Source organism: Podarcis liolepis (assembly GCF_965112155.1).
Source record: "Podarcis liolepis genome assembly, chromosome: 12".
Lineage (NCBI taxonomy): Eukaryota > Metazoa > Chordata > Lepidosauria > Squamata > Lacertidae > Podarcis > Podarcis liolepis.
The window spans coordinates 51,128,698-51,199,245 of NC_139563.1; the positions used below are offsets into that span (position 1 = coordinate 51,128,698).

General features: G+C 44.2%; 3 protein-coding genes across 11 annotated transcripts; 1 reads left to right on the forward strand and 2 right to left on the reverse strand.

Annotated features, from left to right (window-relative positions):
* Window positions 1-768: 768 nt before the first annotated feature.
* Window positions 769-13,295, reverse strand: KBTBD2 (kelch repeat and BTB domain containing 2). 3 transcript variants are annotated; one of them, XM_083468198.1, is made up of 4 exons: window positions 13,188-13,295; window positions 7,854-8,377; window positions 5,656-5,821; window positions 769-3,476 (listed from the first exon to the last, which is right to left on the reverse strand). In XM_083468198.1, exons 2-4 carry the CDS (start codon window positions 8,021-8,023, stop codon window positions 1,941-1,943), a joined length of 1,872 nt encoding a protein of 623 aa, XP_083324324.1. In that variant the 5' UTR covers window positions 8,024-8,377; window positions 13,188-13,295; the 3' UTR covers window positions 769-1,940. The 3 variants fall into 3 exon arrangements, with proteins under 3 accessions (XP_083324324.1, XP_083324323.1, XP_083324325.1); XM_083468197.1 differs by lacking the exon at window positions 13,188-13,295 and adding an exon at window positions 13,013-13,157; XM_083468199.1 differs by lacking the exon at window positions 13,188-13,295 and adding an exon at window positions 12,453-12,555.
* LOC310689809 (uncharacterized protein) lies at window positions 12,634-27,311 on the forward strand. 7 transcript variants are annotated; one of them, XM_083467964.1, is made up of 6 exons: window positions 12,634-13,100; window positions 18,103-18,249; window positions 20,440-22,314; window positions 23,361-23,486; window positions 25,553-25,672; window positions 27,063-27,311. In XM_083467964.1, the coding sequence occupies exons 1-6, from the start codon at window positions 12,794-12,796 to the stop codon at window positions 27,098-27,100; spliced, it is 2,613 nt and encodes an 870-aa protein (XP_083324090.1). In that variant the 5' UTR covers window positions 12,634-12,793; the 3' UTR covers window positions 27,101-27,311. The 7 variants fall into 7 exon arrangements, with proteins under 7 accessions (XP_083324090.1, XP_083324086.1, XP_083324084.1 ...); XM_083467960.1 differs by having other exon boundaries at window positions 12,641-13,706; XM_083467958.1 differs by lacking the exon at window positions 27,063-27,311 and adding an exon at window positions 26,069-26,654 and having other exon boundaries at window positions 12,661-13,100; window positions 25,553-25,720.
* A 287-nt stretch (window positions 27,312-27,598) lies between these two features.
* On the reverse strand, window positions 27,599-36,963 carry RP9 (RP9 pre-mRNA splicing factor). The gene is given in 7 exon segments (XM_083468539.1): window positions 27,599-29,269; window positions 30,155-30,216; window positions 30,679-30,770; window positions 32,644-32,773; window positions 33,761-33,791; window positions 36,496-36,707; window positions 36,709-36,963. Coding segments are annotated over 7 exon segments (888 nt in total). The 5' UTR covers window positions 36,877-36,963; the 3' UTR covers window positions 27,599-29,076.
* Window positions 36,964-70,548: the final 33,585 nt, after the last annotated feature.

The window sequence follows — 70,548 nt, forward strand, 5'->3', positions numbered from 1 at the left end:
AGTTGGAAGTGGGTTGTTTTTTTTAATGGGTTCAATTTTTTTACCAAAAACAATTGGCAGAAAAGTGCTGGACAATCTTACAGCTACTGAAAAGAACTATGTAAGTTTTAACAATGGCCTGGTTCACACGTCATGCTAAGCCAAACCATAGCTTAGGGAGATGAGTGTGGCCACTTCACTCCTCACCAGCTGTTTTGTGCCATGTTCAGCCAAGCTATGGTTTGTCTTAGCAGGCTATCCAAACCTGGGCTTGTGGTTGGTTTGTCGTGGACAAAAGGTAATCAAGAACAAATCTTGGTTACAGTTCATGGTTACATCTGGAGTTAAACCTAGGTTTGTTCTTGGTCTCAGAACGGCACAGCAGCAAATGCAACGAGTGAGGCAGGCACCATCTCCCTGGAAGACCGCACACTCACATGTAGCCACTGTTTGGCTTAGCCTGACGTGTGAACCAGCTATCAGAAAGCATGCATTTTAAATACAATTTTCAGCACCTTGCCGATGATTCCAAAGTGTAGTGAGTGCACTGTACAGCATCATCTGCCCTCTCTACACCTTGTGGCCCTCAGAGGAAAACAAACTTGTATACTGTAACTTACCTCTCTGGAATATGTCAGAACACGAGGCAATTGCACTTCCTGTTGCACCTAATTTTCTGAGCAACCCAGTACCAGAATATTTTTTGACATTAAGAGTTTGAGGAAATATTTTTTTGACATTACAGTTTGAGGGAACATACTGTCTTGCAGAAAACGCAGGAAACAAGTCTTTGACTCAGGTTTTTTTTTTAATAAATTAATATCATTCAAAATACAGTGCCAGAACATGATGCAGCTGAACATGCTAGTATGATCCGTCATGAAGCACCTGTGCTCATGTAAGATTGGCGGCGCTCCGCTACTGCTAGTGGTTCCTGGGATTAATGCCAGAGCAGCACTACTGAACTGCTCTCCTGCACAGAGTATTCCTGAAAAAAAAAATTGTTCCCCCCCCCAAAAAAAAACAAAAGAGAGACAACTAAGGGATATCTATACACAGTCACACTACAGTAATGCTTGTTATTAAATTAACAAAAATAAAAACCTGGTTAATCCACACTATATCTTGGTTAACATTGGGGCAGGGGGACATAAGCAGCAGGAAGTAATATGCATGAGCCATTGTTTCTGAAATACAGAATGTGGAACTGTTTACTGAGCAAAAGCTCCACACAGACCCGCACTAGGTAGGGCTGGCAATTCTTACTGCAAGCCCAGCAACGTAAGTTCACACCTGGCAAACTACCAGCTGCTCGGAAGACCTGTATTCTAAATAGACAGGTATAAGTTAGTGAAAATACATGCACCTAATAATAAAATAATAATAATAATAATAATAATACAGCTTGACTGAGCCTGCAGTCATTTTGCCCTGCATGTCACCGTAAATTGGAAGATCTACCCTTCCTACCACAGGTAGATCCATGGGATTTGTTTCTCTCTTTACATGGCATTATTATACCAACACGGCTGTTGTGTAATAGGTGCAGCACATTCCATTAGGCCACACAATCTATAATAACTAGCACATACAAAGATTTCCAGAACTCACTCAAATATAACTGGAAGATACTTTGAGCAATTAACATACCATCCTAGAAATAGAAGCTGCTTTTGTGAAAGTTTCCTGAACTAAAAGTCTTCACAAGACTAAAAATTTAGACAATAAGCAGATGCTTTAAGCTTGCAATATACATACAGATCCCATCAGCTACCAGAGGGATTGTTTCAGATTATGGAAGCATATCTGCTTATAAATTCCACCGATTTACACTCAATGGCCACAAAATGTTAAATAGGGCATACATACAAGACAGCTTATTGTTTCATATTCCAGCCCTGTTCTCTCAAAGAGTTTTCACGATAACCAGTTATAGGCATGCAGTCTCTTAATTTTGGGAGCTATACAGGTGGCAGCGTCAGCATCTCTCCATCAATCTCAAACTCATCAGCTCCATCTGGTGAAAAGAGATACGGTGGAGGCTTCCATGGGGATTCTTCAAGGCAAGATGGATATAGTTTTCCCACAGTGCACCGAAAGTCTTTCCCCAAATCCCAGAGCACCCGTTCAGATATATGCTGGCGCAAGAACCACCGGTCAAGTTCCATATCGTACTGGTAGGTGGCATACTTTGCTCTCTCATTCATGTGGGTTTCTCGTATGAAGACACATAAGGAGTTGGAAATTACAACAGCTCTGACACAGGGGTCAGAATATCGTTTGGCAGGGATGTTGGCTGCCATTCGCCATTCATTTTTATTCACATCATAAACTTCCACAGTAACGGAAGACCCATCTACAGTGCTAGTAGGGAGTCTTATACCAGAGTTGCTGCCAACGTGCAAGCCTCCGATATAAAATATTTTATCCCCAAAAGCAGCAGCCGAAGCAAAGCATCTACTAGTTTGTCTCATAGCCATTTCAACCCAAGCATCTGACCTGGGGAAGTAACAGTACATCAGGTTGTGTGCCATTACATAAATGCAGTTATGAACAGCAACAGCTGTACTCCATTGCCACGCACAGGGCAGTGGGCTTACCATTGTCCATTCATCTCTCTCAGTATCATACCTTTCAACAGTTCTCCTGTTGAGCTCTCCACCTACACTGTCTCCTCCAATTGCATAGATGTGGCCTTCACAGCAAACTAGGGATGGCTTTATACGAACAAACAGCATTGGACTCTTTGGAAACCAAGTGTTTTGTTGGGCATCAAACCAGTAAAAGCAATTCACAGTTCGGAAGGCAACCTGAAGTCTGCTCGTTTTACTGTGGTTAGTTTTTGCATTTTTCAACGGGATCTGCCCCCCTGCTATATAAATATCATTATCAGGAGTTACAAGCGTCCCAACCTTATGCAAGTCAGCAGGAGGGCTGCAGAGCTTGTAAACTTTTTCAGCCTGTGGGCTGTAGCAAACTGAAGAGTAAAGACCACCCGGGTTTTCAGAAGCAGCTTCAATGAAGATCATCATTTCCTCTTTAGTCATTCCAAGTCTTGGTTTAAAAAACTTCGGCATAGATTTATATAATCCTTGAACCACTACCGATTTATCGTTCGGCGGTAAGCCTTGAAACCAAGCTCTTTGTGTAACTTCAGAAAGCGCATCAATTCTTATTTGGCTAAGAACAGATGACAAATACTGTGATCGAGATTCTGTGTTGTATTCCAGCCATAACATAGCAGCTTCACGAACGGTTTCCTCCTTTTCCACATTTAAGTTGTCACTACTCAAAATATCTATCAACAGATCATGTGAGAGCTGCATGAAAGCCTCCTGGTGGCATACAGCTGTGAACTTGTGTTCTACCATTCTTTTAGCACTCTGTTTTAACTCCTCACAGCTGAAAAGATCAGCGAAGCTCAACAGCCGCACACAGTTCTCTGCATTTATTTTTTTAATTAAGTATTCTCTGCAACGATGTAACACATCTTCTACCTGCAATAAAACACAATGCAACGCTTACATTAACTTCATATTTAAGGTCAACAGAAAAGAAAAAGAAACAGGAAAAGAAACAAATCTCCCTACATTTCTATAAAAGCAACCTCTCCTTAACTTATTCTGTTTAAGATAATATTTTATTCTCTTGCCATTTATGGTGTTTTAAATGTGTATTCTATACTTCACCTTCCTTTGTAATGTCTTATTTTGAAATCTTTAAGAAAATATTTTAGTTTCCTGTTAATTACATTGCTTCGACTGTATATTTTGCATTTGAGCTTCTTTTGTAATGCTTTATAGTGTAATACTTTATTTGATGTTTTAATGTAGGTTGAAAACTGATTGGAGATTTTTTCTTAAAAATATAAAGCAGTACAGTGGTGCCCTGCAAGACAAATGCCTCGCAAGACGGAAAACCCGCTAGACGAAAGGGTTTTCCGTTTTGGAGGTGCTTCGAAAAACGAATTTCCTATGGGCTTGCTTCGCAAGACGACAATGCCTTGCGAGTTCCTGCGGGTTTTTTTCCTCCCCCCTTTTTTCTAAGCCGCTAAGCCGCTTATCAGCTGATCCGATCAGCAGATAAGCCGCTAAAAGCCGCTAATAGCGCTAATCCGTCAATGGGCTTGCTTCGCAAGACGAAAAAACAGCTAGATGAAGAGAAACACAGAACGGATTCTTTTCGTCTTGCGAGGCACCACTGTATAGCAATGAAATGAAGAAACAACTTCTACTGAACAAAGGTGAAGGGATCATTTACAGAATGTGCCTAAACATACTGGCTGATGTACAACATACAATTGTTCACAAAAAGGAAAGGGAGAAAGTGCCCCAGTTCATCTGCAAAGGCCAAAGTCTATTGGTTACTGAAGAAACTGACCATCTTTCAATGATCAGGGGTCTTCCCTATTTATCTCTGTAGATAATAGGGAGAGAGGTTTTCCCTATTGCTGGTCAAATTGTTACATACCTCAAAACAAAACAAAATAAAATCCCTGCTTTCCCACCTCACTAGGTATCAGACAGCTCCAATCTCTGCAGGGATGGCACTGAACAGAAAAAGCTGAATCAAACCTTCTGCTAGTTCACTGGCTAATACAGTCATTCAACTGTTAGCTGTAAACATCAGTCTCCAAACAATTTCAGGTAGTAATGATGTCCATAACAAGGCAACAGATGCAAATTTGGGAGGTTCCACTTCCTTTTACTTATCTACTGCCCCTTATCCTAGAATGCTGCAATGTATTCAAGTACCTCTAGATTATCACTCCCCTTATAAGCTTCCTCAGTCTCTTGAGATAATCATATAAAAAATTCCTTTTCTATAGTAGTTGTACAATGCTCAGTTGTACAATGCTCTCCTAGGGAAGTTCACAAATATCTCTTCTGTGTCGTGCTAAGACATTATTTTATTATTCCAGGTATGTGGGCCTTAAGGTGGTGTACTTAGGTATGTATCTGGCCATTACTGGGAGGGATATTTGTGTTTTATAATGGCTTCTGTGGCTGAACACTTTTAATGTGTATCATTATTTTTAATTGGTCTGTTATATTGCATTTTGGTTGTAAAGAGATTAACAAATTAAATATATAAAATTAATTATACTGCAAATTCCCTTTGGAAAGCTCAGGACAGTGCAAAGTGCATGGCTCCCTGAAATCATGAGTAGCTAAACTTTTGCGGCCTGGGGGACCCATTCACCATTGGCCACCCTTTGAAAGTGGCATCCATGCAGGGCAATAGAGGAGTAGGGCTATTGTTTTCCCTCTGCTCAAATGATCAATCCTATGACCAATCACCCCTTTCTGAACACTGGGCTCCACCCAGTGCAGCACAACTTAGTTAAATTGTCATTACCAAAAATCAGCAGTCTTAAGGGGCCAAAAAAAATGCTTAGAGGGCCGCATTAGTCTCTCAAATTGAAGGTTAGCTATCCTTGCCCTATATGAATACATCAATTTTACATCTTAATTCTACAAGGATGTAATGGAGAGCAAACTCATTTGAACCAAATAGAAATAGATTGTAATTAGTTTATAGTAGCACCATTAGGGCAGAAAATGCAAATACTTCCATGGCAGTTTCTGTTAAATGTAAAAGAAAGTAAAAAGTTAAATATTCAGAAAGATACATTTTTTAAAGGGTCTTAGAAAAGTTAGCATATAACATTCCTACCTGTAAGAAGCAAGCTGTTTCATAAAGCTGTTCGACTGTGGTGTCACTTATTGCCAAATTACCCGTGTATGCGTAAATTATTATGATTTGCAAAGTGGCTGCATCCACATTCCTTAGATGGACATGCGTTTGCTTGCTTTCACTCAACCCACTCATAAACATAGCCCTGAAAGATAAAACAAAATACATTAACTTCTAGCTTCTATCTTACTTTCTCCAACTCTTTGAAGCCTGGAGCTGGATAAAATTCAGTACATATAAGAGCATTCAGAACTATTAAATGGTTCACAAAGGCTGCATTCCAAGGATTGGGATTTCACACTATTTACATCCAGTTTCATGGATAAGCTACTGTCCAGTTTGTGTGCAAGTGGACTCCCTGATCTTATTGAGGTACAAATCAGTTTAGAAAACATATTAATAAATGCTATATATCAACTTCCTCTGTGTTTAGGTTACATTAAGCAGATACACCATCTTTTCCAGTGTATAAGTCTATGTTTAGCTAAATTTGCTTTAAAAACAGTAGTCAAAAATTGGTGGTCATCTTATACGCAGGGGTGTATACACAAGGGTTTGGGTTTGGACTCTGGTGTGGGCAGCATGGGCTCAAGTTTGTGTTTGGGCTCTGGTGCAAGCAGTCTGGGCTTGGGTTCAGGCTCTGGTGGGGGCGACCCGGGCTCATGTGGTCTAGGCTCTGGCAACAGAGGCTCAGATTTCTTCATTTTGGGTTCAAAAAAATAGGGGTTGTCTTATACATGGGAAAATATGGTATCTCTCCCATAATAGCAATGCTGACTGAAATCCAACCATTCTGCCCTTCTTTGAAGTATAAAAACAGTTATTACTTTCAAAATCTCCTGTTTAGAACAACTGTCAATGGTCAAAATCTTTTTTTGGTCAAACACATTCTGACATCAGTCAATGGCTTGTAGTAAGCACCAGAACACTTAGTCGTACATACACAAAATTGCAGATTCCTGTAGTTAAAACTAGTTTCATTTGAGTATTTCACACTCATCTGCAACTTTCTAGTAATTTTAACTTCATCTTTCATCCAGTCACCAGAGACACACAGGCATAAAATTTAAATTAGTTTGATGTTAGTATTCCTTGAGTACTTCCATGTTACTGGTGTGAAAATCATTTCGTTTTGGGACAAGTTTCAAGTTTTCCAAAGGGCTGGAATTGCCAGTATGTCTTGGTACACATGGCACAACTGAAAGCCAAGAGGAGCCAATGATACTGTGCTTTTATTTCATTTCATTAATACTCACTGAGATATCAACCATACCAGAAGTTTCAAATACACAATGGAACAAAGCACATGGAAAATGCAGCATATCCCAACATCTTCTACAATATGTATAAGCTATTTTTATTTATAAAGATATTAGTTGCACAAGTTATTTTGCTCTTGTACAATAAACATCACAGCAGATATTGAGCCAGAACTCTGGGCATATTCCCCATGGTCAATTTGCACTCGAGCTTGCCTAAGTCTTCTAGATTAGTGGTAGCCAGTGTGCAATGCTTTCTGTAAATTATGGACTACATACACATGGCAAATTGTAAACAATGATTGATGGAAGTTGCAGTCCACGACAGCTGGAGGACCCCACTGGCTACTCCTGTAAGTAGACTGCACTCTTCTCCCTAACCTGCCATGGAATAGTGGAATCATGCTCTTATTTCATGTGACTATTCTATTTCCATGCCTCCTTATTTCCTAACACACAACAGAGCAATGGGATTTTGCACGCATGTGCACAGACACACTTTAGATCTGTTCACACGCAAATCTAATGCAAGAGGGGCAGTTGTCTCTCTTCCCCCCGCTCAAAAAAGAAAAAAAACTTTGCAAACCTCAAAACTAAAAAGAAGAAAGACCTCCTTCTCCTTCTGTGAAATTGAGCTGGAGACATTTCAGACCTTGTTTTCATTAACCAAGCTTCCCTCCATAATGCAAATGTCATGTTTGGCACCCAAACATTACTCTTACAATAGATATTCCACACTTTGTGAACCCATCAAAGTAGTTGCACATCCCCGTTTAGCTATTCCACATCCACAACTCCATTCACTTCAAATTACCCAGTAGAACCATTTTAAAATTATATTATATACTGTAGTCTTAGACATAAGAGATGAACAGAATACATTTTAATGGAAGAAATAACACTACTTTAATCACATACCTGAAGTAAGAGCTGCATGTAGCAAGAACCATCTTATGGCATGGGAATTCAGTGCCCTCAACAATTAAAACAATGTCAGTTAGCAACTGCTGTTCATAGAACAACTTTAACTGCTCCAGTAAGGATACAGCATATTCCGTATTGATCTGCCTTTCTTCCTGGGTAGACATGATTGCATTCCATTAATATTTCCAGAAACAGGTTATAGAAGCCACTTTACTTCAGCAGGAAAGAGGTCAAGCAACCATTTTTTGAAGAACTCAGAAGAAACTACAAGGGATATTTGAATCCTTTGCTAACTTTATTAAGACATTCAGCAATGATAGATTGGACTGTTGAATCAATACTTCAGATGGCAACCCACTCCTTGGATGCAATAAACTGACTTGGTGTCCATCCATTCGCCTGAGACTTTCAAGAACGACCGCCAAGTTCCTGTTCAGATTTCCAGTGATGCAGTTCATGGGCAAATGAATGCAATTTGTGAGGTAGATTTTCTTGAACCATCTCTCAATCACTTGTGACTAGAAGGAAAAAAAATCATGTCAGCAATTTTTCTAAGCCTGTTCTACCATTGTTCTGCCTAGAACACTGTTTGGTATGCTACTTTAAACCATAAAGTTGCTGTTATGAAGGCCATTCATAAATGCAAAGACTAACAGTGAAGAACACATTTGATGCCTTCTCAACTCCTCTGATGATTTAAGAATGCCTAGAACTAAAATGAAGCATTGGATAGGAGTAGCAGCGCAGAAATGTTATTAAACCCATCTATTGTGGTCCTAAATGGTCCTCCCTCTCCTAGTACTGGCAATGTCTCCTTAATAATTGCAATAATGGATCAAGTTTTTGTCTCTCTTCACAATATTTAACATGGCCACAAATGTCATTGGACTCTGGATTTAATCTATACCACAGAAGCTTTGTGATCTCTGTGACACAGTAAACATTTCTCTAATTCTGTTTAGGCTAGCTGAGAGGTACCACCTAATTTCACATATTTAACATTATTTGAGACAGATTTCAATCAAGATGAAACGACATCTGCAATGTCACATTCAAGTATTTTAGTTTACGCATGTGGAAATCCTACAGAGGGGGCTACGACCACTTCCTATGCCCTATTGGCTCATTACTGTCAGACTACCTTTTCCCATTCTTTTTGACACACACAACCAGGCGTCATGTGGAGAATAGCTTTCCTATCCCAGTTTCTAACACTGGTGGAGACAGAAAGGGTGGCCCATGTTTTTGCACTGGGTAATAGAGATGCTATGAGAATCTCAGCAGCCTATCCTAGCTGTCCTCTCTGGTTCAAGTTTACTCCAACTGTGGGGGAGATCGCCACCCAATGTTCAAAACTCCCATTGTTCTAGGTGCATTTTGCGACAGGGAATTTCATTAGTGCAAACAGTTTCTGAGCTCTGGGCGCAGTACTATGCCGAAGATTTCAGATTAAAACTGCAGAGTGGAAGCAAAAGAGGGCCTTTTTTTGTCTCCCCACTTCCAGCTACTCTCCGAAGATCCCTCTTAAGAATATTAGAAGGGTGAGCAGGGAAAGGACTATACTATGTGAAAAATGGACATAATATTTTAGCTGCAGTTCATTCAGTTTCAGCTTTGTATTCTTGTTATAAAAAAGTGTGCCTAGACATTCAGTTGTTGTGCCGATAACCTAGGTTTAAGGTGCCATTTAGCTCCTGACTTTTCATATCTCAGTTTCTAATACTGCCATCACCACTGAGAAAGTGGGGCTCACTGTCATGGCAAGCCACTTTCCAATTCAAGGGTAGTGAGCAGCTGGTTCTTAGCCTGTTCCTAATCAAGATTAACGTTTCCCCATTAAACACCAGCAAGGTCTCCATAACTTGAAAGCTAAATGCTTTCAACCTTTGCTTATACTATTTGTTTTCTAGCAGTGATGTGGAGAAGAAAAAATTCCAGTGCTTTATTTTTCTGTCAAAAAATGTCTCTTTTTTAACTTCATTAATAACAATGGGTGGATGCCTAATAATACAGTATTAGGCAAACTTGGCAGTTTCAAAGTTTTTAGCTTGTTTACTAAATACAAGTAGAACATACATACTCCTTTGATTCCCTCCAAACATCCTTCTTAAACCATAGTGCTTAGGAAAAAAGAATACCAAAGCTCAAATGTAGCCAAATACTACTACTCCTAAAGTCTTGGAAATACTTCTTTTATTAGAACTATACAGTGGTGCCCCGCAAGACGAATGCCTCGCAAGACGGAAAACCCGCTAGACGAAATAGTTTTCCGTTTTGGAGGTGCTTCGCAAAGCAAATTTCCTATGGGCTTGCTTCGCAAGACGACAATGCCTTGCGAGTTCCTGCGGGTTTTTTCCCCTCCCCCCTTTTTCTAAGCCGCTAAGCCGCTTATCAGCTGATCCGATCAGCAGATAAGCCGCTAAAAGCCGCTAATGCGTCAATGGGCTTGCTTCGCAAGACGAAAAAACCGCTAGACGAAGAGAATCACAGAACGGATTCTTTTCGTCTTGCGAGGCACCACTGTACTAAGGAAAAAAGAATACCAAAGCTCAAATGTAGCCAAATACTACTACTCCTAAAGTCTTGGAAATACTTCTTTTATTAGAACTATACTGTGACAACACCAACTACTGGCTCATGCACAGACAGCCACTACATCTCTAAATCTCTTCTGGGAGTTCTGTAGCCTAACCAGTTACAGTACATCCTATCAAAACTTGTACACAATTTGGTAGCTTCATTTCAGAAACTTGTCCAACTTATCTCTGTCGACACAGCTTACATTTATATAATACACATTACTACTTTCCCATATCATTGAACTTATTTTGAACTTTTAGACAACATTTATTTCAGCTACTCCCATACACCTACAAACCTCAAATGCTACTCTTTCAAGCATGTCTTAACAAGGCTGCTCAGCTGCACCAAACTTCAGTTCGGATCCCTCTGTAATACCAAATGACACCTTTTCTGATCACTACCATCACCAATCACTTATTCTTATGATCCATGCTATTTCTCTAGAAAAAGAAGTGCTGGTGCTCACCCGGAACACCTCCCTTGTTTCTCATAATGGCAACGGTGTCCACTTGAAAGGCAAGTTCTGGCTAAAAAAGGCCCTGTTTGTGGTTTCTGTAAGTATTATACTGGCATACACTTCAAATGGCATACACTTCAAATTTCCAAATAGGATGACTCTGCAAGACTGAACTCTCCAACCTTCAGCCTTTCAGATCAAGTGAAATCTGATTTCTAAACAAGAATTGCAAGATGTTATAAATCACACACACAATCCTATTCAAAACTATTTCTCTTTTAAAGCCTATATACAGAACTGCACTTTATATTATTTTTATTAAAACACCATCATCTGAAATTAAGCTGTATGAATTGTCCTTCTGATCCTCGGTTATTAACCCAGCCAATAATCACTGTTAAAAAGTAAGATATCAATTAAAGCTCGATATGAATTGTAGTGCCAGCACAGAAACACATAGTATTGCTGAAATATGAGCCCCTGGGAACAGCAATAGCACCAGTCACTAAACCTGGCAAAATTAAGAATGCCAAGCAAGCCCTATGATGCCATGCCCACTCCCTACCTCCCCCCACAAAAAAATTCTTGCAGCAACAGCTATATCAAATGCACAATATATTTCTTTACACCTCTGCAAACACTGAACTTGTTACTTCAACTCAGTAGTTAAAATTTGCATCTGTTCTATGTAGAACAGGTGAAAAAGTAACCTGATCACCAATCTCAAAACATTACAACCCAAACATCCATTTACATGCCAAGTTCACAATGCAACTATATAATTATGCCAAGCCAATATAAATTATCATTAAATTTATGTGTGTGTGTGTGAGAGATCGAGACTAAAACCGAAGAAGCAAAAGGAGTCTGTTGCTCAGTTTCAATTAAGTACCTCCATTTCAACATCATTAATTGTAACTTTACACCTACAATTCATTTTTTGGGGAGGAGGGGGAGCGGAATCCCATCCTCACCCTCTCTGCTAAGCAACACCAACCTCTTTCCGCTAGGAGGCTGTGGTGTCAAAAAAAAAAAACCCCACCTGCTTTTCTCATCCCGGGAGGGGAACAAGGTGTGTTTCTAAATAGCAGCTCTGTAAGGATGACCACCCAAAACCAGTACAGTGGTACTTTGGGTTAAGAACTTAATTCGTTCTGGAGGTCTGTTCTTAACCTGAAGGACCACTTTAGCTAATGGGGCCTCCTGCCGCCGCTGCACAATTTCTGTTCTCATCCTGAAGCAAAGTTCTTAACCCGAGGTAATATTTCTGCGTTAGCGGAGTCTGTAACCTGAAGAGTATGTAACCTGAGGCGTATGTAACCCGAGGTACCACTGTATTTTTATGCAGCGGCGTCAGGATGCAGCAAAGCAGACACCCTGACCATGGCTTCACCTGGATGCGATGCTAAGCCAGGCCAGGCCAGGCCAGGCCAGGCCCACTCATCAGCTTTCACCTCCACACCCACCACAACACCCCTTCCTCCCCAAAGCCACGCACCCCCCTCCCCAAAAGAGAAACAGCAACCCCTCCGCCCCCCCTTCTGAACAAAGACCTTGGGCGCCCGCTGCCCAGAGCCTGACATTGGAGGCGGCAGGCGCGGAGGATGCGCCGCTGCGGCGGCCCTGAGCGGGGAATTCCGCGGGGCTCCCCCCCCCGCCCGGAAACACCGACTCTCCAGTCGCGTCGCCGCAAGAGGCGGAGTCGGGGGGGGGGAGAGCCGTTCACGGCGCGTGGGCCCCCGAGAACAACACACCGACGCAAAGACACACACGTCGCTCTCGCCCATAGCTCAGGCGCCTCACCTCACCCCCACCCCCCGCGGCCTTCCTCCTCCTCCTCCTCTCCCCCCATCACCGTCCGCGGAAGCCGGTGCCGACCACCCTCAAGCCCGTCATGAAGGAGCCCAGGCCGCTTCCTGAAGGCGGTTGTCCAGGCCAACGCGTGGGGGGGGGGGAGAATAGGAGTCTATGGCGGATTTTGTTTTTTGAGGGGGGGGGTCGCGCGCGTTTCCTGTCACGGAAGGGCCGGCAGAGGCCTAGGAGATACTGGAGGCGGCGGCGGCCGCTCGCCATCCCTTCACCCGCACCCACAGTACAGACGCCCCTCACAAACCTGCGCCACCCTCTCCCCTCCCGCGGCGGCCGCGTCGCCTTCCTCCCCTCCTCAGGATCCTCCCGGGCGAAAAGGAAAGCGGAAGGAGGCGAGGGGGGGGAGGTGGATGGGGGAGGGAAAGGGGCCCGGGGCGGAGGGACACACAGGGTGGCTGCGCACGCGCGGGAGGCCTTACCTCGCTCTCCGCCCGCCCGCCTGCCTGCTTGCCCGCCCCGACGTCCGTTGAAAGGAGCGCAGCGCGCGCGGGCGCACCCTCTCGGCGTTCCAGCCCGCCCTCCTGCGCATGCTCGGAAGGCGGGGGGGGGGAGAGAGAGAAAAATGGCAGGGAGGCGGAGCTTGGGTGTGTGGGTGGGAAATGTTTTCGCGCATGGGCAGGGCCGCCTCCGCCCGGCGCGGCCTTTCTCCCTTCGTGCGCACGCGCCCCTCCCTCCACCCTACCGCCGCCGCTTCTCGGGGAAAGAGGCTCCTTCCCAGAATGCAGCGCGCTGTTTGCAGCGCGCCTTCGGGCGCCTGGCGGAAGAGGCTGTTCCCTGCTTTGCGCCCCCTGCCGGCCGGCTGATGTAACTGCAGCCGCCTGGTGCCACCTGCAAGGTGCAAGAAATGATTGTGAGAGTAGCCCTTGTGGAGAAACCAAGGAAAGCGTCTTTCCTGCCCTCAGAAACACAAACGACGGTTTTGAAACCGTATTCTACATGTACACAGTACACTGGAGAGGTGTCCCCAGCTACCCATGCAAACAGTTATAAACCCCAAACCTAATGTGCATTATTTACGTTGCATATACAGGGAATGTTTCTATGGGGCTTGCCAACAGACCATAAATTTACACAGTGATTTTTTTTTCTGGGGGGATGCAGGGGTACGCATACCCCTAAACCCTCGTACTTACGGGGTCGCCTCTCCTGGTATGTCCCGCAGAGGACCCTAAGGTCCATGAATAATAATAGCTTAAAGGTCCCAGGCACTAAGGAAGCCAGGTTATCCTCCACCAGGGCCAGGGCCTTTTCAGTGATGGCTCCAACCTGGTGGAATGCTCTGTCCCATGAGACCAGGGCCCTGCAGGACTTGATCTCCTTCCTCAGGGCCTGTAGGACAGAGGTATTCCACCTGGCTTTCAATCTGAATTAGCCTGATCCTCTATTCCCTTTTCCCTTTCCTCTTCTATGAAGAAACCCTTTCTGGGACCCCACATTTAAATTCTTCCCTGGTCTCCTTGCTGGCCCTAGTAGGACCAACTTGGCCAGTTAACCCTGGTGATCATTTGATGTCTACTGACTGGGTTCCCCCCCCCAAAAAAAATGACCCCTGAATTTTTGAATTTTATTGATATAGATGCAGCATTTTATGTTGTATATTATGCTGTTTTATTCTGTTTTAAGTCGCATTTTAAACAATGTTTTATATTTGCTGTTAGCCGCCCTGAGCTCGATTTTTAAACCGGGAAGGGCGGGGTATAAATAAAAATTTATTATTATTATTAAACATTTTGTGAATCTAAGTTTAGCCTCATTGAGGGGCAGTATTTCAATATGAGTAGGAAAATGAGAGTACCCCTAGGCATTTTTTCAGGGGGAAAAGCACTGAATTTACATATCTATTTTCTCCTACTCTGAAGTAAGCCCCATCCATTCAAAGAGTCTTCCTCTCTGAGGTAAGTAGCCAGAGGATTACAGCCCTGGCCAGTTATATTACTTTCTTAGCTGACTGCAGGTACAGTACTGGTGGAAAGCTATGCTCCAGAAAACTCCCCATGTTAACCACATTTGCTGCTGCTTCCTGTTTGTGCATTGCCATAATTCACACCGGCACAATAAAGTGTTCCACCTTGGGACAGTGAGCAGCAAATTATGTGGTACAAGTGCACGTGCATCATGCTTTGAATGCATTCCATGCATGCTGTACAGTGGTATCTCGGGTTACATATGCTTCAGGTTACATATGCTTCAGATTACAGACTCTGCTAACCCAGAAATAGTGCTTTAGGTTAAGAACTTTGCTTCAGGATGAGAACAGAAATCGTGCTCCGGCAGCAGCAGGAAGCCCCATTAGCTAAAGTGGTGCTTCAGGTTAAGAACAGTTTCAGGTTAAGAACGGACCTCCAGAACGAATTAAGTACTTAACCCGAGGTACCACTGTATTACCTTACATAGCTCTTGTCCTTAAGGGAAAGAAAGAGGCCATTTTGGAGGTGGTATTGAGCCAGACTGCAGGATGTGTTTCAGTCTCTCTGATGCCTACATGGAACCTTGCATTCTGTTAAGTCACTATTTACCCTATTTTAACCCTAGGTTCTCTCAGCAGATGAGGACTAGGGAAACAATCAGCATCTTAGGCAGGGAGATTGAATTGGAGGCAAGGTGTAGGACACCAGATCCCCAACAGCAGACTGAGCATCCTTTCCATGAAGGAAAGTCTGTACATGCACAGGGGAACTTTCGACACTAGGTCATCGAAACTTCCTTTTCCCCCCAGGGCGGCTTTGCACATGCTCAGAGGCACTCAGTCCAAAGTGGTAGAACTTTTTAGGGTGAATGGGGTCAGGCATTCTGTTGGAAAGCTGCCTTAATGGCCCTAGCAGGGGTGGCAAATATATCCCACGATCTTTTTTTGTCATTGACTTGCAACTGTAACTTCATTAGGTAAGGGGTCCCAGACTGGTTCTGTTAGCCTGACCCTATGCAGAGTAAGGGAGACATGAGAATGAGTTTACTGGTTGCAGAGTGTAGGATCAAAGTGCAAATGAAATGCAGTGGTCACTGGCCTTACTGTGTTAAGTAATAAGCCTGAACTTTATAGGTTGAGGGTGAGTGAATGCATGCAGCCATTGTTGTTGTTTAGACGTGTCCTACTCTTCGTGACCCCCTGGACCAGAGCATGCCAGGCACTCCTGTCTTCCACTGCCTCCCGCAGTTTGGTCAAACTCATGCTGGTAGCTTCGAGAACACTATCCAAACATCTTAGTCCTCTGTCGTCCCCTTCTCCTTGTGCCCTCCATCTTTCCCAACATCAGGCTCTTTTCCAGGGAGTCTTCCAGGGAGATGGCCAAAGTATTGGAGTCTCAGCTTCAGGATCTGTCCTTCCAGTGAGCACTCAGGGCTGATTTCCTTAAGAATGGAGAGGTTTGTTCTTCTTGCAGTCCATGGGACTTTCAAGAGTCTCCTCCAGCACCATAATTCGAAAGCATCAATTCTTCGGCAATCAGCCTTCTTTTATGGTCCAGCTCTCACTTCCATACATCACTACTGGGAAAACCATAGCTTTAACTTTAAGCAGCCATACCTTATGCAAAGTAAAGTGTGCATCAGCCCATTGAAAAAATTAATCAACTTCCATGCACTCAAATTTGCACGGGACCAGACTGTTAGCTGTAAGTCTCCTGTTGCTTTAAAGAAAGGGCCTCAATTAGCTACAGGTGTGCTGTGCTGAGGAAGGGCTTGTGCTTAAGAGAGAGGAGAGAGGTGTTAGCAATTAGTTCTTTGCTGGGCTGTCTTCGGATGCAGCAGCAGCATGGATACCTGGTTTGGGGCCAAATACAGGAAGGGCAGGAATGACTTGGCTTCGTAGAGCTTGCATTTAAGGAGTAAAAAGCAATTGGAAGGTGGGGATTCTTGGTTTATAGAAAGGTGTAGAAAGATGGTGAGAGCTTTAGTGGAGGCCTGGAAGAGGATGGCCTGTTGTTGAAAGAATTCTCTGTATTGTTGGACTGTCTGGGCTTCAGAAGAGGTTTGTAGGCTTTTTGTTACCTTTGAATAAGCGTATTTCTCTTCCTGTCGTGTTTTTTATATGTTTATAAACTTACAGCCCCTTTTTAAAAATACAAAACTATAGTTTGAACGAGGTATCCTGGATAAGTTATCATGTGGGCAGTTACTGCTAAAGTTTTGTGTATGTGTTAAATCCTAGAAATAATGCTGACAACAGCAGTAATGATACTTGAGGGGTAATGGGAGATTTATTGTCTTTGCCTAGGAAGAAAGAAGAGAACTTTGACTGTAATGAATCAAGACGGGTGTGTTCACTGTAATAGCCTTCTGCCATTTTAGAAATAGATGTATTTCTGATTAGTCATTAAGCAATCTGGGTCAACATTGTGCCCTGTATACTTTGAAATTGGTCCTACTGAAATTTTGAAATTGACGGGACTCAGTTCTGAGGAAGCATGCACAGGAGTGATCTATAATGTATCTGTGGGATGTGAAATGTATTCTTTCAAAGTTACTGTATATGCATTTTCCATTTCTAGCATTGTATTTAAGCAGTGGCCATAGTCTCTGCTAATACTTATGGTTTCTCTACAATAGTTTGCACAAAATAGTCAGGTTTGAGTGGAAAAGGTGATTATTAAAGTAGGAGAAAGAGTATTTGCTTGTATGTTTGTGTGACCAAATAGAGCACTTATGGCATAAGATCCACAGAGAGCAATGAGGCTTAAGGACATGGTTTCACAAAAAACTGTTTGGAGGACTTTTCCAATAATAAATGGTAGAGTTCTCTGAACATTGCAGGGATAAGTCAGGCTGAAGTTGTTTTTATCCTAAATGCAAGAATGGCTTTAAGGTCACAAGGGAGCCTAGTGAATGGTCAATACCTGCCTGTCCCATAAAGCCCCCTTAAGGCTCTCTACTTTAAAGGGGCTTTCCCCAAAAATGTGGGGGAAAAGAACAGGGGAATGATATCTAGATGAATGGGTATCAAGCCCATGCCCCTCCCAGCCTTTCCCTCTGCTTCTCTTTAATTTTATTTATTTATTTATACATACATACATACATACCCCACCCATTGGGCTGGGTTTCCCCAGCCATTAACATTGCATACAAGGCAGCCGGTTGCACTGCAGAACAGAGTACTGGTGGGACCCCAGTCGCTCATCAACTTAAGTTCTCCAGATAACATAGAAATTAACATTTGTTTCCTGTTCCCTGAGCCCTGCCAGAGTCCTTTAAATGCGTAATAGAACCACCATTCCATGGGGAGTGTTGAATCTGTTTCATCCCCAGAAAACCCAGGCTGTCCACAAACTTAACAAAGGTGGTGTGTGTGGCTTTTGTCTCTGTGTGTGTGTTTTTAAGTGCTGCTTTTCTATTTTCCAGCCTACAAAATGAAAGCTTCCTCGGAAAACGGACCCTATTCCACAAACCAAAGGCCCTTTTTTTACGCACAACCGACGGCACAGCAACCTTTCCCTAATCCATGGTTCCTTGGCCCAATGTACAACCCGTACGGCATCCCTACAGCAGGTAAGGCTGAGGAAGAGGTACAGATTGGGCCACGGATGAAATAAGAATGGAATCCATTATGTAGCATTGGCCTTGCAGTTTATATTCAGGTTTGGATTTAATGTTGGTATTTCCCAGTTCAGCCTTGGCCAACCTGGTGCTCTGCTGGTCAGAACTGAATAGCGTTGTAGTCCAAACCACCTGGAGGGCATCAAGTTGGCGAAGGCAGTTCTAGTTTGTTTAACTGGCTATCTGTGATATAATAGAGAATTCTACAGAGGCCTTCATGATTGCAGCAATTACAACTGTGGTTTTGCCATGTTGGGGTGCTCTCTTCCTCTTGGTTAACCGCTTACACCAGAGGAATCGCAATGGGTAAAGCTTTCAGTAACAAGCAATAGTGATGGAAAACACTTCACCTACTGAACTTCTGCATGTTGTCCTGTAAGAAGAAGAAAAAGAAAACCCTAAAGCAAATTTTATCATAGCCGTTATTTTAATACTTCATTACTCAAGTTGCTTTATTTCAATAAACTATATCTCACTTTTGCTTTGAACCTATCTGGCAACAGTGTGAGGCTCCAACCTAGGGAATGCCGCCCCTGACCCTAAAAAGGTTGACCCCTTGGTTGGGGGTGGGGAATAAGAGAGCACCCCTGAGCTAAAGGATCCCATTCAGAGCTAGACATTTGAACAGACCAGATTTCCTCAACCTCGGCCCTCCAGATGTTTTGAGACTACAATTCCCATCATCCCTGACCACTGCTCCTGCTAACTAGGGATCATGGGAGTTGTAGGCCCAAAACATCTGGAGGGCCAAGGCTGAGGAAGCCTGGAACAGACGATAAGAAGCTTATTCCAGGGAACTAGAGAAATCAAATCTCATTTGTCTATCCAGAGCCGACAAACAACTGGTGTAAATAACTACCCACAAGCTCTTTAAATTGGGAACATGCCCAAGATTAATAGTTGTCTCAATGGGAGAGAAGCTAGCCCCTTGCCCTATGTTCTCTAGGCAAGTCCACTCCCCCAAAAGGCTAAACCCGAAAAGTATGTGACTCTTCAGTTTGTAACCTGAAGGAGCATCTCCACCTCCATCGTTCTGCCCGGGCACTGAGGTCCAGCGCCGAGGGCCTTCTGGAGGTTCCCTCGCTGCGAGAAGCCAAGTTACAGGGAACCAGGCAGAGGGCCTTATTGGTAGTGGCACCTGCCCTGTGGAACGCCCTCCCATCAGATGTCAAAGAGAAAAATAACTACCAAACTTTTAGAAGACATCTGAAGGCAGCCCTGTTTAGAGAAGCTTTTAATGTTTAATGTTTAGGGAAGCTATTAATGCTTTAATAGGTTATTGTATTGTAGTGTTTTGTTGGAAGCCACCCAGAGTGGCTGGGGAAACCTAGCCAGATGGGCGGGGTATAAATAATAATAATAATAATAATAATTAATAACAGCTCAGCAGAGTGATCCAATCCACTGGAGGTGTTGGGCAGTGGCGTAGCGTGGGGGGTGCAGGGGGGGGGGCCCGGCCGCACCGGGCGCAACATCTGGGGGTTAGGGTTAGGGGTTAGGGGGCGCAAATCCACGGGTTAGGGGGCGCAAACAACCCGGGTGCTGACAACCCACGCTACGCCACTGGTGTTGGGTCATCCCCAAATGCCGCTGAGCACCCCAGGATGGCTGTGGTGCAAATGCAGTTGTGTAAATATAGGACAGGACAGGGCTTCCTTCCAGACCATGCTGGTCTGTTGTCCCTGACAGCCAGGCATTTATCAAGTTTTGAGTGCTGCCCCTTTGGCAGCCGACGTCTGCAGGGTCCCCAGGGGATGGGGGGAAGTGGGGCAGAGCATATGGGACAGTTCACCCCAGATGGTTCCAAATACAGGGCTCTTCCCCGCATTATGGGGTTGTTTGTGCTACCCTGTTCTTGATTCCCCCAACTGCTGTATTCAGTGCATATTGCGGCAGAAATCAAGAACACAATTTCTTTACATGATGCCAAGAAGGAACGGAAGCAACCTGAAGAGGTTGCTTTGGTAATGATAGATGCAACCTTTTTTCATCCTTGAACATCACAGAGGGATTTCACTTAACTTTTGCTGATCAAAAGTAGGTCTTGTTAAAGCTCTGAATGTCTTCTATGAAATAATGAATCTTAAGGTTGCTTTGGCAAAACGTACATTGGCGGAAAATGCATGTTTCTGTTCTTCTTAGGCTTAAGAAGTGGGAGTCCGTATTTCCCCTTTTACTCCGTTCCTGTTCAAGAGTATCCTGGATATCTTATTCCACAGCATCCCATGCAGATGAGAGTTAACAGGAGACCCTATTTCAATGGTCCTCCGCCCTCATCACCCATGTTTTTCCAAGCCACACGCTTCAGGCACTATAATCCCGGCAAGCGAACAGAGACCAAAGAAACTCAGACTGACCCTAGGCAGGCTGAAAGCAAACCGAAAAAACATCAGGATCATGGTATAGAAGTGAGAGACTGTGAAATGGGAAACATGGCCTGTGTCTCATCTGGTGTTGGTAAAGATGCTGATATCTCTTTGGAAAAGCCAGAGAGGGCTGTATCTCCTCTGATTGCAGAGAGAGACTTTGCCAAGGGCTCTGCAGGTTCTTTACAGTTCCGAAGCCTTCCCCCCTCAGGTTACGCTTTTGAGAAAGAGGAAGTGAGAATAGAGTACGGGAACAGCGGTGGTCCCGCCATTCAACTATGGAAGTCCTTCAAAGAAACAATTCCTCTTTATGATGTGGTGAAGAAACCAGTGCCGGAGAATGTGATGCAAAGGGATATGTTTGCTATGAGTTCCTGCGAAGGCGTTGCCTATGGGCCTCGTGAACAGACTGAATTGGTGCCGAGCATTTCTTACCCAGAGGAGCAAGAGGCTGTTGAAGATGTGCAAGAGACGGAGCCTCAATATAAATCAAAGCTGGATTTGGAAAAACAAGGAGCTACTACTCATGGGCCAAAGTCTCCTCTAGACGAAGCCAGAACAGTGCAGCTGGCTGAACAGAACAGACCCGACCAGTTAGGTGCGAGGCAAGAGGCTTTGATGTCGAAAAGATCTGGCTTGAAGAGGTTTGGTGGTTCCAGAGCTCCTCATGATGCGTCCAACCTTGTTCGGCAAAGGGAACTGTTTCCGTCTGGCATGGAGATAATGAATGATTCGTATTTCCCTCGCAAGTTGAATGAAAACAATGATGTGAGTGAGGAACACGTGCCAACTTCAGAAAAAAGCATGTGGTGTGACGAGTCAGAGAAATATATTCCTCCTGAGGGCTGGTTAGCTTGCTTAAACAGCATGGATTCCAACTCAAATTACAATCCGCATTTCTCCCGAAGGAAACGTCCGAGTGTACTTAGCTTTACCTCGGATGAGATGTCTTCTGGAGATGAAGACTCGTCGATGGACGATGCACCACTGTCATATTTTGCTTCTGACTACATGCTTCAGAATATGTATACCTTTAAGAAAAGCGTCGAAGGTTTGGAGATAGATAAAATAAAAAGTGGAGGCTCCCTCAATGAAGATGAGGAAGTGGTGGGGATGGAACAGGCCAATACCAGCTGCAGCCAGAACCTGAAGGGCAGTTCACGGGTCAAGATCAAAGAGGTTTCCAGTCCATGTGGCAAGCTGGGTGTTCTCCCCAGGACTTCCAGTAAAAGGCATCTCCAGTCTCTCAAGAAGAAAGCTACTAAGAGTTTGTCTCCATCAGAAGCAGATGAGTCTGAAGAATACTGGGTAAAGGAACCAGAAGAAGAGGAGGAAGAGGGAGAAGAGGAGGAGGAGGAGGACAACGACGACTACTTGAATCAAAGAGGCTCCAGAAGAACCTTGACCCCCACCAGAAGTTGCCCTTACAGGCAGACCGGCCAGCAAGTGATCTGGAGAGTACCAAAAAATGCTGTGCCAGCACACCTCCTTAGTTGGCCTGTGCAAGATAAAATGAAAACGGCAACTAAACTGAAGAAGGATCAAGAACAAGTTGAGGATCTCTTCGGCGACTACAGCTTCTGGCTGCAGAGGCCTACATCCCAGCAACTAGAAGCGCTTGAGGCACGAAGAAATTCACAAAAGAGTTCAGGTAAATAGCAAACACGCAAGTGGCATTCCTGCATGTTTGGACAATGCAGTATTCATTTTCTCACACACAATGGGCCATGGCAGTTGGAAGGGGGGCAGGAACAGAAGCTTTAATGTACCTTTTAATAGACTGGTGTATGTGGGATCCACATTCTTCTTGTCCCAATGTATATTCAGTACGTTAATACATACCGTATTTTTTGCTCTATAAGACTCACCTTTTCCCTCCTAAAAAGTAAGGGGAAATGTGTGTGCGTCTTATGGAGCGAATGCAGGCTGCACAACTATCCCAGAAGCCAGAACAGGAAGAGGGGTCACTGCTTTCGCTGCGCAGCAATCCCTCTTGCTGTTCTGGCTTCTGAGATTCAGAATATTTTTTTTCTTGTTTTCCTCCTCCAAAAACTAGGTGCGTCTTATGGTCTGTTGCGTCTTATAGAGCGAAAAATATGGTGCATGTATGTATCTCTCTCTCTCTGTCACTCACTCACATACATACATACATACATACAAACAAACAAACTGATATGCCTCCTTAATAAGGATTTAATCAGGTTTTAATAAATGTAATCCAAAACTTAATATGAAATCCCCAAACAGTGCACACAAAATTAGAAAGTGCTTCTGATGCAATCTATTCTTGTAACAGCTTTACTAAAAGTCAGGCTAGACTGAATGCCTTATCAAAAACTAACTTGAAAGGGGCTGCAGTCCTGATTTATAGTCAGTTGTGGGCCGGATCCTGACTGGTATTGCTACAGATCTTTGTACATGTGATTGTGATCCTGCTCTGCAGTTAAATCAGTGCATGAAGTGGCTGGGGGGGGGGGACAGTAAGATGGTGGTACTTGAAGGTTGAAATGTCTCGGCCCAGAACCCAAAAAAACTGGATGTCGGTGGTAGAATTCAGTTCAATAAGTCTTTTTGGATTAAATGATCTTGAAGGCTTGTTGGGAGGGGGGCGCTGGCAAGGGGGGTGGAGAGCATTAAGGCTAGTAATAGCAGGAAACACAATGACTGACTTGGATTCTTCTTCCTTATCTTGCCCAGGAAGGCTACAAAAGGAAGGTGGGAGGACTACATCTGCTGAATACTGGGTGAAAAGTGGAGCTAGGCCCAAATTTGCTAGCCTCGTACATGGTGACCACTTCCCCGTAATCAGAAGCAGAGAGAGAGGTATGGCATTGTCTATATACATGTTTTAAGAAAGTGCACCTGTTAAATGTAAGGCACAAAGCACTTTCTTCTGTCCTGGTAGCGATTCATCTAAACTTGGTTGTTATCTCTGTTACGGCCCAAAGGAGGAAAAAAACACATTGTCAACACAACAGTTTGAATGCACACATAAAGCAAGTATAGGCAAAGCTGGATTTGGCACAGATAATGTAGACTCGGTATGCAGCTCAAGTCAATGTATCTAATACAACACACTTATTTGCAAATATGCAATATGATGCACATGATTCCCCTAGTCCTGAATAGGGTAACTGTGCCCCTGAAGGACCAGGTGCGCAGCCAGGGAGTCATTCTGGACTCACAGCTGTCCATGAAGGTGCAGGTCAATTCTGTGTCCAGGGCAGCTGTTTATCAGCTCCATCTGGTACGCAGGCTGAGACCCTACTTGCCAGAAGACTGTCTCGACAGTGGTGCATGCTCTAGTTATCCTTCACTTGGACTACTGCAATGCGCTCTATGTGGGGCTACCTTTGAAGGTGACCCAGAAACTACAACTAATCCTGAATGCGGCAGCTAGACTGGTGACTGGGAGCGGCTGCTGAGGCCTATAACACCGGTCTTGAAAGACCTACACTGGCTCCCAGTACGTTTCCGAGCACAATTCAAAGTGTTGGTGTTGACCTTTAAAGCCCTAAACGGCCTCGGTCCAGTATACATGAAGTAGCGTCTCCACCCCCATCTTTGTGCCCGGACACTGAGGTCCAACTCTGAGGGCCTTCTGGTGGTTCCTTCACTGTGAGAAGCCAAGTTACAGGGAACCAGGCAGAGGGCCTTCTCGGTAGTGGCGCCTTCCCTGTGGAACACCCTCCCATCAGATGTCAAAGAGAACAACAACTACCAGACTTTTAGAAGACATCTGAAGGCAGCCCTGTTTAGGGAAGCTTTTAATGTTTAACAAGTTATTGTATTTTGATGTTCTGTTGGCAGCTGCCCGGAGTGGCTGGGGAAATCCTACCTGATGAGTGGGGTATACATAATTATTATTATTATTATTACGCTTAATTGTCATTGACCTTTTAATGTATCCAATCTACACAAGGCAAGAGTTCATAGAGTTGTAGAGTTGGAAGGGACACCCAAGGCTCACCTAGTCCAGCCCCCTACAATGCAGGAATCTCAGCTAGAGCATCCATGACAGATGACTCTCCAACCTCTGCTTAAAAACCTCCAAGGAAGGAGAGTCCACAACCTCTTGAGGGAGACCATTCCGCTGTCAAACAGCTCTTGCTGTCAGAAAGTTCTTCCTGATGTTTAGTCAGAATCTCTTGTAACTTGAAGCCATTGGTCCGAGTCCTGCCTTCCATAGCAGGAGAGAAAGTTGCCCGTGTTGCTACAATTGAGCTTAATCCACACCATTCTCCATAGCTGTCCATGAAAGTATTAACAATATAAACCCAGCTTTATAGCATAATCAGTCATTCAAGTTAGTTGGGAGAGAGGGGCTGGGTCAGGGGATGTACAGTGGTGCCCCGCAAGACGAATGCCTCGCAAGACGGAAAACTCGCTAGACGAAAGAGTTTTCCGTTTTGGAGGTGCTTCGCAAAACGAATTTCCTATGGGCTTGCTTCGCAAGACGACAATGCCTTGCGAGTTCCTGCGGGTCCCCCCCCCCCTTTTTCTAAGCCGCTCATCAGCTGATCCGATCAGCAGATAAGCCGCTAAAAGCCGCTAATAGCGCTAATCCGCTAATCCATCAATGGGCTTGCTTCGCAAGACGAAAAAACCGCTAGACGAAGAGAATCACAGAACGGATTCTTTTCATCTTGCGAGGCACCACTGTATCTTAATTCATCAGTGGAGGGAATAAATAGCTCTCTGGTCTAAACTGGGTTAATAAAACTGGTATCATTTAAAGCGTTTTCATATTCCCTTCAACCAAACAGCAGATGATAAATCTGTGATAAGACTTCATAGAAAAGGGAGAGGGATTGGGAGGGAGAAAGAGGTTGCGGGAGCAAACTCTGGTATATTTTGGATGAAGAAATATTTGTTCCCTTTTTCTTCAGGTGACTTGCTTCTAGGCATGCCAAAGAGAAAAGCACGGAAGCCTCCACATAAGCGTAGAGACACAAGACATGACATAGAAGTTGAAGAATGGGAGAAGCCCAAAGCCACCCAACACAAGGGTAGGTTTATTAAGTCTAACCTAAGACTTAGTCCGGGTGGCACTGTGAGTTAAACCACAGAGCCTAGGACTTGCCGATCAGAAGGTTGGCAGTTCGAATCCCCGCGACGGAGTGAGTTCCCATTGCTCGGTCCCTGCTCCTGCCAACCTAGCAGTTCAAAAGCACGTCAAAGTGCAAGTTGATAAATAGGTACTGCTTCAGTGGGAAGGTAAACGGCGTTTCCGTGCGGTGCTCTGGTTCACCAGAAGCGGCTTAGTCATGCTGACCACATGACCCAGAAGCTGTACGCCGGCTCCCTCGGCCAATGAAGCGAGATGAGCGCCGCAACCACAACTGGACCTAATGGTCAGGGGTCCCTTTACCTTTACTTTAAGACTTAGTCCAGTGGTTTCAGAGTGTAGGTGCCAGAATAGATTCTCAGAAGAAATTGCTGGTCAGTAGAACTGGAAAACTTAGTATGAGAACTTCACTGTGAATCTGTGCATGGGACGCTCCTAGGAAGTTGGATTTGAAACATGGTCTGGGAAAATATGAAAGTGCACATGAATCTGAATCTTCAGGTCTTTTTCTATAGTGATTTGGCTTATCTCTGATGATGAGAGAGGCCACAGACACTTTCTGAGTTGCAAATACAAGCCATCTGATGTTATAATCTCTACAGCATGGATATCTGAAATACCAGCCCTGCTTTGTAGGATGTAGAAGAGATGAGCAGCCTGATTTCAGGTGTTGGCTAAGGTGACTTTGTATACTCAGCTTGCTATAGCTTTGCCTGTATTCTGACTCACCAAGCTGGAAAAGTATTTTGTGCATTGGGAAGGGCCCATTGCCTTGCACTTAAGATACCTTGTTCAATCCTTGGCATCTCCAGGTAGGTCAGGGAGTATTCTCTACCTGAAATCCTGCCCAGTGCTGCCAGTTAGATGGACCAAATCAGTCATGACATGGTATAAGGCAGCTTCTCATGCAAACTCACCTTATTTTTGCTGCATTTTGCCCTGTTGCCTGTTCAACTGCACAAAGAGTTTGTAGCTGCAAGAATGAGTGAGGTGCAAATATCTGTTGTGCCACAATACTGGCTGTCTTGTGGGGCTTTGCACTGAGTTAACACTTAAGACATGAGACAAGTCAAACGTTTAGAAAGTGTGTGGAACACACAGGTGAGCTCTTGAACAGATTATTTTTTTTAGGAGTCCTGCGAGCTTCCCCAAACAGGTATTGCTTTCTCATTACTCCTGCACATGACCCATGTTTAGGCTCCGCCTCATCTAAGGTTTGCAGGTGAATCTCGGACGCCTTTAGTAGGTCAGTGTCCATCAAAATGTGATTGGATAAAAAGACAGCTTACAGAAGTCTCCTTAATAATTAACCTTTAATATCATTTGTGCAGGACGTGGAACAAGGAGATCTCTCTATAAAAGAAGATAATCGTAACTGAACTGTAAACCCCAGATATCATTCGGATGAGTCCTATTTAACGGTTGCAAGTGGCTCGGCAAGATTAAAGTTGCACTGTAAAGGTTTCTGAGCACACGTCTGACAAAATGTATAAAAAAAATGAACACCAAAACAAAGGCACTTGGTTTTGTAAATAACACAACTGATATTTAACCAAAATAAAAGTTTAAAATTGCACTAATAGGATGTCTTCGGAATATTAATTGTAGCGCCTCAAACATTTACTTGAAATGGCAAACTTTGAAGCAAGTAAGTTTTCTGTTTGGAAACTGCAACTTAGTTTGAGAAACTTTAATTTAGGGTTGAATGAAGTTCCATTTTCAGAAGAACTCTGTTGGATGTTATTCACTCGCTCAAGCCTTGTGAAATCCAGGGACAGCAAGAGATGCTTCAATTTTTGTGACCCAAACGCTCCTGTTGCCCTCTCATTGTTACCTGGATTTCATTGGCACTTAACCTTCAAGCCAATACAGGTGAATGAGTTTTTTATTTGAGAAATCAGCTGCAACAATATTAACATTTCTACCCTTATAAGGTTTCTCTTCTTTTCTTTTTTTTAACAAAAGAGAACCTGAATTTATGGTCTAGTGGTGCTACGTAAAAGTATATTCTGGTTATAACCACTTCACAAACATTTTCTGATATTTCAAAAGAATACATCTTGCTAACTTATTTACAGACAATGTTTAGCTTCTCAAGCAATCTTTCTAGCAGTCATCCTGTTTTCTGCTTATTTTAAAAACATAGTAGCAAGACTATTTTTAACGCTTAAGGGTTCAGTTCCATAGGGCAGCAGAACTCTTTTATGTGCTCTGCATAATGATATTTGCAGGAAAAAGCGCAACTGAAATTTAAGTCTAGATTTCAATTGTAGTAATGCCAATCCTGTTATATGCTTTTGGTATGATGAAGCACACCTCTTTGAAATTACTGCTTGCAAGATGGCATCATGCGCAAAATTTGCATCATTTTGCCCTGTGAACAGAAAAGGCTTGTTGTGGCTCCCTATGTTACATCATATGCACGACGCTTTCAAGTATGGAATTATCAGACAAAACTGTGCCATAATTCACATGGGACAGAGAGCTTTAAATCTGGTTCTCTACAGCTTGTGATCCTGCAAACTGAATGCAGACCACCAACTCTGTTCCATTGTTTGACAACCCCTTCCGCTGCAGTTCCAAGCAGACAGGAGATTTGAAGAGCTCCTCGTGGTCTGTTATAAAAAGCTGCTGGATTGCATTTGGCTGAGTGGGTCACCTATTTTACAGGCTGGCATTAAAGCAAAAATGTTTACACTGAAGTCCAACTGCAGCCATGAAGACATTTCCTCCCAATGGCAGAAAACAAACCAGTTTCCACAATACTGTGATCTGTGTTTAATCACACTGTTCTGTACAATAATAAAAGTCAACTACAGTACAGGCAATTGGAGTGAAGGTCCTTTGTAGTTCTCTCGATTTCTCCCAGAGGCATTCCTTGTTACGTCTTCCTTCAACAAAGCCCAGGTATTGGCTGTGCAGGACCACAAAGGCCTTGTTTTCATGCCACTAAAGGAATCCCTTTCTCCATAGTCTCCAAGAAATACCATGGGGCGCTTCTCTACGCCTTGGGAGCTATGTGCCTAGCTTCTCCACTGGCAGCTTCCCCATGCCTGAAAATTCTACAACAGGGCCCAAGAACTGCCAAAAAGGAAAGTTGCAAGGGATGGAGAGAAAAACACTTAAGACACCAGAGGCTCTGTATCTCAGGCGCAACCCTCTGTGCTCAAAGTACCAAACTCTGTCAAACCTGAACAATGAGAAAAATGCAATGTGGAGGGACAGTGGGGGAGACCTGATAGGACGACTCACAAAATGACACCAAGGAGCACCTAAAACACGCCCTTTGCAGAGAATTGTTCTCCGAATGCTTCGCAAGATATTGCAAGCTTGCCACAAGTCTCCTCAATGCACTTTGGACCTCTTGCTTGGTTTAGAAGATTTGTGCTTTCTCTTCTTCTTCTTTTCTTTCCTCTTTCTCTTTCTCTTGTGTTTTCCTTTATATCCTGAAGAGCTGGAGCTGCTGCTGCTGCTGCTGCTACTACTGCCTTCTTCATCCGAAGTGGAATCCTCTAGCAGCTGCTTCAACTGTTGTATCCTAAATGTACAAATGGCCAGTGAACAAAAGATCAAATTCCCCCTTTTGCCAGGCAGGGCAAACCACCTGTAGATTTGTTTTTTAGGTGGGTGGTAGTCTTAAATGGAAATTATGACAGGAAAAGTGGAGGTCTCTACCCTTGAAAGCAACACTGAGCTTTTCAAACCATCGCCATTAGATGAGCTACTGAAATGTAGTGGCAGACACACTGAACTTTGAATCAAGAGTTCCCCTGGGTTAAAAAAATATGCATAACTGGTAATCTCGGCCTCACTTGCACACATGCCCTGGTCTGAGCGTAAGACTGATTTTTTTTTAAAAAATGATTATTATTAGGGGAAGGGGTGTAACTCACTGGTAAAACATTTATTTGCTTTGCAGAAGGTTCAGTCCCTGAGGTCTCCAGGTAGGCCTGGAAATGTCTCCTTTTCTGAAACCCTGGAGAGCCACTGCAAATCAGTGCAGACAATACAGCGCTGGAAACACCCAGTGGTCTGATGCAGCAAAGACAGTTTCCTATGTTCCTATAACACAGGGGTAGGCAACCTAAGGCCTGGGGGCTGGATCCAGCCCAATTGCCTTCTAAATCCGGCGCACGGATGGTCCGGGAATCAGCATGTTTTTACATGAGTAGAATGTGTGCTTTTATTTAAAAGGTATCTCTGGGTTATTTGTGGGGCATAGGAATTTGTTCATTTATTTTCCCCAAAAAATATAGTCCGGCCCCCCACATGGTCTGAGGGACGGTGGACCGGACCCCTGCTGAAAAAGGTTACTGACCCCTGCTATAGCAAATGGAGGCCTCCAAACACTCTATAGAGTGCAATTATGATTGTGGTTATTATTGGATGCATGGACCCAGATTAAAACAGGAATCAGTCTTACCGCATTTCCTTCTCATGGCGTTTATTTTCCCTTATAATATCATACATGGGGTCTTCGTGTGCCTTTAAAGAAAAAGGGGGAGGGAAGCTCAGTGCCCAACAGAATAACCTGCAACTCGTTTGTTTTTAAATAATTGCTGTGTTTCCTAAGGATTCAAGCAAAGACCTTGCCAGCCTATGTCCTCATGCAGAATCACTGGTGATTGTTTTACCCATATTAACTGCTCTTCTTTAATTTAGAGTCAGAACCAGGGGGTATAGGTATCTAAAATAAGCTCTCTCTTATAAGTTCCCCTTCTCAACTGTTTTTTCTTACAGCTGGGCTTCTTTACTGCTTCATTTCCAAGCTGGGGATAAAAACCTTAAAAGCAGCAGTAGGGAACATTTGATGGGGGAAATCCTACCTCTACCTAACAGCACGCTGCAGAAGATTCAAAGTTCCCTAGTTAAAAGAAATAATTCAGACACTCTTAACGTAGCAGAATTTCCCAAAACACCATTAATAAACCGCAATGTTTCACTTACTACTCTGAATTGTTCTAGCTTCTGGTTGCCTTTAATAAAGAATGGGCATTCTTTGTCTCCCGTTCTGTGTCCATAACGTTTACATCTCCAGCCTTGAGGGAGAAATAAGAAATATTAACATAGTGCTGTGCACCAAAAAAGTAAATATTTAGTACCTTTAAAACCCAGTATCTAAAAATGATTGGCTTTTCTTTACAAAACAAAGCACTGAACATTAGTTGCTTGCCCTCACATGACCAGATTTCTCCCTTCCCTTGTCTTGCAGAGGAAAGGCAGTTGTGGCATGATAGCACACATATAGAGCAAGACTGACATGCCCCCCACTCTGTTTTAAGCAGACACTGAAAAAGATTACAGGTACCCCCCCCCTTACCCAGGGGTTACATTTCGGGACACGGGGCACATAAGCAGAGCCATAGCTAGGCGATCTTGCACCCCTGGCAGAACCGTCCAGATTGTGCCCCCTAGCCATGGACAAATTAGCTGCTCTTTCTGCCTCTCCTCCAACCCCCCCCCCCACTCCACCCAATCAATTCACCCTCTATTTAAAACCTTTTCTTATGAGACAACAATCAATATTTTTATTTATAGACTATTTCTGGACATGGGACGTGGGTGGCGCTGTGGGTTAACCACAGAGCCTAGGACTTGCCAATCAGAAGGTTGGTGGTTCGAATCCCCGCGATGGGGTGAGCTCCTGTTACTTGGTCCCTGCTCCTGCCAACCTAGCAGTTCGAAAGCACGTCTAGTGCAAGTAGATAAATAGGTACCTCTCCAACGTGTCCAAGTACTGGATCAGCAACCCGCATAGATCTGCTGAGTAGAGGTGCTCCAAGCTATCAGCAACCATGCTGCAGCATTCTGCATTGACTGTGGTAAGCCCCACATAGATGGCTCAGGACCACAATACCTCAAGGACCGCCCCTTCCCATATGAACCTACCCGGACCCTGAGATCATCTTCTGAGGCCCTTCTATGTGTGCCTCCTCCGCAAGAGGTCAGAAGGGTGGCAACACGAGAACAGGGCCTTCTCTGCAGTGGCTCCGCGTCTGTCGAATGCTCTTCCCAGGGAAGTTTGCCTGGCACCTTCACTATATACCTTTAGGTGCCAGGCAAAAACGTTCCTTTTCAACTAGGCCTTTGCCTGACTTGATCTACATCCTATACCCTTTTTTAAAATGCTGGCTCTTAAAAATAAAATAAATGCTGGCTCTTTTGGGGTTTTTTTATTGGGTTGTTGGTTTTGTTTTGATTTTATGTATTTTATGTGAACCGCTCTGAGACCTTCAGATATAGGGCAGTATAGAAATTAATAAATAATAATAATAATAGCAATTACAGTGGTACCTCGGGTTACATACACTTCAGGTTACATACGCTTCAGGTTACAGACTCCCCTAACCCAGAAATAGTACCTCAGGTTAAGAACTTTGCTTCAGGATGAGAACAGAAATTGTGCTCCAGTGGTGCAGCGGCAGGAGGCCCCATTAGCTAAAGTGGTGCGTCAGGTTAAGAACAGTTTCAGGTTAAGAACGGACCTCCGAAACGAAATAAGTACTTAACCCGAGGTACCACTGTATTATTATTAATAGAGTACATTGCAGAAATCCAGTCTCAAAATCACCAGTGCCTGAATTGCTGTGATCAAGCTTTCCTGGTCAAAGCTGCCGTACCAACCACAGCTAGAAGTGCAATATGAAAAATGACAGCAAGATAAGAGACGCCATTGCTTCTTCTGCCAAGATTTTGCTAAACCCTTCTAGGACTTCCTTGTCTGCATATCAGTTGACTCCTGCCTCTGCATCCTCCTTCCTTCTCTCCAGCCTGTCAAGTCCAGCTTGTCATCAACTTGGTCCTCTACAGATATTTTGAACTACAATTCCCATCAGCCCCAGCCAGCAAAGCCATTCATTCTTTGTTCCCCATTCCCCAAAAGCTGCACAGAAATCTACTTCCCTCACTCACATTGCATAACTTTGACCTCCTTCCCCAATGGCATCCAAAGCCCTTTCGTTGGGGCGTGGGCAAGGAATTCTCGGGCATTTTCATTGCCAGGTACGTCAGGAATGCAGTCCTCTGGTTTAGTCTCATCTTCCTGTACGAAAAAGAAGCAAAGCAAATGAAATGAAGAAGCGAAAACAAAATGGGACAAACTGGTCTAACCTACACCGCTGCGAGGTGGAACGGACTGCAAGACACTCTTACTTTCTTACAGCAGATCTGCTATCTCCTCCAACTTTTTAGCCCACAACCAATACAGACATAAGGGACGTGGGTGGCGCTGTGGGTTAAACCACAGAGCCTAGGACTTGCCGATCAGAAGGTCGGTGGTTCGAATCCCCGCGATGGGGTGAGCTCCCATTGCTCGGTCCCTGCTCCTGCCAACCTAGCAGTTCGAAAGTACGTCAAAGTGCAAGTAGATAAATAGGTACCACTCCAGCGGGAAGGTAAACGGCGTTCCCGTGTGCTGCTCTGGTTCGCCAGAAGTGGCTTTGTCATGCTGACCACATGACCTGGAAGCTGTACGCCGGCTCCCTCGGTCAATAAAGCGAGATGAGTGCCACAACTCCAGAGTTGGTCACAACTGGACCTAATGGTCAGGGGTCCCTTTACCCTTTACCTTTAATACAGACTTACGGTTTGCACTTCTGGAGAAAGGCAGACCTTTTAACAGGGCTTCCTTCAAATTCTGAAGAACCAGGCCGGTGTGTGCACCAAGACGTCTAGGCAGGCTGAGTAAATCATTTGGCTTCCAATTCTGATCTGTTAACTACATGGCTGCCACAAACAAACTCACTCACCTCAGGGTACATGAGATTGCAATAGGGAGCTTTGGGGTTATCTAATTCAACCCCCCGTTTTATCTATACCACAGATAAGTATAGTTTTACTCTAGTTTCATTTAGCTTTTAAAGTCTTGCGCTGTATTTTTACATAGTGTGTGTGTGTCCCTCAGTTATATTTTGTGTAAAACACTTCAAGGTTTCTTTTTGTATAAAGTGGTAGAGAAACTCCATCTTTATTCCTGGTTTACTGTATTTTCATTTTTTTAAAGAACAGTTTTACAAGCTACCCAACCTACCTTAATAAACCCTGGAGGAAGTTTCTCATAGCTGAAAAAGATTGAAAATATACTTTAGTGTCATTAAAAAACAAACTACAAAGCAATGCAGAAAGTTCAGCTGAAGCAAAAATAGAGAAGGGGGTAATGTTTTTGAACACCTGTCACTCAGTCCCCCCTCCCTAATCTAAAATGGATAGGGAGAACCACAGCAATCAGGCTTATTATTTATGTCATTCATTTTTCACAAAAGTCACAAACTGGTTTACAAGTAAAAATATAAGATACTTGATCATAAGCAGTTAATAAAAAGCATCCTTATTAAAATCTCAAACAACTCATCAACTCCAAACAGTAGTATAATAATACATAGTAAAAGATGATTTAATAAATGAGAAATCTTAAAGCAACATCAAAAAGGCCTCAACTATCTATTGATGCTGGCAATGGTATTAAGAAAAAATAAAATAAAAAGGTACCCCCTTATATGTTACAGGTGTTACAGATTTCAGGATAACTGCAAATCTTGATCTGAGTTTGGCTGGAAATGACTATATCCCAGAAACTATTTCAAGCAACAACCTATTTGTCAGACATAGCGCAGCCATCTCTGAGATAACAATATTTATTTTCACCACCTTGCCACAAATGAGAAATTTTGAAAGCTTTTGGGTTTTTTTAGTGGCAGAAATGCAATGCTGACTTGAAGCAGCCTGCCTGTTCTTTTTAAAAATAAAATAAAATAAAATTCTGTGTCGTGGATTTGAAAGCGATGCCATTTCATGGATACAGGTGGCTGTGCTAATTTGACAGCAAAATAGCAACTGATCGACAAGGTCAGAATGGGTAAATAAAGACAGCACTAGACAGGATGTCCTTCAAACCTTTGATCACAAACACCCCAAAAAAGAATATTGGGAACTTCTCAGTGGCTGCTCCTAGATGCTGGAACTCCCTGCAGAAGCTAGAATGCTAGAGTTGAAAGGGATCCGAGGGTCATCTAGTCCAACCCCTGGCAATGCAAAAATCACAACACCTGGTACCCTACCCAATTTGAAACCTTACTGGACCCTGCTTAGCTTTGCAAATATGCCAGCAATTTTATTGCTTCCTTTCCATCCACCAACAGCCTTATTGTTAAAACAGTGTTTTGGAAACTGACTGCTTTTAATGAAAAGGTCTGGTGCTGTGCTGTTTTTTATTGTATTTGTATGGTTTTAATAAATTATACACGTGTGCATGTATAAAAGAAACCCAGATAGAAAGAAATAGCTGAAGCTAACAATTATTATTATTGCTATTATTTATGAAACCACCCTTCATCCGAAGATCTCGGGGCAGCTCACGGCATGAACATACGAGACAAAAACACGAAATACATAATAATAAAAACAAAGACCAAAAATATGTAATTGTTTTTTAAGGCTTGTTTTTTCCTATGTTTCTGACTGTTCTTATTTTATCAGCAAGCCGCCCTCCAGATGTTTCAGGACTACAACTCCCATCATCCCTAGCTAACAGGACCACTGGTCAGGGATGATGGGAATTGTAGTCTCAAAACATCTGGAGGGCCAAGTTTGCCTATGCCTGGTTTATAGTAAATCTGGCACTGTGGCTATATCTATACCTGTAGTTTGTTAAGACTGCTGAGAAGAGCAGCTGGGCCACTTCCTGGAATTATTGGTCGTTTGAGGGGGGGTGTTTTCTTTCTTTTTTGTTAAAGTTTTTTATTAACAGTTTTCACATAACAAATTATTCAAACAAATCATCTTCCTTACTCCCCCCTTTTTCCCTCCCACCTCCCCAACAAACCCTCCCTCCCTCAACTCCTCTCTCTGATTTCTCAACCAATTTTAACTTCTGCATATTATAAAATTGTATACATCCTTATATTATCTCTCTACTATGTTGACCCTCAATAAATTTGTGTATGTTTATTCAGGGGGGGGGTCTTTTCAACACAGAGGGCGTGCGTCGCCCACAGCCCCGTCTAGTCTACCTCACAGGGCTGTTTTGAAGGTTAGGGATTAGGGCAGGCAGCCCCAAACTTGGCCCTCCTCCAGATGATTTGGGACTACAATTCCCATCACCCCTGCCCACTGGTCCTGCTAGCAGGGGATGATGGGAGTTGTAGTCCCAGAAACATCTGGAGGAGGGCCAAGGTTGGGAGTGCCTGGATTCAGGTGAGGGATGTGGCGCGCCTCCCCGCTGCCCTCGGAGGAAGGCGGAGATTTCAAAACGCCCCCCAAACGCAGGCATCCCCAAACTCGGCCCTCCAGTTATTTTGGGACTACAACTCCCGTCATCCCCAGCTAACAGGACCAGTGGTCAGGGATGATGGGAATTGTAGTCTCAAAACATCTGGAGGGCCGAGGTTAAGCAAATCCTGCCTATGCCTGGCTTATACTGTGACAATATCTATATCTGTAGTTTGTTAAGGTTTCTGAGAAGAGCAGCTGAGCCACTTCCTGGAATTATTGGTCGGTTTTTTTTGGGCGGGGGGGGGGGGGGTTCTTTTCAACGAAGAGGGCGTGCGTCCCCCCCAGGCGCATGGATGATTTGGGACTACAATTCCCATCATCCCTGACCACTGGTCCTGCTAGCAGGGGATGATGGGAGTTGTAGTCCCAAAGCATTAGGAGGGCCAAGTTTGGGGATGCTTGGATTCGGGTGAGGGATGCCGTTGCGCCTCCCCGCTGCCCTCGGAGGAAGGCGGAGGGTTCAAGCCGCCCCCCCGAGGGACCCCCAAGCCTTACAAGGACTCCAGGTGCTGGATCTGCTGGATCTGCTGCACTTCCCGCTTCTTCCTCTTCTGCTCCTTCCGCTCGTGGCCTCGGCTGCTGGAGCCGGCGGGGCTGCCGCCGGGCAACGACGACGACTCGCTGCGGCTCCGGTGCCGCTTCGGGCCTCCGCCCTCGCGCCGGGACATGGTGCGCCGCGGAGCCGCCGCCGCAGCCCGGCCCGCCCGGACCTCGCAGCTCGGCGCCGGCCTGGCGCGCCTCACTTCCAGGGGAGGCCAAGCGAGCACTTCCTTCGGCCCGGCGGGGCCGCCTCGCCCTCGGCAGCAGCGCCCCCGCGACGCGGCGCTCGGCGGAGCGGCTTCCCAGCGCTGCCTGCTCAGACTGAATCGATGCCATCCATGATCAATCCCTAAGGAAACCCGATCAATTCTCAATAAAACCCGATTGTCGTTCGCAGCGCCGGATTTATTTAGCTCCTCTCTGAGCAGCGCCGGATTGACGTAGAAGCTAAGCATGCTATAGTTTCTCTTGCCCCCCCCAAAAAAATATAAAGGGGGAAAAATGGATGTACATTTCTAAAATGTAAGATAAAAACAAATAATAAATAAATAAATAAATAAAATAAAAACAAATAAAAAAACCTATGATGCTCCTATGATGCAAGGAATGGCCTGCTAGCCTGCTCCCTAAAATATCACTGGCTTGCTCATTTCTCTATATAGGGTGCCTACATTCTGCATGGACTGGTTGTAACAATTACTTTGATAAAATACATATTTTGTTATGTGCAAATGGCTTTAGATACCTATTAGGTCCATAAATTAGCATATAGCATATATTCAACACACAAAAAAGTAACAATTTGTTGTTGACAAAGGACAGCTGGACATATTAAGGGCCCCGTTACCTTCAGTAGCTTACAGCCTCATCAAACCTAAATCGGCCCTGGCTAGGCCATCTCCTTCCCCAGACCATTCCTTCCCTTGGCACACCTCTTGCTGGCCCCACTCCACAACTTTCTCCATACCCTCCAACATTTATCTGATTAAAATAGGGGTGTCCTATTCGATGATGATGTTATAGGAATTCTAAGGTCTCAGATATATATATAAATCATATGTTCCTAAATCTACAAGGCAAATATAAAATATAAGTATATAAACCCAGTGGCGTAGCCAGGGGCGCCGACTTATAAAAAATATTGGGGGGGCCCATACTGGGGTCCTGCCGCTGGTTTGCTCGGGTAGCCGGGAGAACGCAGTTCGAGGTGGCGGTGTTGGGGAGAGACCCTCGCTCAGGGCGCCACGAGACTTGGCGGCCGGCGGCCTATCTGGGGGGTTTTGGAGCGTATTTCGGCGGAGCGATTGGGGAGGAGGGGGCTTGTTGCCGGATTCTTCAGCTGAGCCGGAGATCCGCTGCTGGGGGGTCCCTGGGCCGAGTTGTGAGCACGGCCTGCTGAAGGGAGATCCAGCCGATTGCGCGACGGGGACGGCCGGGGCTCTCCGGCTAGGGCGCGCGGCTGGCTGGCTGGCGAGGGAGCAGGTGGGGAGGAGGTGGGGGTCCTCACTCTCTTAGGAAACGCACCCACGCACCCGATTGCCACGAAGTCCGAAGGGTGCGTGTGTGGAATTAAAAAGCAAAAACGAGATACGGGCAGGGCAGGCAAAGAGTTTTCTGGAAGAGGATGGAGGGCAGGTTGAAGAGAAAATCACTCAGGATGAGACAGTCAAATCAGCCATGATAAAATGGGCTCAGGATATTGGGTATAACATCATGTTTGAGGACTGGGAAAGGTTATGGACCACCGGAATGAAATTCACGGCATGTAATGCCTTGAAGGAAAATATTATGAAAATGATTTATAGGTGGTACATGACCCCAGTCAAGCTTGCAAAAATATATCACCTGTCTGATAATAAATGTTGGAAATGTAAGGAGGCTGAAGGGACATTCTTTCACCTCTGGTGGACTTGTCCAAAAGTGAAGGCCTTCTGGGAAATGATCTATAATGAGTTAAAAAAGGTATTTAAGTATACCTTTCCCAAGAAACCAGAGGCCTTCCTCTTGGGCATTGTTGGCCAGAAAGTGTTAAAGAAGGATAGAACTTTCTTTATGTATGCAACTACAGCAGCAAGAATACTTATCGCAAAATATTGGAAGACACAAGATTTGCCCACACTGGAAGAGTGGCAGACGCAATTGATGGACTACATGGAACTGGCTGAAATGACTGGCAGAATCCGAGATTTGGGAGAAGAAACAACGGAAGAGGACTGGAAAAAATTTAAGGACTATTTACAAAAACAATATAAGTTGTATGAATGTTAAAAATTTACACGATTCGGAAACTATAGCTTCAGCAATTAGATTTGGGAAACAGGAAATTATATTTTAAGTAAGAAAAGGTCAAAATCTAAGGTAATACTATGTTTAATTTAAGATATAAGTAACTGATGAAAAGTATGTTAAATTTAGAGGTATAGTATTTGAAAAGTACAAAATAAGGTACGAAACAAGGTAATAATTTGCTGATATCTTTATTATAAAGAATGCAGGGTAAGGGAGATGCGAGGAAGTCCAGTTAGTTATATAAAAAATGTGTTGAATGGTTGGTTTTCTTTTCTTCTTTTCCTTTTTTTCTTTTTCTTGTTCTTTTACTTTTTTCTTCAGTGTATGTTTCTAACTTTGTATTTGAAAACTTAATAAAATATTTATAAAAAAAAGAAAGAAGAGAAAATCCTTTCGCTTTTCTGGGGCGCAGGGAAGTCTCAGAGCCGGAGGTTGGGGAAGGGACCCCCTTTGCTCTGTCCTCTTCTCCCGTCTTAGATTCGCATGGGGGTCCCCGCCCGAGCTTGCCTGGCCACCGGGCCACACAAGGGCCGCGCTCTACGCGGCGCACCTTGCTAGCCGCGCAGCTGTCCTCCGCGGCTGCGGAGCGGCCCTGCGTCGGTGCCCAGCCCCTCTGGGCGCCCGCTGCGCTGCCAATGACAAGCGGGCGACGTCGCGGGCGGGGAAGGCGTCGCTTTCTTTCCCGATCCTTCATCCTCCCAGTCTTCCAGCCCTTTTTTGGGTTGGAAGCTCGTCTCGTTCGCCCTTCTCCTTTCTTCACCCTGCGCGCAATTTTCCTCCCTCGTCTCCCTCCCCATTTCTCCTTACTTCCTTCCTTCCTTCCTGACTGACGGGCTTGGGTTCGGGCTCGGGCTCGGGCTTCGGGTCGGGCTCGGGCAGCCACAGCGTTGGCGGTGTTGGCGATCGGCGGCGCGGGGGGATGGCCCTCCCGGGGGAGCCGGCGCTGCTCAATGGGGTTGCCAAGGAGACAGGCCGGCCGCCCCCCTCCCCCGGCCCGGCGCCCCCCGCCGCACCGGTGCCCGTTATTGAGCTGGTGCGCGCCGGGCGCCCTATAAAAGCCGCGGACGCGCCCACCGCCGCCCGAGATTATTGGGGGGGCTGAGCCCCCCCAAACGAATTTTTGAGGGGGCTCGGGCCCCCTCAGGCCCCATGGAGTCGGCGCCTATGGGCGTAGCGTGGGTTGTCAGCACCTGGGGCAAGGCAAGTAATTTGCGCCCCCTAACCCCCAGATGTTGCGCCCAGTGCGGCCGGCCCCCCCCTGCACCCCCCACGCTACGCCACTGTATAAACCACGTCTGAAATAGTACAGGAGAGCAATCCTGAAGCCATTCTGACTCTTCCAGTGACCTCAGATATTCTCTGCAGTGAGGAAGGAAATTGGAAAAACCTCCCCATTGCCTCTTTGTTCACAAATCCTATCTTAAGGGTATACTATGGAGAACCTGTGACCTGGATTCAGGAACTAAGTACAGTGGCACCTTGGTTCTCAAACTCCAAAAACCCGGAAATAAGTGTTCTGGTTTTCAAATGTTTTTCAGAAGCCGAACTTCTGATGCAGGTGTCGGCTATTGTTTCTGAGGCACCTGCAGTGATCAGAAGCTGCGCCTTGGTTTTTGAACATTTCGGAAGTCAAACAGATTTCCGGAATGGATTAAGTTTGGCGCTTTTGTTTTTGCTATTTATTTTGCATTTTTGAGGCTTTTTCGGTTAATTTGTTTTTGTGACTGCAATCAGCTACTGATTGATTGTGTGACTGTGGAAATGGATAAAAGCCCCCCTTCCAAACAATGACCATCATCAGTGCAGGTAAGAAAATAATAATTTTAATTTTTCTCATCTACAATACTGCCTTATTTATTTTATAGTATGCAGATGGCGCTGTGGTCTAAACCACAGAGCCTTAGGCTTGTCAATCAGGAGGTCGGCGGTTCGAATCCCCACGACGGGGTGAGCTCCCATTGCTCAGTCCCAGCTCCTGCCCACCTAGCAGTTCGAAAGCACGTCAAAGTGCAAGTAGATAAATAGGTACCACCCCGGTGAGAAGGTAAACGGCATTTCCGTGCGCTGCTCTGGTTTCACCAGAAGCGGCTTAGTCATGCTGGCCACATGACCCAGAAGCTGTCTGCGGACAAACACCAGCTCCCTCGGCCTATAGAGTGAGATGAGCGTGCAACCCCAGAGTCGTCCACGACTGGACCTCTAACAGTCAGGGATACCTTTACCTTTACAGTACATTGATTATTGCTTTCATTTTATGGATCAATGGTCCTGTTGGATAGTAAAATTCATGTTAAATTGCTGTTTTAGGGGTTGTTTTTAAAAGGCTGGAATGGATTAATCCTTTTTCCATGACTTTCTTTGGGAAAGCGTGCCTTGGTTTTGGAACGCTTTGGTTTTGGAATGGACTTCTGGAATGGATTAAGTTTGAAAACCAAGGTACCCCTGTATATACAGCATCTCAAAAGGAATGGCCAGGCTGCCCAGGTAAAGCAATCAAATGACCATTATCAGTATCCTGCCAGCGGGTTTTCTGTTGTAGACGACTCCCTGTGCTGCATTTCTGCTGTAGCCCGCCTCCTTCTGTGATGTACATATGATGTTTTTTGGGGGGGTCTTGAGCTACAGGGTGGGCAGTTTCAAAAGTCTATACAGTATAAGGGCTTGCACACCATTGTTCTGGGTCCCTCCTACGTGTGGTTGTGAGCACCCTGTTGCAGCAGTTAGTAAAGATCAGGCTTACTAGCTGCCTTGCTTCTCAATATTCTCCGGTTGGCCTCTGTTATTTTATCCTTCCGACTGGGGACCTACTTAAAGACTTTATATGGGCTCTTGGATACCCCATAAGGGAAAAGGAGCAGTATTTTTCTTATAACAATTATTATTGCTATTTTTCCTAGACAGCATCTTAAAAAGCAGAGACATCACCTTGCCAACAAAGGTCCGTATAGTTAAAGCCATGGTTTTCCCGGTAGTGATGTATGGAAGTGAGAGCTGGACCATAAAGAAGGCTGATCGCCAAAGAATGGATGCTTTTGAATTCTGGTGCTGGAGGAGACTCTTGAGAGTCCCATGGACTGCAAGAAGATCAGACACATCCATTCTGAAGGAAATCAGCCCTGAAGGACAGATCGTGAAGCTGAGGCTCCAATACTTTGGCCACCTCATGAGAAGAGAAGACTCCCTGGAAAAGAACCTGATGTTGGGAAAGATGGAGGGCACAAGGAGAAGGGGAGGACAGAGGACGAGATGGTTGGACAGTGTTCTTGAAGCTGCCAGCATGAGTTTGACCAAACTGCGGGAGACAGTGGAAGGCAGGAGTGCCTGGCATGCTCTGGTCCAGGGGGTCACGAAGAGTCGGACACGACTAAACGACTAAACAACAAAATTGCTATTTTTCTAGAAAAAGAGGTGCCAGAACTTCACAATGAACACCTCCCTTGTTCTATTATTATTATTATTATTATTCATTTCATTTCTGTACCGCTTTATATTTTTAATAAAAATCTCAAAGCTGCTTGCAGCACATGGAAACATCAGTAAAACAACGCAAAATTAAACATTACTGAAGAAAGTTAAATATAAAGTCTACAGTGAAAGCAACATAATGAACAGGAAACTAAAATATTATCTTAAAGATTTCAAAATAAAACATTGCAAAGGAGGTCAACTACAGAATATACATTTAACCAAAAAAAATCTTAAATATTTCAGAAGAAAACATTGCTAAGTGGCAATGGTGCCCATCTGAGAGGGGCCGGAACTGAGTCCCAGTGAGTTCTGGCTGAAAAAAAGCCCTGGTGATGATTTTACCAGTTATACCCTACCCATATGACTGGGCCACTCTGGGCGGCTTCCAACATATAAAACAACATAATAAAGCATTACCGTATTAAAAATCTGCCTTATTCACAGCTGCCTTCAGATGGCTCGGGAATCAGGTAACAGCATAGCCTCCAACATTTTTCCAAAGACAATAGGGACGTCCGTAAGGGAAGGCAGGACATTCGGAGATCAAATCAGAAACTGGGATGGCTTCCTGGAATGTCCCCAGAAAAATGGGACGCTTGGAGGATCTGTAATGCAGTCCGTCACATTCATTGCCCTGACCATGCTTGCTTATAGGCCCCCTCCCCACCTCCATGTGGCCCCTGGAAGGTTGCTTGTGGAAAAAAGCCTATGAATAAATGGATCCTAAACCATTTTAGCTCTTTAGAAAGGCTAGTGGTGCCTGAATTCACAAAAATGCAGAGTAATGTTTCAGGTAAGTGGGGCAGAAATTCATTTTCACTGCCAGCTTTTGCATCTGGCATGTCCCTAATGAAGTGCCAACATGCCAGTGGAATATTGGCTGGTGTCTTTAAAAAAAAATTGGCTGGGAAGTAGCGCAGAAGCTGCTGAAGGCCATCTTTCATGAGCTTTGGGGTGATGATTAGGGCTGAGATGATTAGGGCTGAGATGATTAGGGCTGAGACGGAAGGCTTTTGATCATAGGCCAAGAAATCAGCCCTCGATTACTTCACCTGCGGAAAAAGCTTTTTCTGAAAAATCCCTAAGGCGCGCGGTCACAATTTCATCAAAAATCGGCCGTTTTCCACTTTGCTCAAAAATGGTGCCAAACTGTTGCAAACTCTCCCCTGAAAGGTTTGGCTGTGAAAAGGGAAGACTTTTGTTCATAGGCCAAGAAATCAGCCCTCGACTACTTCACCTGCGGAAAAAGCTTTTTCTGAAAAATCCCTAAGGCGCACGGTCACAATTTCATCAAAAATCGGCCGTTTTCCACTTTGCTCAAAAATGGTGCCAAACTGTTTCAAACTCTCCCCTGAAAAGTTTGGCGGTGGAAACGGAAGGCTTTTGATCATAGGCCAAGAAATCAGCCCTCGACTACTTCACCTGCAGAAAAAGCTTTTTCTGAAAAATCCCTACGGCGCACGGTCACAATTTCATCAAAAATCGGCCGTTTTCCACTTTGCTCAAAAATGGTGCCAAACTGTTGCAAACTCTCCCCTGAAAGGTTTGGCTGTGAAAACGGAAGGCTTTTGATCATAGGCCCGGAAATCAGCCCTTGACTACTTCACCTGCGGAAAAAGATTTTTCTGAAAAATCCCTAAGTCACAATTTCATCAAAAATCGGCCGTTTTCCACATTGCTCAAAAATGGTGCCAAACTGTTGCAAACTCTCCCCTGAAAGGTTTGGCTGTGAAAACGGAAAGCTTTTGATCATAGGCCCGGAAATCAGCCCTCGACTACTTCACCTGCGGAAAAAGATTTTTCTGAAAAATCCCTAAGGCGCGCGGTCACAATTTCATCAAAAATCGGCCGTTTTCCACCTTGCTCAAAAATGGTGCCAAACTGTTTCAAACTCTCCCCTGAAAGGTTTGGCGGTGGAAACGGAAGGCTTTTGATCATAGGCCCGGAAATCAGCCCTCGACTACTTCACCTGCGGAAAAAGATTTTTCTGAAAAATCCCTAAGGCGCGCGGTCACAATTTCATCAAAAATCGGCCGTTTTACACTTTGCTCAAAAATGGTGCCAAACTGTTGCAAACTCTCCCCTGAAAGGTTTGGCTGTGAAAACGGAAGGCTTTTGATCATAGGACCGGAAATCAGCCCTCGACTACTTCACCTGCGGAAAAAGCTTTTTCTGAAAAATCCCTAAGGCGCGCGGTCACAATTTCATCAAAAATCGGCCGTTTTCCACTTTGCTCAAAAATGGTGCCAAACTGTTTCAAACTCTCCCCTGAAAGGTTTGGCTGTGAAAACGGAAGGCTTTTGATCATAGGCCAAGAAATCAGCCCTCGACTACTTCACCTGCAGAAAGAGCTTTCTCTGAAAAATCCCTAAGTCACAATTTCATCAAAAATCGGCCGTTTTCCACTTTGCTCAAAAATGGTGCCAAACTGTTGCAAACTCTCCCCTGAAAGGTTTGGCAGTGAAAACGTAAGGGTTTTGATCATAGGCCCGGAAATCAGCCCTTGACTACTTCACCTGCGGAAAAAGATTTTTCTGAAAAATCCCTAAGGCGCGCGGTCACAATTTCATCAAAAATCGGCCGTTTTCCACCTTGCTAAAAAATGGTGCCAAACTGTTTCAAACTCTCCCCTGAAAGGTTTGGCAGTGAAAACGTAAGGGTTTTGATCATAGGCCCGGAAATCAGCCCTTGACTACTTCACCTGCGGAAAAAGATTTTTCTGAAAAATCCCTAAGTCACAATTTCATCAAAAATCGGCCGTTTTCCACTTTGCTCAAAAATGGTGCCAAACTGTTTCAAACTCTCCCCTGAAAGGTTTGGCTGTGAAAACGGAAGGCTTTTGATCATAGGCCAAGAAATCAGCCCTCGACTACTTCACCTGCAGAAAAAGCTTTCTCTGAAAAATCCCTAAGTCACAATTTCATCAAAAATCGGCCGTTTTCCACTTTGCTCAAAAATGGTGCCAAACTGTTGCAAACTCTCCCCTGAAAGGTTTGGCAGTGAAAACGTAAGGGTTTTGATCATAGGCCCGGAAATCAGCCCTCGACTACTTCACCTGCGGAAAAAGATTTTTCTGAAAAATCCCTAAGTCACAATTTCATCAAAAATCGGCCGTTTTCCACTTTGCTCAAAAATGGTGCCAAACTGTTGCAAACTCTCCCCTGAATGGTTTGGCGGTGGAAATGGAAAGCTTTTGATCATAGGCCCGGAAATCAGCCCTCGACTACTTCACCTGCGGAAAAAGATTTTTCTGAAAAATCCCTAACTCACAATTTCATCAAAAATCGGCCGTTTTGCACTTTGCTCAAAAATGGTGCCAAACTGTTGCAAAGTCTCCCCTGAAAGGTATGGCGGTAAAAACGGAAGGCTTTTGATCATAGGCCAAGAAATCAGCCCTCGACTACTTTACCTGCGGAAAAAATCCCTACAGCGCGCGGTCACAATTTCATCAAAAATCGGCTGTTTTCCACTTTGCTCAAAAATGGTGCCAAACTGTTTCAAACTCTCCCCTGAATGGTTTGGCGGTGGAAACGGAAGGCTGTTGGTCATAGGCCAAGAAATCAGCCCTCGACTACTTCACCTGCAGAAAAAGCTTTTTCTGAAAAATCCCTACAGCGCGCGGTCACAATTTCATCAAAAATCGGCCGTTTTGCACTTTGCTCAAAAATGGTGCCAAACTGTTGCAAACTCTCCCCTGAAAGGTTTGGCGGTAAAAACGGAAGGCTTTTGTTCATAGGCCAAGAAATCAGCCCTCGACTACTTTACCTGCGAAAAAATCCCTACAGCGCGCGGTCACAATTTCATCAAAAATCGGCCGTTTTCCACTTTGCTCAAAAATGGTGCCAAACTGTTTCCAACTCTCCCCTGAAAGGTTTGGCGGTGGAAACGGAAGGCTTTTGATCATAGGCCAAGAAATCAGCCCTCGACTACTTCACCTGCGGAAAAAGATTTTTCTGAAAAATCCCTAAGGTCACAATTTCATGAAAAATCGGCCGTTTTCCACTTTGCTCAAAAATGGTGCCAAACTGTTGAAAACTCTCCCCTGAAAGGTTTGGCGGTGGAAACGGAAGGCTTTTGATCATAGGCCAAGATATCAGCCCTCGTCTACTTCACCTGCAGAAAAAGCTTTTTATGAAAAATCCCTACGGCGCGCGGTCACAATTTCATCAAAAATCGGCCGTTTTCCACTTTGCTCAAAAATGGTGCCAAACTGTTGCAAACACTCCCCTGAAAGGTTTGGCTGTGAAAACGGAAAGCTTTTGATCATAGGCCCGGAAATCAGCCCTCGACTACTTCACCTGCGGAAAAAGATTTTTCTGAAAAATCCCTAAGGCGCGCGGTCACAATTTCATCAAAAATCGGCCGTTTTCCACCTTGCTCAAAAATGGTGCCAAACTGTTGCAAACTCTCCCCTGAAAGGTTTGGCGGTGGAAACGGAAGGCTTTTGATCATAGGCCCGGAAATCAGCCCTTGACTACTTCACCTGCGGAAAAAGATTTTTCTGAAAAATCCCTAAGTCACAATTTCATGAAAAATCGGCCGTTTTCCACCTTGCTCAAAAATGGTGCCAAACTGTTTCAAACTCTCCCCTGAAAGGTTTGGCGGTGGAAACGGAAGGCTTTTGATCATAGGCCAAGAAATCAGCCCTCGACTACTTCACCTGCAGAAAAAGCTTTTTCTGAAAAATCCCTAAGTCACAATTGCATCAAAAATCGGCCGTTTTCCACTTTGCTCAAAAATGGTGCCAAACTGTTGCAAACTCTCCCCTGAAAGGTTTGGCTGTGAAAACGGAAGGCTTTTGATCATAGGACCGGAAATCAGCCCTCGACTACTTCACCTGCGGAAAAAATCCCTACAGCGCGCGGTCACAATTTCATCAAAAATCGGCCGTTTTGCACTTTGCTCAAAAATGGTGCCAAACTGTTGCAAACTCTCCCCTGAAAGGTTTGGCGGTAAAAACGGAAGGCTTTTGTTCATAGGCCAAGAAATCAGCCCTCGACTACTTTACCTGCGAAAAAATCCCTACAGCGCGCGGTCACAATTTCATCAAAAATCGGCCGTTTTCCACTTTGCTCAAAAATGGTGCCAAACTGTTTCCAACTCTCCCCTGAAAGGTTTGGCGGTGGAAACGGAAGGCTTTTGATCATAGGCCAAGAAATCAGCCCTCGACTACTTCACCTGCGGAAAAAGATTTTTCTGAAAAATCCCTAAGGTCACAATTTCATGAAAAATCGGCCGTTTTCCACTTTGCTCAAAAATGGTGCCAAACTGTTGAAAACTCTCCCCTGAAAGGTTTGGCGGTGGAAACGGAAGGCTTTTGATCATAGGCCAAGAAATCAGCCCTCGTCTACTTCACCTGCAGAAAAAGCTTTTTATGAAAAATCCCTACGGCGCGCGGTCACAATTTCATCAAAAATCGGCCGTTTTCCACTTTGCTCAAAAATGGTGCCAAACTGTTGCAAACACTCCCCTGAAAGGTTTGGCTGTGAAAACGGAAAATTTTGATCATAGGCCCGGAAATCAGCCCTCGACTACTTCACCTGCGGAAAAAGATTTTTCTGAAAAATCCCTAAGGCGCGCGGTCACAATTTCATCAAAAATCGGCCGTTTTCCACCTTGCTCAAAAATGGTGCCAAACTGTTGCAAACTCTCCCCTGAAAGGTTTGGCGGTGGAAACGGAAGGCTTTTGATCATAGGCCCGGAAATCAGCCCTTGACTACTTCACCTGCGGAAAAAGATTTTTCTGAAAAATCCCTAAGTCACAATTTCATGAAAAATCGGCCGTTTTCCACCTTGCTCAAAAATGGTGCCAAACTGTTTCAAACTCTCCCCTGAAAGGTTTGGCGGTGGAAACGGAAGGCTTTTGATCATAGGCCAAGAAATCAGCCCTCGACTACTTCACCTGCAGAAAAAGCTTTTTCTGAAAAATCCCTAAGTCACAATTGCATCAAAAATCGGCCGTTTTCCACTTTGCTCAAAAATGGTGCCAAACTGTTGCAAACTCTCCCCTGAAAGGTTTGGCTGTGAAAACGGAAGGCTTTTGATCATAGGACCGGAAATCAGCCCTCGACTACTTCACCTGCGGAAAAAATCCCTACAGCGCGCGGTCACAATTTCATCAAAAATCGGCCGTTTTCCACTTTGCTCAAAAATGGTGCCAAACTGTTTCCAACTCTCCCCTGAAAGGTTTGGCGGTGGAAACGGAAGGCTTTTGATCATAGGCCAAGAAATCAGCCCTCGACTACTTCACCTGCGGAAAAAGATTTTTCTGAAAAATCCCTAAGGCGCACGGTCACAATTTCATGAAAAATCGGCCGTTTTCCACTTTGCTCAAAAATGGTGCCAAACTGTTGAAAACTCTCCCCTGAAAGGTTTGGCGGTGGAAACGGAAGGCTTTTGATCATAGGCCAAGAAATCAGCCCTCGTCTACTTCACCTGCGGAAAAAGATTTTTCTGAAAAATCCCTAAGGCGCGCGGTCACAATTTCATCAAAAATCGGCCGTTTTCCACTTTGCTCAAAAATGGTGCCAAACTGTTGAAAACTCTCCCCTGAAAGGTTTGACGGTGGAAACGGAAGGCTTTTGATCATAGGCCAAGAAATCAGCCCTCAACTACTTTACCTGCGGAAAAAATCCCTACAGCGCGCGGTCACAATTTCATCAAAAATCGGCCGTTTTCCACTTTGCTCAAAAATGGTGCCAAACTGTTTCCAACTCTCCCCTGAAATGTTTGGCGGTGGAAACGGAAGGCTTTTGATCATAGGCCCAGAAATCAGCCCTTGACTTCTTCACCTGCGGAAAAAGATTTTTCTGAAAAATCCCTAAGTCACAATTTCATCAAAAATCGGCCGTTTTCCACTTTGCTCAAAAATGGTGCCAAACTGTTGCAAACTCTCCCCTGAAAGGTTTGGCGGTAAAAACGGAAGGCTTTTGATCATAGGCCAAGAAATCAGCCCTCGACTACTTTACCTGCGGAAAAAATCCCTACAGCGCGCGGTCACAATTTCATCAAAAATCGGCCGTTTTCCACTTTGCTCAAAAATGGTGCCAAACTGTTTCCAACTCTCCCCTGAAAGGTTTGGCGGTGGAAACGGAAGGCTTTTGATCATAGGCCAAGAAATCAGCCCTCGACTACTTCACCTGCGGAAAAAGATTTTTCTGAAAAATCCCTAAGGCGCACGGTCACAATTTCATGAAAAAGCGGCCGTTTTCCACTTTGCTCAAAAATGGTGCCAAACTGTTGAAAACTCTCCCCTGAAAGGTTTGGCGGTGGAAACGGAAGGCTTTTGATCATAGGCCAAGAAATCAGCCCTCGTCTACTTCACCTGCGGAAAAAGATTTTTCTGAAAAATCCCTAAGGCGCACGGTCACAATTTCATGAAAAATCGGCCGTTTTCCACTTTGCTCAAAAATGGTGCCAAACTGTTGAAAACTCTCCCCTGAAAGGTTTGGCGGTGGAAACGGAAGGCTTTTGATCATAGGCCAAGAAATCAGCCCTCGTCTACTTCACCTGCGGAAAAAGATTTTTCTGAAAAATCCCTAAGGCGCGCGGTCACAATTTCATCAAAAATCGGCCGTTTTCCACTTTGCTCAAAAATGGTGCCAAACTGTTGAAAACTCTCCCCTGAAAGGTTTGGCGGTGGAAACGGAAGGCTTTTGATCATAGGCCAAGAAATCAGCCCTCGACTACTTTACCTGCGGAAAAAATCCCTACAGCGCGCGGTCACAATTTCATCAAAAATCGGCCGTTTTCCACTTTGCTCAAAAATGGTGCCAAACTGTTTCCAACTCTCCCCTGAAAGGTTTGGCGGTGGAAACGGAAGGCTTTTGATCATAGGCCCAGAAATCAGCCCTTGACTACTTCACCTGCGGAAAAAGATTTTTCTGAAAAATCCCTAAGTCACAATTTCATCAAAAATCGGCCGTTTTCCACTTTGCTCAAAAATGGTGCCAAACTGTTGCAAACTCTCCCCTGAAAGGTTTGGCGGTAAAAACGGAAGGCTTTTGATCATAGGCCAAGAAATCAGCCCTCGACTATTTTACCTGCGGAAAAAATCCCTACAGCGCGCGGTCACAATTTCATCAAAAATCGGCCGTTTTCCACTTTGCTCAAAAATGGTGCCAAACTGTTTCCAACTCTCCCCTGAAAGGTTTGGCGGTGGAAACGGAAGGCTTTTGATCATAGGCCAAGAAATCAGCCCTCGACTACTTCACCTGCGGAAAAAGATTTTTCTGAAAAATCCCTAAGGCGCGCGGTCACAATTTCATCAAAAATCGGCCGTTTTCCACCTTGCTCAAAAATGGTGCCAAACTGTTGCAAACTCTCCCCTGAAAGGTTTGGCGGTGGAAACGGAAGGCTTTTGATCATAGGCCCGGAAATCAGCCCTTGACTACTTCACCTGCGGAAAAAGATTTTTCTGAAAAATCCCTAAGTCACAATTTCATGAAAAATCGGCCGTTTTCCACCTTGCTCAAAAATGGTGCCAAACTGTTTCAAACTCTCCCCTGAAAGGTTTGGCGGTGGAAACGGAAGGCTTTTGATCATAGGCCAAGAAATCAGCCCTCGACTACTTCACCTGCGGAAAAAGATTTTTCTGAAAAATCCCTAAGGCGCGCGGTCACAATTTCATCAAAAATCGGCCGTTTTCCACCTTGCTCAAAAATGGTGCCAAACTGTTGCAAACTCTCCCCTGAAAGGTTTGGCGGTGGAAACGGAAGGCTTTTGATCATAGGCCCGGAAATCAGCCCTTGACTACTTCACCTGCGGAAAAAGATTTTTCTGAAAAATCCCTAAGTCACAATTTCATGAAAAATCGGCCGTTTTCCACCTTGCTCAAAAATGGTGCCAAACTGTTTCAAACTCTCCCCTGAAAGGTTTGGCGGTGGAAACGGAAGGCTTTTGATCATAGGCCAAGAAATCAGCCCTCGACTACTTCACCTGCAGAAAAAGCTTTTTCTGAAAAATCCCTAAGTCACAATTGCATCAAAAATCGGCCGTTTTCCACTTTGCTCAAAAATGGTGCCAAACTGTTGCAAACTCTCCCCTGAAAGGTTTGGCTGTGAAAACGGAAGGCTTTTGATCATAGGACCGGAAATCAGCCCTCGACTACTTCACCTGCGGAAAAAGATTTTTCTGAAAAATCCCTAAGGCGCGCGGTCACAATTTCATCAAAAATCGGCCGTTTTCCACTTTGCTCAAAAATGGTGCCAAACTGTTTCAAACTCTCCCCTGAAAGGTTTGGCGGTGGAAACGGAAGGCTTTTGATCATAGGCCCGGAAATCAGCCCTTGACTACTTCACCTGCGGAAAAAGATTTTTCTGAAAAATCCCTAAGGCGCGCGGTCACAATTTCATCAAAAATCGGCCGTTTTCCACTTTGCTCAAAAATGGTGCCAAACTGTTGAAAACTCTCCCCTGAAAGGTTTGGCGGTGGAAACGGAAGGCTTTTGATCATAGGCCAAGAAATCAGCCCTCGACTACTTTACCTGCGGAAAAAATCCCTACAGCGCGCGGTCACAATTTCATCAAAAATCGGCCGTTTTCCACTTTGCTCAAAAATGGTGCCAAACTGTTTCCAACTCTCCCCTGAAAGGTTTGGCGGTGGAAACGGAAGGCTTTTGATCATAGGCCCAGAAATCAGCCCTTGACTACTTCACCTGCGGAAAAAGATTTTTCTGAAAAATCCCTAAGTCACAATTTCATCAAAAATCGGCCGTTTTCCACTTTGCTCAAAAATGGTGCCAAACTGTTGCAAACTCTCCCCTGAAAGGTTTGGCGGTAAAAACGGAAGGCTTTTGATCATAGGCCAAGAAATCAGCCCTCGACTATTTTACCTGCGGAAAAAATCCCTACAGCGCGCGGTCACAATTTCATCAAAAATCGGCCGTTTTCCACTTTGCTCAAAAATGGTGCCAAACTGTTTCCAACTCTCCCCTGAAAGGTTTGGCGGTGGAAACGGAAGGCTTTTGATCATAGGCCAAGAAATCAGCCCTCGACTACTTCACCTGCGGAAAAAGATTTTTCTGAAAAATCCCTAAGGCGCGCGGTCACAATTTCATCAAAAATCGGCCGTTTTCCACCTTGCTCAAAAATGGTGCCAAACTGTTGCAAACTCTCCCCTGAAAGGTTTGGCGGTGGAAACGGAAGGCTTTTGATCATAGGCCCGGAAATCAGCCCTTGACTACTTCACCTGCGGAAAAAGATTTTTCTGAAAAATCCCTAAGTCACAATTTCATGAAAAATCGGCCGTTTTCCACCTTGCTCAAAAATGGTGCCAAACTGTTTCAAACTCTCCCCTGAAAGGTTTGGCGGTGGAAACGGAAGGCTTTTGATCATAGGCCAAGAAATCAGCCCTCGACTACTTCACCTGCGGAAAAAGATTTTTCTGAAAAATCCCTAAGGCGCGCGGTCACAATTTCATCAAAAATCGGCCGTTTTCCACCTTGCTCAAAAATGGTGCCAAACTGTTGCAAACTCTCCCCTGAAAGGTTTGGCGGTGGAAACGGAAGGCTTTTGATCATAGGCCCGGAAATCAGCCCTTGACTACTTCACCTGCGGAAAAAGATTTTTCTGAAAAATCCCTAAGTCACAATTTCATGAAAAATCGGCCGTTTTCCACCTTGCTCAAAAATGGTGCCAAACTGTTTCAAACTCTCCCCTGAAAGGTTTGGCGGTGGAAACGGAAGGCTTTTGATCATAGGCCAAGAAATCAGCCCTCGACTACTTCACCTGCAGAAAAAGCTTTTTCTGAAAAATCCCTAAGTCACAATTGCATCAAAAATCGGCCGTTTTCCACTTTGCTCAAAAATGGTGCCAAACTGTTGCAAACTCTCCCCTGAAAGGTTTGGCTGTGAAAACGGAAGGCTTTTGATCATAGGACCGGAAATCAGCCCTCGACTACTTCACCTGCGGAAAAAGATTTTTCTGAAAAATCCCTAAGGCGCGCGGTCACAATTTCATCAAAAATCGGCCGTTTTCCACTTTGCTCAAAAATGGTGCCAAACTGTTTCAAACTCTCCCCTGAAAGGTTTGGCGGTGGAAACGGAAGGCTTTTGATCATAGGCCCGGAAATCAGCCCTTGACTACTTCACCTGCGGAAAAAGATTTTTCTGAAAAATCCCTAAGGCGCGCGGTCATAATTTCATCAAAAATCGGCCGTTTTCCACTTTGCTCAAAAATGGTGCCAAACTGTTTCAAACTCTCCCCTGAAAGGTTTGGCAGTGAAAACGGAAGGCTTTTGATCATAGGCCCAGAAATCAGCCCTTGACTACTTCACCTGCGGAAAAAGATTTTTCTGAAAAATCCCTAAGTCACAATTTCATCAAAAATCGGCCGTTTTCCACTTTGCTCAAAAATGGTGCCAAACTGTTGCAAACTCTCCCCTGAAAGGTTTGGCGGTAAAAACGGAAGGCTTTTGATTATAGGCCAAGAAATCAGCCCTCGACTACTTTACCTGCGGAAAAAATCCCTACAGCGCGTGGTCACAATTTCATCAAAAATCGGCCGTTTTCCACTTTGCTCAAAAATGGTGCCAAACTGTTTCCAACTCTCCCCTGAAAGGTTTGGCGGTGGAAACGGAAGGCTTTTGATCATAGGCCAAGAAATCAGCCCTCGACTACTTCACCTGCGGAAGAAGATTTTTCTGAAAAATCCCTAAGGCGCACGGTCACAATTTCATGAAAAATCGGCCGTTTTCCACTTTGCTCAAAAATGGTGCCAAACTGTTGAAAACTCTCCCCTGAAAGGTTTGGCGGTGGAAACGGAAGGCTTTTGATCATAGGCCAAGAAATCAGCCCTCGTCTACTTCACCTGCAGAAAAAGCTTTTTATGAAAAATCCCTATGGCGCGCGGTCACAATTTCATCAAAAATCGGCCGTTTTCCACTTTGCTCAAAAATGGTGCCAAACTGTTGCAAAGACTCTCCTCCCTGAAAGGGAGGGGAGGGGTTGTGGTCGGGGCCTGCGGAAAAAGATTTTTCTGAAAAATCCCTAAGGCTCTGAAAGGTTTGGCAGTGAAAACGGAAGGCTTTTGATCATAGGCCCAGAAATCAGCCCTTGACTACTTCACCTGCGGAAAAAGATTTTTCTGAAAAATCCCTAAGTCACAATTTCATCAAAAATCGGCCGTTTTCCACTTTGCTCAAAAATGGTGCCAACCGGTTGCAAATGCTCCCCTGAAAGCTTTGGCGATGGAAACAGAAGGCTTTTTATCACAGGACAAGAAATCAGCCTTCAACAACTTAACCGGCAGAAAATATTTTTTTGACAAAATCCCTGAGCAAAAATCTGACTTTTGGCAATTCACTCAAAAATGGTGCCAACCGGTTGCAAATGCTCCCCTGAAAGCTTTGGCGATGGAAACAGAAGGCTCTTTATCACAGGACAAAAAATCAGCCCTCAAAAACTTAACCGGCGGAAAATATTTTTTTGAAAAAATCCCTGAGCAAAAATCTGACTTTTGGCAATTCACTCAAAAATGGTGCCAACCGGTTGCAAATGCTCCCCTGAAAGCTTTGGCGATGGAAACAGAAGGCTCTTTATCACAGGACAAAAAATCAGCCCTCAAAAACTTAACCGGCGGAAAATATTTTTTTGAAAAAATCCCTAAGCCCCGGGGTCACAATTTCAGCAAAAATCTGACTTTTGGCAATTCACTCAAAAATGGTGCCAACCGGTTGCAAATGCTCCCCTGAAAGGTTTGGCAGTCGAAACAGAAGGCTTTTTATCACAGGACAAGAAATCAGCCCTCAAAAACTTAACCGGAAGAAAATATTTTTTTGAAAAAATCCCTAAGCCCCGGGGTCACAATTTCAGCAAAAATCTGACTTTTGGCAAATCACTCAAAAATGGTGCCAACCGGTTGCAAATGCTCCCCTGAAAGCTTTGGCGATGGAAACTGAAGGCTTTTTATCACAGGACAAGAAATCAGCCTTTAACAACTTAACCGGCAGAAAATATTTTTTTGAAAAAATCCCTGAGCAAAAATCTGACTTTTGGCAATTCACTCAAAAATGGTGCCAACCGGTTGCAAATGCTCCCCTGAAAGCTTTGGCGATGGAAACAGAAGGCTTTTTATCACAGGACAAGAAATCAGCCCTCAAAAACTTAACCGGCGGAAAATATTTTTTTGAAAATATCCCTAAGCCCCGGGGTCAGAATTTCAGCAAAAATCTGACTTTTGGCAATTCACTCAAAAATGATGCCAGAAGCTTGCAAATGCTGCCCTGAAAGGTTTGGCAGTCGAAAAAGAAGGCTTTTTATCACAGGACAAGAAATCAGCCCTCAGCAACTGAACCGGCGGAAAATATTTTTTTGAAAAAATCTCTAAGCCCCGGGGTCACAATTTCAGCAAAAATCTGACTTTTGGCAATTCACTCAAAAATGGTGCCAACCGGTTGCAAATGCTCCCCTGAAAGCTTTGGCGATGGAAACAGAAGGCTTTTTTATCACAGGACAAGAAATCAGCCCTCAAAAACTTAACCGGCGGAAAATATTTTTTTGAAAAAATCCCTGAGCAAAAATCTGACTTTTGGCAATTCACTCAAAAATGGTGCCAGAAGCTTGCAAATGCTCCCCTGAAAGCTTTGGCAGTCGAAAAAGAAGGCTTTTTATCACAGGACAAGAAATCAGCCCTCAAAAACTTAACCGGCAGAAAATTTTTTTTTTTGAAAAAATCCCTGAGCAAAAATCTGACTTTTGGCAATTCACTAAAAAATGGTGCCAGAAGCTTGCAAATGCTCCCCTGAAAGGTTTGGCAGTCGAAAAAGAAGGCTTTTTATCACAGGACAAGAAATCAGCCCTCAAAAACTTAACCGGCGGAAAATATTTTTTTGAAAAAATCCCTAAGCCCCGGGGTCACAATTTCAGCAAAAATCTGACTTTTGGCAAATCACTCAAAAATGGTGCCAACCGGTTGCAAATGCTCCCCTGAAAGCTTTGGCGATGGAAACTGAAGGCTTTTTATCACAGGACAAGAAATCAGCCTTTAACAACTTAACCGGCAGAAAATATTTTTTTGAAAAAATCCCTGAGCAAAAATCTGACTTTTGGCAATTCACTCAAAAATGGTGCCAACCGGTTGCAAATGCTCCCCTGAAAGCTTTGGCGATGGAAACAGAAGGCTTTTTATCACAGGACAAGAAATCAGCCCTCAAAAACTTAACCGGCGGAAAATATTTTTTTGAAAATATCCCTAAGCCCCGGGGTCAGAATTTCAGCAAAAATCTGACTTTTGGCAATTCACTCAAAAATGATGCCAGAAGCTTGCAAATGCTGCCCTGAAAGGTTTGGCAGTCAAAAAAGAAGGCTTTTTATCACAGGACAAGAAATCAGCCCTCAGCAACTGAACCGGCGGAAAATATTTTTTTGAAAAAATCCCTAAGCCCCGGGGTCACAATTTCAGCAAAAATCTGACTTTTGGCAATTCACTCAAAAATGGTGCCAACCGGTTGCAAATGCTCCCCTGAAAGCTTTGGCGATGGAAACAGAAGGCTTTTTTATCACAGGACAAGAAATCAGCCCTCAAAAACTTAACCGGCGGAAAATATTTTTTTGAAAAAATCCCTGAACAAAAATCTGACTTTTGGCAATTCACTCAAAAATGGTGCCAGAAGCTTGCAAATGCTCCCCTGAAAGCTTTGGCAGTCGAAAAAGAAGGCTTTTTATCACAGGACAAGAAATCAGCCCTCAAAAACTTAACCGGCAGAAAATTTTTTTTTTTGAAAAAATCCCTGAGCAAAAATCTGACTTTTGGCAATTCACTAAAAAATGGTGCCAGAAGCTTGCAAATGCTGCCCTGAAAGGTTTGGCAGTCAAAAAAGAAGGCTTTTTATCACAGGACAAGAAATCAGCCCTCAACAACTTAACCGGCGGAAAATATTTTTTTGAAAAAATCCCTAAGCCCCGGGGTCACAATTTCAGCAAAAATCTGACTTTTGGCAATTCACTCAAAAATGGTGCCAACTGGTTGCAAATGCTCCCCTGAAAGCTTTGGCAATGGAAACAGAAGGCTTTTTATCACAGGACAAGAAATCAGCCCTCAAAAACTTAACCGGCGGAAAATATTTTTTTGAAAAAATCCCTGAGCAAAAATCTGACATTTGGCAATTCAGTCAAAAATGATGCCAGAAGCTTGCAAATGCTCCCCTGAAAGCTTGGGCGATGGAAACAGAATTCTTTTTATCACAGGACAAGAAATCAGCCCTCAAAAACTTAACCGGCGGAAAATATTTTTTTGAAAAAATCCCTAAGCCCCGGGGTCAGAATTTCAGCAAAAATATGTTTTTATTTTTTATTTATTTATTTATTTACGGCTATTAGCCCATAAAATATGTACAAACATAAAAACACAGAGGCATAAGGACCGATATATTCGACACCAAAGGGTGAACATCACGGTACTAGGGTGGGTCAATGAGCAGAGCCAAATAACAGCTTGGGGCCCAGAGAGCTCCAAGGGACGGATCACAGAAAAAGAAACTGAAGACGAGGTCCGACATGCACTCTCATCGTAACTGTCCAATTAGTTTTGGTGTTGTTGTTGTTTTTTAGTTGTTTTTGTGTGTGAGATAACAGCGTTCAGGAATCTCGCCACCTGCAGAGTTACCGAGGGATCTGTATCCTGCAAAAGTAGTGCGGCGTGTAGTAGTGCGGCGTGTGACTCAACAGGCCGGCCCACCAAGCACAGTAGAGCAGGACCTAGGAATTTAGTCCTGGCTATGCTATGTAGGGGGCAGTTGAACATTATATGTGGAAGAGATTCAACAGTTTTCCCGTCACACACGCATAACGGAGACACCAAACCCTTAGAAAATCTGTGGCTCAGCAGGTTCGATGGAAGGACATTGAACCTTGCACGAATAAATGCAAGTCGGTGTGGAACAGATGAAAGAGATGACATGTATGCTGGAAGGCCAAGTGGTGGGGTTATTCCGTGATACCTGGGGGAGCAAACACCCCCACCCCAAGCCAGGTTGTGTTGATATTCAATGTCTGCTAATCTTTGCTCTATAAGGCTTTTGGCTGAGCATAAGTTCATCTTTAGGGAGTCCGCTGGAGAAATTCCGATGCTCAGGAGTTTGGCATGGATTTTTCCTACCCACGGATTGACAAAGTCGTCTCGCCAGAGGCACTGAAAAAGGTAATGGTCGGGAAGCCTATGCCAGCTGGACAGCCAGTAGCCAAAGACTCGCTTCCAGATGACGGTCTCCAATGATGCAATCCTTAACTCCAAGCGTATGGCTGCGTTGCTCACACACATGGGGAGTTTCAGGAGGCGACGGAGAAACTGATTCTGTAATGTCCCAAGCGATGTTAAATTGGACCCTGGGGCCCAGAGCGGGGCAGCATAACAGAGGGTGGAAACCACTTTTGCGTGGTATACCTTCAAAGCAGAAGGGATGTGGGAGGCTCCGTCGGCCGCAAAAAATTGGAGCAGAGAATAGAGTATTGTTTTCCCTTTGTTTAGTAGATACTGAATCTGTGGCTTCCAGCTTAGGTTGTAATGAAAAAAGACTCCTAGGTATTTAAATTTGAAAACCTGTTCTAGTTGGACTCCATCTAACTTCCAGCTGTAAGTTTTCCGAGACCTGGTAAAGACCAGGACTTTGGATTTCCCATGATTAATAGTCAGATGGTTAAGTTTGCAGTAAGCCGCAAAAATCTTTAGAGCTCTGCATAGACCGACTCTAGAGTAGGAGAGGAGCGCTGCATCATCGGCATATAGAAGCAGAGGGCAACGAAAATCAGCTAGGCGGGGGGCATGGATGTTGGCTTGAGACTCATTCAGAAAGAGCCTCATATCGCTAATAAACAAGTTAAAGAGGAGTGGGGCCAAAATGCAGCCTTGGCGCACACCTCTATTTATTGGGACCTCGTTGGATAAGTTTCCCGCCGGTGTGAGTCTCACTCTAGCTGACGACCCGTGGTGTAATTGAATTATAAGCCATAACAGCCTTCTATCTATGCCCCATCTTTCTAATTTCTTCCATAGACAGTTTCTTGGGATACTGTCGAAGGCGGCCTTTAGGTCTATGAAAGCGACACATAGGCGCCCCCGACTCGGGGCAGAATATTTCCTGGCAAGATGATACATAATTACCATATGGTCAGTGGTCGAATAGTTGTTCCTAAAGCCCGCTTGCTCATGGCCAATCAAATTTGAGTCGTTTGCCCAATGGGACAGCTTAGACAGCAAAAATTTTGCATAGATTTTCCCGATGATAGACAAAAGGCTGATGTTCCGATAGTTCTCCGGGTCAGCAGGGGGACCTTTTTTATGGACTGGCACGATCACGGCCATCTTCCATGACCTAGGGATAAGCCCCGTAGAATTAATCGCATCAAAGACTTTGGCCAGGATTTCAGCCCACCACCTCGGTTGCGCAACAATAGCCTCAGCAGGGACTAGATCCGGCCCGGGGGCTTTGCCCGTTTTCAGATCTAATATCAAGTTCATTATCAGGTCTGGGTCGGTAGAGGGCCACAAAGGTAGATGGTCAGCTCGGAATTCCGTGGATGAGTTGGATTCCTCTGCCAAGGAGAAATATTTACTCAAGAATTGTTCCCATGTGGGCGCAGGGATAATCGTCAGTGGGTACTTCCTTCCTCTTTTGTTTATCAAGGCCCAAAATTCCTGTGGTCTGCGGGATCTAGAGGCCGCAATCAAGGCTCGCCAACGCTTTAGATACCACTCACGTTTGGCCAGCTTTAAAGTCTGTTTGTATGCTCTTTTGGCTTGTAAATAGGAGGATGGTAAAGCCTGGGCATTTGAGTTTTTATATTCATTATAGATGGAGCGAAGAAGGGATCTTGCTAGCTTGCAAGAGGTGTTAAACCAAGGGGCCCCAGCACTGCAATGCGCCACTTTCGCCTTCTGAGGAGGTGATGTAAAAAAAATGGTGAGGTTTGTTATAAGAAGGTTAAAAAGATTCAAAACCGAACTGGAATCTTGTAAATCAGTAGTTATTTGAGGTAGATAGGCAGTGATTTCCCTATGGAAAAAATCCTGGTATTTTTGGGCCACGGCCTCGGACCATTTGATCCCTCTTATTTTGATCGCTGATGAAGTTTCCAGAAGGACTGAGTGTTTATAGTCCTTCTGGCGCCGGAACAATGACAAAGTGGTCACTATTGGGAGGTGATCACTGAAATGTTGGTTTTCGACTTGGAAGGAAAGTACGCTGACGGCCAAATTTGCGGAGATCAAGAAGTAATCGATAACACTGTTAGATGCTGGTCCCAGGTGAGTGAACTCCCCCGGTATATCGGGGGGGAAGGTGCCGTTCAAGAATACTAAATTCAGGCGAATGGCCATTTGATAAAGGGTCACTCCAGCTTTGTTTACTCTGTTGTCCTTTGAAGTTCTAATTCTAGTATGTTCTAAGTCAAAGTTGTCCAAACATGGGGGAGTCCACCATTTGGACTTGGTTAGTAGGTCCCAATTTGTGGCAATTCGAGCATTAAAGTCACCCCCAATTAAGGAGTACGAGTTTGGGCATTTGGTATGACATGACAATAGGTGATTTTCAAATGATTCCCATCTCCATTCAAGATCGGGTGTTGAGCCTTCGGGGGGGAGGTAAACATTAGTAATTAGTAATGAGGACTTCCCTTCTACGATCAGTCCAGATAGAGCAAAAGGCGGGGAAGCCCGTACCAGAGTGAATTTGGCTCGAAGTTGGAGTGAGATCCCAATCAGAAGACCCCCTTTGGGGCGACCACCTTTCAAGGAAGGGGAGGCCGGAAGTGTTAGAAGATCGAAGCCGTCTATGGTAATCTCTTCCTCGTCCCATGTTTCTTGGAATAGGATGATGTTAAATGAATTTATGTACTTCCTGAATTCGGGGTCTGATTTCTTGGATCTCCAACCAGCAATGTTCCAGCTAAGTATTGATAATGTCGGGTCCTTATGCTGTCCCGGTAATTGTCACTTTGGGTTGATTAATGGGTTCTTGGGGGTAGAGCGAGGACCCATAAGGAAATCAGTAATTTTAGTTTGTGCGGATAAAGTCTTCTTCTGTGTTGATTGGATCGATGATTTGGTAACATTAACAGGCAGGAAGGGCTTTGCCGAGGAGGAAGAATTAGACAAGGTTGGTGAGGTCGGGTGTTGTTCATTAAGGTGAGTAGTAGCAAGTCTTTGATGGGCTATACTAGTAGATCCGTCAGAGTTGTCAGTCTTAACCAGGGTAGCGCTGAGAGGTGTTCCAGCCATCACTTGTAGTTGCTGCGCAGATGGAGAAGAATTGTCACGCAAATGTATAGAAGAACGTGAACGTGGGGATGGTACATGCATAGTCATTTCCTGGTGATCTTCAGACAGGGTAGATTCTAGCTCAGGCATTGAGGCAAAGGAATCCTCAGCTTCCCTATTTTGATTAGACTTAAGGTCAAAGACGGGAGTATTAAGTTTATCGACATCCTCCATGGAGGAATGGTGCTGTTGGACAACAGGTGACTGCTGATTCAGGTCAGTAGGGGGTAACAAGGTAGCAGGTTGAGAGATTATCAAGGCATTTGATGGAGACACCTTGTGGGACGTGGAGCGCCTGCTCTCCCCACTCATCGGAATAGAGGGGTCCCCTTGCGATAGGAGTCTTTGTTTGAGTAGATCCAATCTATCAAGAATAGCCTGCTGTTCTTCTGAAGGGAGTTTTTGATAAGAGAAGATAAGATTTCTCTCTTCAGGGATATTCCAATCTCCGCTTGCAATTGAATCATTCCTCAACGTAGCTAGATGGGCACTTGAGAACGCAGATGGACCAGGGGGTACCCGGCTAGATGTTTTTCCCTTTGATATAGGAACAGAAGGAGGAAACGAGCGTCCATTGCCGGTTGAGATGTTGGCAAAAAGAGGTTTAACACTCGTGTCCTTAAAGACTCTTGTTGTTACAATCTCCCAGGGTGCCAGCCGATCTTTCTGTCTTGCAAGAAGATGTGGGATCCTTGCAGACTGGAAGGAGAGCATAAATTTCCTTGGCCAGGGCGTGGCATTTAGGGGTACTACAGATATAAGATCTATCTGGAAGAAAGGAATATTTAGCAAATCACGTAGGTACCCTCTAGCCATCCTCAGGTTATTCCACCTAAGTCTGGGGGCGTCACGGGAAAAAATGGATAGACATATTTTATTAGGTTGAAAAATCAAGGATTGCTTATTCCTTTGGGGCAGTGGCGACCAGCGTCTTGAGCTCTTAAGATGAGTTTTCTGATCAGGCTGTCTCTTTAAGGCGCTTACAAGCTGCACAGGAGATTGATGCAAATTAGATAGCTCAGTTGAGGAAGGTAAGTGGGCCAGAAGGGCCCGTGAAAGTTTGTTCAATGACAATGAAATCCCCTCCAATTCCTTGAAAATGAAGCTTAAAGTCCTGATAACCAGTTGTATTTGATCAGGTACTAATTCATGGGCAGTTTGCCCTAATGCGTCCCGTTTTAATGGCGGAGATGTGATTGAGGGGTCAGGGAGGAGGGCTTCCCTATGGCTTCCATCCCCCGCTGAATCAGCTAGCTTTTCCAACTCTCCTTGATCATACAGAGGCCAAAAGCGGTTGTATGTTTCGACCGCAGAAACAATTACTTGCTCTGTTTTGCAATTATTAGTAGAAGGTGGGGGAGATTCAAGCTTCGACTGTTTTACTCTTGGAGGTGAGCAACCTTTCTCAGCAGATCTTGGTCGCTTGCCATAACCCATTTGTCGCTGTCTCACTAACCACGGAGGTTCAAAGTAGAGATAAACAGAGATAGAAGAAAACTTATCTGTTACGGGCACAACGTCTCTACTACTCCTCCTCCACTACTCCTCAGCATAATCCAGTTTTCAAGGCGGCGTTACTAATCAGCTGCGGGCAGAAGGTTTGAATATCCTTGTTGATACGTATATTGGCCCCGACAGGCCAGCCGTGGGAGTAAAACAATTAAAAACTTCTAACAGAGGTAAAATAATTTAAAAGTCTAATAAAAACAGCTATAAAGACGGCTGTAAAAGGCTATAAAAGGCTATAAAAGGTTTGTAGTCCGGAGGGTTCACGAAGGAGAAGTTGTTACAGCCGCCATCTTCCCAGCATCCCTCCCTGCTGTCTCCTCCATCGCCCCTACCCAATTTAATAATCCGGCCTACAGGTCTGTTATGAAAGGTTCCAATATAGCGCGGAGCCTCTGCAAGGGAGCGCCCCCATTCAGTTAAACGCGGAGAAGCACACCCTGTCCAGAGCCACCTTGTCCTGGTGTGGCGCGGCCTAGTCCAGCAAAAATATGGCTTTTGGCAATTCACTCAAAAATGGTGCCAACCGGTTGCAAATGCTCCCCTGAAAGCGTTGTCGATGGAAACAGAAGGCTTTTTATCACAGGACAAGAAATCAGCCTTCAACAACTTAACCGGCAGATAATATTTTTTTGAAAAGATCCCTGAGCAAAAATCTGACTTTTGGCAATTCACTCAAAAATGATGCCAACCGGTTGCAAATGCTCCCCTGAAAGCTTTGGCGATGGAAACAGAAGGCTTTTTATCACAGGACAAGAAATCAGCCCTCAAAAACTTAACCGGCGGAAAATATTTTTTTGAAAATATCCCTAAGCCCCGGGGTCAGAATTTCAGCAAAAATATGACTTTTGGCAATTCACTCAAAAATGATGTCAGAAGCTTGCAAATGCTCCCCTGAAAGCGTTGTCGATGGAAAGAGAAGGCTTTTTATCACAGGACAAGAAATCAGCCCTCAACAACTTAACCGGCGGAAAATATTTTTTTGAAAAAATCCCTAAGCCCCGGGGTCAGAATTTCAGCAAAAATATGACTTTTGGCAATTAACTCAAAAATGATGCCAGAAGCTTGCAAATGCTGCCCTGAAAGGTTTGGCAGTCGAAAAAGAAGGCTTTTTATCACAGGACAAGAAATAAGCCCTCAGCAACTGAACCGGCGGAAAATATTTTTTTGAAAAAATCCCTAAGCCCCGGGGTCACAATTTCAGCAAAAATCTGACTTTTGGCAATTCACTCAAAAATGGTACCAATCGGTTGCAAATGCTCCCCTGAAAGCTTTGGCGATGGAAACAGAATGCTTTTTATCACAGGACAAGAAATCAGCCCTCAAAAACCTAACCGGCGGAAAATATTTCTTTGAAAAAATCCCTAAGCCCCGGGGTCACAATTTCAGCAAAAATTTGACTTTTGGCAATTCACTCAAAAATGGTGCCAACCGGTTGCAAATGCTCCCCTGAAAGCGTTGTCGATGGAAACAGAAGGCTTTTTATCACAGGACAAGAAATCAGCCTTCAACAACTTAACCGGCAGAAAATATTTTTTTGAAAAAATCCCTTGGCAAAAATCTGACTTTTGGCAATTCACTCAAAAATGGTGCCAGAAGCTTGCAAATGCTCCCCTGAAAGCTTTGGCAGTCGAAAAAGAAGGCTTTTTATCACAGGACAAGAAATCAGCCCTCAACAACTTAACCGGCAGAAAATATTTTTTTGAAAAAATCCCTAAGCCCCGGGGTCAGAATTTCAGCAAAAATCTGACTTTTGGCAATTCACTCCAAAATGGTGCCAACCGGTTGCAAATGCTCCCCTGAAAGGTTTGGCAGTCGAAACAGAAGGCTTTTTATCACAGGACAAGAAATCAGCCCTTAAAAACTTAACCGGCGGAAAATATTTTTTTGAAAAAATCCCTAAGCCCCGGGGTCAGAGTTTCAGCAAAAATATGACTTTTGGCAATTCACTCAAAAATGATGTCAGAAGCTTGCAAATGCTCCCCTGAAAGCGTTGTCGATGGAAACAGAAGGCTGTTTATCACAGGACAAGAAATCAGCCCTCAACAACTTAACCGGCGGAAAATATTTTTTTGAAAAAATCCCTAAGCCCCGGGGTCACAATTTCAGCAAAAATCTGACTTTTGGCAATTAACTCAAAAATGATGCCAGAAGCTTGCAAATGCTCCCCTGAAAGGTTTGGCAGTCGAAAAAGAAGGCTTTTTATCACAGGACAAGAAATAAGCCCTCAACAACTTAACCGGCGGAAAATATTTTTTTGAAAAAATCCCTAAGCCCCGGGGTCAGAATTTCAGCAAAAATCTGACTTTTGGCAATTCACTCAAAAATGGTGCCAACCGGTTGCAAATGCTCCCCTGAAAGCGCTGTCTATGGAAACAGAAGGCTTTTTATCACAGGACAAGAAATCAGCCCTCAACAACTTAACCGGCGGAAAATATTTTTTTGAAAAAATCCCTAAGCCCCGGGGTCACAATTTCAGCAAAAATCTGACTTTTGGCAATTCACTCAAAAATGGTGCCAACCGGTTGCAAATGCTCCCCTGAAAGCTTTGGCGATGGAAACAGAAGGCTTTTTTATCACAGGACAAGAAATCAGCCCTCAAAAACTTAACCGGCGGAAAATATTTTTTTGAAAAAATCCCTGAGCAAAAATCTGACTTTTGGCAATTCACTCAAAAATGGTGCCAGAAGCTTGCAAATGCTCCCCTGAAAGCTTTGGCAGTCGAAAAAGAAGGCTTTTTATCACAGGACAAGAAATCAGCCCTCAAAAACTTAACCGGCAGAAAATATTTTTTTGAAAAAATCCCTGAGCAAAAATCTGACTTTTGGCAATTCACTCAAAAATGGTGCCAGAAGCTTGCAAATGCTCCCCTGAAAGGTTTGGCAGTCGAAAAAGAAGGCTTTTTATCACAGGACAAGAAATCAGCCCTCAAAAACTTAACCGGCGGAAAATATTTTTTTGAAAAAATCCCTAAGCCCCGGGGTCAGAATTTCAGCAAAAATCTGACTTTTGGCAATTCACTCAAAAATGGTGCCAACTGGTTGCAAATGCTCCCCTGAAAGCTTTGGCAATGGAAACAGAAGGCTTTTTATCACAGGACAAGAAATCAGCCCTCAAAAACTTAACCGGCGGAAAATATTTTTTTGAAAAAATCCCTGAGCAAAAATCTGACATTTGGCAATTCAGTCAAAAATGATGCCAGAAGCTTGCAAATGCTCCCCTGAAAGCTTGGGCGATGGAAACAGAATTCTTTTTATCACAGGACAAGAAATCAGCCCTCAAAAACTTAACCGGCGGAAAATATTTTTTTGAAAAAATCCCTAAGCCCCGGGGTCAGAATTTCAGCAAAAATATGGCTTTTGGCAATTCACTCAAAAATGGTGCCAACCGGTTGCAAATGCTCCCCTGAAAGCGTTGTCGATGGAAACAGAAGGCTTTTTATCACAGGACAAGAAATCAGCCTTCAACAACTTAACCGGCAGATAATATTTTTTTGAAAAGATCCCTGAGCAAAAATCTGACTTTTGGCAATTCACTCAAAAATGATGCCAACCGGTTGCAAATGCTCCCCTGAAAGCTTTGGCCATGGAAACAGAAGGCTTTTTATCACAGGACAAGAAATCAGCCCTCAAAAACTTAACCGGCGGAAAATATTTTTTTGAAAATATCCCTAAGCCCCGGGGTCAGAATTTCAGCAAAAATATGACTTTTGGCAATTCACTCAAAAATGATGTCAGAAGCTTGCAAATGCTCCCCTGAAAGCGTTGTCGATGGAAAGAGAAGGCTTTTTATCACAGGACAAGAAATCAGCCCTCAACAACTGAACCGGCGGAAAATATTTTTTTGAAAAAATCCCTAAGCCCCGGGGTCACAATTTCAGCAAAAATCTGACTTTTGGCAATTAACTCAAAAATGATGCCAGAAGCTTGCAGATGCTGCCCTGAAAGGTTTGGCAGTCGAAAAAGAAGGCTTTTTATCACAGGACAAGAAATCAGCCCTCAGCAACTGAACCGGCGGAAAATATTTTTTTGAAAAAATCCCTAAGCCCCGGGGTCACAATTTCAGCAAAAATCTGACTTTTGGCAATTCACTCAAAAATGGTACCAATCAGTTACAAATGCTCCCCTGAAAGCTTTGGCGATGGAAACAGAATGCTTTTTATCAAAGGACAAGAAATCAGCCCTCAAAAACTTAACCGGCGGAAAATATTTTTTTGAAAAAATCCCTAAGCCCCGGGGTCACAATTTCAGCAAAAATTTGACTTTTGGCAATTCACTCAAAAATGGTGCCAACCGGTTGCAAATGCTCCCCTGAAAGCGTTGTCGATGGAAACAGAAGGCTTTTTATCACAGGACAAGAAATCAGCCTTCAACAACTTAACCGGCAGAAAATATTTTTTTGAAAAAACCCCTTGGCAAAAATCTGACTTTTGGCAATTCACTCAAAAATGGTGCCAGAAGCTTGCAAATGCTCCCCTGAAAGCTTTGGCGATGGAAACAGAAGGCTTTTTATCACAGGACAAGAAATCAGCCATCAACAACTTAACCGGCGGAAAATATTTTTTTGAAAAAAATCCCTAAGCCCCGGGGTCACAATTTCAGCAAAAATCTGACTTTTGGCAATTCACTCAAAAATGGTGCCAACCGGTTGCAAATGCTCCCCTGAAAGCGCTGTCTATGGAAACAGAAGGCTTTTTATCACAGGACAAGAAATCAGCCCTCAACAACTTAACCGGCGGAAAATATTTTTTTGAAAAAATCCCTAAGCCCCGGGGTCACAATTTCAGCAAAAATCTGACTTTTGGCAACTCACTCAAAAATGGTGCCAACCGGTTGCAAATGCTCCCCTGAAAGGTTTGGCAGTCGAAACAGAAGGCTTTTTATGACAGGACAAGAAATCAGCCCTCAAAAACTTAACCGGCGGAAATTTTTTTTTGAAAATATCCCTAAGCCCCGGGGTCAGAATTTCAGCAAAAATATGACTTTTGGCAATTCACTCAAAAATGATGTCAGAAACTTGCAAATGCTCCCCTGAAAGCGTTGTTGATGGAAACAGAAGGCTTTTTATCACAGGACAAGAAATCAGCCCTCAACAACTTAACCGGCGGAAAATATTTTTTTTAAAAAATCCCTAAGCCCCGGGGTCACAATTTCAGCAAAAATCTGACTTTTGGCAATTCACTCAAAAATGATGCCAGAAGCTTGCAAATGCTCCCCTGAAAGGTTTGGCAGTCGAAACAGAATTCTTTTTATCACAGGACAATAAATCAGCCCTCAAAAACTTAACCGGCGGAAAATATTTTTTTGAAAAAATCCCTAAGCCCCGGGGTCAGAATTTCAGCAAAAATATGACTTTTGGCAATTCACTCAAAAATGATGTCAGAAGCTTGCAAATGCTCCCCTGAAAGCGTTGTCGATGGAAACAGAAGGCTTTTTATCACAGGACAAGAAATCAGCCCTCAACAACTTAACCGGCGGAAAATATTTTTTTTTAAAAATCCCTAAGCCCCGGGGTCACAATTTCAGCAAAAATCTGACTTTTGGCAATTCACTCAAAAATGATGCCAGAAGCTTGCAAATGCTCCCCTGAAAGGTTTGGCAGTCGAAACAGAATTCTTTTTATCACAGGACAATAAATCAGCCCTCAAAAACTTAACCGGCGGAAAATATTTTTTTTTAAAAATCCCTAAGCCCCGGGGTCACAATTTCAGCAAAAATCTGACTTTTGGCAATTCACTCAAAAATGATGCCAGAAGCTTGCAAATGCTCCCCTGAAAGGTTTGGCAGTCGAAACAGAATTCTTTTTATCACAGGACAAGAAATCAGCCCTCAACAACTTAACCGGCAGAAAATATTTTTTTGAAAAAATCCCTAAGCCCCGGGGTCACAATTTCAGCAAAAATCTGACTTTTGACAATTCACTCAAAAATGGTGCCAACCGGTTGCAAATGCTCCCCTGAAAGCTTTGGCGATGGAAACAGAAGGCTTTTTATCACAGGACAAGAAATCAGCCCTCAAAAACTTAACCGGCGGAAAATATTTTTTTGAAAAAATCCCTGAGCAAAAGTCTGACTTTTGGCAATTGACTCAAAAATGGTGCCAGAAGCTTGCAAATGCTCCCCTGAAAGGTTTGGCAGTCGAAAAAGAAGGCTTTTTATCACAGGACAAGAAATCAGCCCTCAACAACTTAACCGGCAGAAAATATTTTTTTGAAAAAATCCCTGAGCATAAATCTGACTTTTGGCAAGTCACTCAAAAATGGTGCCAACCGGTTGCAAATGAAAAGCTTTTTTTATCACAGGACAAGAAATCAGCCCTCAACAACTTAACCGGCGGAAATTTTTTTTTTGAAAAAATCCCTAAGCCCCGGGGTCACAATTTCAGCAAAAATCTGACTTTTGGCAATTCACTCAAAAATGGTGCCAACTGGTTGCAAATGCTCCCCTGAAAGCTTTGGCAATGGAAACAGAAGGCTTTTTATCACAGGACAAGAAATCAGCCCTCAAAAACTTAACTGGCGGAAAATATTTTTTTGAAAAAATCCCTGAGCAAAAATCTGACATTTGGCAATTCACTCAAAAATGATGCCAGAAGCTTGCAAATGCTCCCCTGAAAGCTTTGGCGATGGAAACAGAATTCTTTTTATCACAGGACAAGAAATCAGCCCTCAAAAACTTAACCGGCGGAAAATATTTTTTTGAAAAAATCCCTAAGCCCCGGGGTCAGAATTTCAGCAAAAATCTGACTTTTGGCAATTCACTCAAAAATGGTGCCAACCGGTTGCAAATGCTCCCCTGAAAGCGATGGCGATGGAAACAGAAGGCTTTTTATCACAGGACAAGAAATCAGCCCTCAACAACTTAACCGGCGGAAAATATTTTTTTGAAAAAATCCCTAAGCCCCGGGGTCACAATTTCAGCAAAAATCTGACTTTTGGCAATTCACTCAAAAATGGTGCCAACCGGTTGCAAATGCTCCCCTGAAAGCGTTGTCGATGGAAACAGAAGGCTTTTTATCACAGGACAAGAAATCAGCCTTCAACAACTTAACCGGCAGAAAATATTTTTTTGAAAAAATCCCTTGGCAAAAATCTGACTTTTGGCAATTCACTCAAAAATGGTGCCAACCGGTTGCAAATGCTCCCCTGAAAGCTTTGGCGATGGAAACAGAAGGCTTTTTATCACAGGACAAGAAATCAGCCATCAACAACTTAACCGGCGGAAAATATTTTTTTGAAAAAAATCCCTAAGCCCCGGGGTCACAATTTCAGCAAAAATCTGACTTTTGGCAATTCACTCAAAAATGGTGCCAACCGGTTGCAAATGCTCCCCTGAAAGGTTTGGCAGTCGAAACAGAAGGCTTTTTATCACAGGACAAGAAATCAGCCCTCAAAAACTTAACCGGCGGAAAATTTTTTTTTGAAAAAATCCCTAAGCCCCGGGGTCAGAATTTCAGCAAAAATCTGACTTTTGGCAATTCACTCAAAAATGGTGCCA

What these genes read in the sequence shown, in the direction of transcription:
- KBTBD2 (XM_083468198.1), bottom strand. Translation starts at nt 8,023, where the DNA reads ATGTCTACCCAGGAAGAAAGGCAGATCAATACGGAATATGCTGTATCC. An exon ending in ACATGCAGCTCTTACTTCAG is followed by an intron (nt 5,822 to 7,853) that starts GTATGTGATTAA and finishes TTTATCTTTCAG; the next exon opens with GGCTATGTTTATGAGTGGGT. An exon ending in AAACAGCTTGCTTCTTACAG is followed by an intron (nt 3,477 to 5,655) that starts GTAGGAATGTTA and finishes GTTTTATTGCAG; the next exon opens with GTAGAAGATGTGTTACATCG.
- LOC310689809 (XM_083467958.1), top strand. Translation starts at nt 12,794, where the DNA reads ATGAAGGAGCCCAGGCCGCTTCCTGAAGGCGGTTGTCCAGGCCAACGC. An exon ending in GAAAAGGAAAGCGGAAGGAG is followed by an intron (nt 13,101 to 18,102) that starts GCGAGGGGGGGG and finishes TCTATTTTCCAG; the next exon opens with CCTACAAAATGAAAGCTTCC. An exon ending in GTACGGCATCCCTACAGCAG is followed by an intron (nt 18,250 to 20,439) that starts GTAAGGCTGAGG and finishes TGTTCTTCTTAG; the next exon opens with GCTTAAGAAGTGGGAGTCCG.